The 72089-nt window shown below is 45.8% G+C and overlaps 3 long non-coding RNA genes across 3 annotated transcripts; all 3 read left to right on the top strand.

Moving 5' to 3' along the window:
- Nucleotides 1-4623: 4623 nt before the first annotated feature.
- On the top strand, nt 4624-5853 carry LOC135384097 (uncharacterized). Its single transcript, XR_010420251.1, has 3 exons — nt 4624-4787; nt 5263-5354; nt 5786-5853. It is a non-coding gene; the product is annotated as an uncharacterized LOC135384097 (long non-coding RNA).
- Nucleotides 5854-41546: 35693 nt separating this feature from the next.
- Nucleotides 41547-46690, top strand: LOC135384096 (uncharacterized). The gene is made up of 4 exons (XR_010420250.1): nt 41547-41678; nt 44460-44587; nt 46001-46015; nt 46109-46690. It is a non-coding gene; the product is annotated as an uncharacterized LOC135384096 (long non-coding RNA).
- A 5053-nt stretch (nt 46691-51743) lies between these two features.
- Nucleotides 51744-63234, top strand: LOC135384095 (uncharacterized). The gene is made up of 4 exons (XR_010420249.1): nt 51744-51831; nt 56332-56412; nt 59748-59811; nt 63133-63234. It is a non-coding gene; the product is annotated as an uncharacterized LOC135384095 (long non-coding RNA).
- Nucleotides 63235-72089: the final 8855 nt, after the last annotated feature.

Here is a 72089-nt window from a genome sequence, read left to right as displayed (position 1 = left end):
ACGTGGAACACAGACAAAACGCGAGATAACGGCGCGGCAGAATTTTTTAATTGTTATTCCTTTTAGTTCCTGGTTAATAAGGCAGACTGATGTAAACATCTTCCTCAATGTCACTAAATCTCGTAAGCTAAGCACACCAGCTCCGGTGGCATAGTGGTTAGGATGATCGCTTTCCATGGCGGGAGTGGGAGGTGACACGGGTTCGTATCCTGTCACCGGCTGTGCTGCTTGTTGTTTTCCCTGTGTTTTCCGAAGACTTTTCAATGTCGGCACAGTTCCCCCTGAAGTCGGCCCAAGAAGCATACCAACCCCTCTGTCCCCCACTCCTTCTTGCTGTCCTGTCTCCATCTGTCCACGCCTATACGCCGTTCATAGCCACAGTTGCTTCGCGGCGCTAACATGGCATTAAACAAAACCATTAGCTAAGAACAATGGAATATTGTGTTGTCCTCTGCATTTTTAATTTTTGTAGCTCCCATTTGCGAAACAAACCAGACGAATATATAGTTTTCGTCATACAATCAGTTGCATAAGTAGTGTGAGCGGGTTGGTAGCACATTTCAAACTGCGTTTTGCATACTTCGAAGCAGGTAAACAAAGCGTCGCGTCTTATGGAACAGGAGTTCACAAATATATCGGAAACGGAACGAGATATGGCCGTAGTCATTGCACTCGAAACGTATCACCGACGCGGTTGACGTGTCTAGTCTTATTTTTCTGTAAATGCTTCATTGCGGAGGTGATCTCACATGAGTAAGCTCTTGCGGACGAAGTCATACTCCCGGAAAAAGCGTATTAAACGTAATTTTTCGTATATTCAAAGCCTCTGTAGGAAAAGCCGTTGTGTGGCCGGAAGAATGGAAGCAGGGTGTAAGCAACGTACAACAGTAACTCCTAGTTCCTGTGAGACTTAAGCTTTGGTGCAGTATATGCCAAACGTTGAGAAGGCTGTACATCCCACTCGGAGGCGTTCGCCCTGGCAAAAGCATGAACGCACTTATGCATTATGTACTTGGTAGTTTTAGAGGTATCGCGTCACTTTTTCAAATTTGTAACGACGCTAGTGTTGCGCTACCTTTTGTTAGAGTAGCGTGTAGCGGTATTCCGCTACTTCGCGTTGGTAGCGGGTACAACACTGCATAGAAGTTCATACTTGCAGCGCTCCACTGCTGTGTGTTTGCTCCTGAAATCGGTAACATCTCATTACGGCCCAAGTCTCATTACGGCCGAAAATCCTTTAATCCCCAAGTGTCTCGTTACGGCCAAAGTCTCAATACGGCCGAAGGTAGTCTCATTACGGCCGAAGATGTCTCATAACGGCCAAAAAGAAAAAAAGAAGCATCCACCATATTAGCTGTGTATATACTGTGTTTTATGCTTTCCAAAATGTGTCCGAGGCGGTGTGCCCCCACGGCTTGTGTCACACACAATGGTTCATGCACACAATATTGCGACAGTGTTTCATGCATCCCTCGTGAAAAATGTTTTTATTGTCATATGTGTCACATGATATTTGTATGTGTTACGCCATTTTCTCTCAGTATTCAAGCAACATCCTACTCGTTGGTTCTGTGAGCGAACTGTGTGTGTGTTCTGAAAAGTACTCCACAAGGGAGCCCACTGGGAGCTCCAGGAGCCATATGACCTATGACCATGATCTTCTCCCCCACTAGCTGCCTTCTACAATTTACGTCCACCTGAAATTTAAAAAAAAGTACATAAGGCACAGAACAAAATGACATATGCTTTTGTTTGATGATGACCATGAGACATATGCTGTCAAGCAGACTTTTTTTTTCATATATTCAAAACATATTTCAAGAATTATGGACAACAATGACAATTACGTCATAATGATGAGCTGCATAGCCAGGAAAGTATTTCAGGAGGTGTTTTATGAGGCTTGACATGGGGTGGAGGAGTCGCCCTCGTCAGTGCTTTACCCAGACCCCCCTACACCCCCTAACTTTTTTGCCTGTGCGCCCCCTACAGGGGGTGCCCTTGTGATTTCAGCTTCAGATACGTCTGTAATGATATGTTAAGCTGTAATGACGTAACTATAATGATGACCTCCCCCCACAATTTTTTCTAACACCCCTCTATCGTGCTGGATAAACCACTGCCCCTCGTTCATTTTCGTGGGGCACTATATTACGGCTTATGCCACTGCACTGATGTCACAATGTTATAAGTGTGTGTCACTCTGGGCATTCGGAATTCCTCTAAGCTACAATATGTAAATTCAGAATACCCGAAGGGTAAGCATCAGATGTTACCTGCAGGCTTCATGCTGAAACGCGTGTACGCAAAACACTTCCGCCGTGGTGGGCGACGTCGTTAGTGTAATCATACACGCAAGACAATTGCGGGCACGTGGAGTAGTGGCAGCAACCTGAAAACGATACATTTCCTTGTTATATATGAGTAATCAAAAATATACATTCCCACATGTTTCGCTTTGTCGTTTGCAGGAAGCGCTAGTAAGGGAACAGCACTTGATTGGTCACATGCAAGCCACAATGCGAAAGGTGCTGATATTTCGATTACGCGATCCAAAATTAAAAGTTTACAACCATGCACACTTCCCCATGCAACTACTTCCCCAGCATCGTGAGACACGACACCCATGACATGACACCATGTATTCACGTATAATGTAATGTGAAATGATATGCAGGAATGAAAAAGATGCCAACATACCTGTAGTCCAGTGTCCCATAAGCTTGATTCGATTTTCTGGCAGCTACCATGAAGAGCAAATGCACGATTCACAAGTTTCGTTTCGCCATTTTCATTGCTGTTAATTTCGCAAACGCCAAGCAATCCCACGTGACCTCCTTTGGATCAGTGAAAAGTGAAAATTACTCGCGTCATGAACATATATGTTCATCTCAGCGCAAATCACGTTTTGCATGCTATAGAAGGGAGGGGGATAAATACTCTTCCTTTCGTGTTTTGATATCTTGTTGTTTTGCTACTCTCACTTTGGAGTTCGGATAGTGTCTAGCAACGTTGGGTACCTGGTGTAGCAGCAGCGTCATAATCATCACCAGCACCGCCATCGGTTACGCGCAGCACTGCGCGTGACCCGAGCTTTCGTTTTCGGTTCATCGCCATTAACCGTCATTAAACCCATCAACCTCAGTAGAGCCTGGTCGCCTCATTTCTCGCTCTACAACTGGTGACCCGAACGTGATGTCTTAGCGTTCCACCATCATGAACGGTGACCAGCACTCCACCAGCTCAACATCGTCGCAGATCGTCGCAGATCGTCGCAGAGCGCTACATATGGCCTCGCATGAATGCCGATGTCCGTGACTGGGCGCGGGCCTGCCTAGCCTGCCAGCGGTCCAAAATCTACCGCCACACCATCTCGCCTCCATCGCGGTTCCTTCCGCCAGATGCACGTTTCGACCAGGTCCACATCGACTTGGTCGGCCCGCTTCCTCTGGCCAAAGGCTACCGCTACCTGCTCTCGTGCATCGACCGCTTTACCCGCTGGCCGGAGGTAACGCCGATTCCTGACATCACGGCAGAGACGGTGGCCCACGCATTCCTCTTCTCCTGGGTTTCCCGATTCGGCGTCCCGTCCACTGTAACCACGGACAGAGGACGCCAGTTTGAATCGTCCCTCTTCCGTCACCTGTGCAGCGCCCTCGGAACCCATCACATCCGAACCACGGCCTACCATCCGGCTGCCAACGGCCTGGTCGAGCGCCTTCATCGGCAGCTCAAGGCTTCCCTCCGCGCCACTGACCACGGCGACACAACCTGGCCCGAGCGTCTACCCTTCGTCCTGCTTGGCCTTCGCGCCGCGATCCGCCAGGATGACTGCAGCGCGGCCCACATGGTCTACGGCTGCCCGCTCCGCCTTCCCGGATCATTCTTCACCCCCTCGGCCCCGCTCGTGCACGACCCTTCCTCCTACATCGACCGTCTCCGCCAGCTCTTCCGGGACCTCAAGCCCACGCCTACCCGCTCCGGTCCCGCAACACGCGTGTTCGTGAGCCCCGACCTTAATCAAGCCACCCACGTCTTCGTCCGCCGGGACTCTGTGCGCTCCAGCTTGCAGCCTCCCTATGACGGCCCCTACAAGGTCATCTCGCGAGCCGCGAAGTTTTTTCGCCTCGATCTTCCGCGGGGACCTGACACTGTGGCCATCGACAGGCTCAAGCCCGCATTCCTGGAGTCGGCACCTCTGGTATCGCCCGACCCGCCCTCCCTACGTCCGTCCTCACCTCCTGTCTCCAGCATTCCTCCCCCTCCACGTCGAGTGCATTGGGCGCCGCAGCTCGCACACTACGAGCCGCCCGCCGCCTCGGGTCCGGCTCCTGCACTCCTTGGCCTCGGCGCCCGACCTTTCCGCCAACCTCGGCCCTCCTCGCCAGCCTTGTCATCCGCCACGGGGGGGAGCCCTGTAGCAGCAGCGTCATAATCATCACCAGCACCGCCATCGGTTACGCGCAGCACTGCGCGTGACCCGAGCTTTCGTTTTCGGTTCATCGCCATTAACCGTCATTAAACCCATCAACCTCAGTAGAGCCTGGTCGCCTCATTTCTCGCTCTACACTGGTTTCTTGTGTGAGCGAGTGGTTGCTGTTTACGACGTGTTCACATATCGATTTGTAGTGCTGTAATGTGCAAATTAGCGGACTTTATAGCGGCTCTCTATTTTCCGTCGTTGTCTTTCGAGCAGCGCCTGTTGTTCCGTTAAAAATCGAGTTGAATGAATCGCCACAGCCCCAACGTATATCGCGCAGTGTTGACCAAGTCCAGCAGGAATTCTGGTGAGTAATGCTTTCGTAGGTTGTCTGGATTAGTAGTGTGCTGTCCACACATAGTTGGATTCTCATACGAGTAATTTAAATGAATCAAAACAGCCGAAGTGCCTGTAATAGATGTAACTCGGTATCTATTCGTAGGTTTGCGTTGTTTCTAGTTGGTTGCGCGTTTAGGAACAACAAATTTATTCGAAGACGATAAGATACCGACAATACATCACCGTACAGCAGCATTTACTCGTATCATTGTGAGCCATATTTAATTTGTTAAAATTTGTCGTCGTATTTCTTCAAAAATAAAAGCGCAAGTCGGCGTACTTGAATTGATCTCCTTGAACTGCTTACGTCGAACGTCTGCAAATGTTGTACTTATGTGCCTTCGTGCACCATACTAGGCACAAAAGCATATCTGATTAGAATAAATACTTCAAGAGGAAGTCATTCAAATACATTGTTATTTATAGCTGGTTTTCCATTCCAGGCATGGTATGTGGCTGCACGGAGGATTCCGAAAAAGAAAAACAACAACATGGCTAATAGGATGTTGCTGCCCAGGGAGCCCTGGCCGAAGAGGTGAGCTGTTAAGATCATCATAAGGTTCTGTTGTGAAGTGAGAAATTTTGTAGTAGTGCACAAATGTTAATTAGTGCACTACCTTTATAAAAAAGAAACCAGAAATGGAAAGTTATGCATGCATCATTTCATGAATTGTAATGTATCACTATTTGATATTCACATGTTTCCATTAAAGGAATGAACTACTGAACCTATATTCATATCATGGTCATGCTCTGTGTTTACCTGGAAGTCACATTTTTAAGGCTTGTCATTCTTTTGTCTAGATGAAGATTTATGTTAACCTTGTATGAAATAACAGACACGTATCAACACATGTGCAGCTTGTGCACATTAAAACCAGCCATGTAGAGAGAAATGCTTGTGTGTGTGTGTTTTTTTTTTTTTAATATTCTAGCTTATTCATGGTTGCTCTTCGCTTCTTGCAGGTTTACTCATTCCAGAAGCAGGAATTGTACAATTGTAAGGCGAATGGAAATAAACTGACATCGACTGAGATAGGTGTTCCGTCTTGGCCAGTGACTGTAGGATGGCTCCAAAAGCGTCACAACAAAGCCAATATTCATCTAGCTCTCTACAAGTAGCTAACTCCACATAGTAGCCTGCTTCACAGCAACTTCAACACTACCTTGTGGGAGTACACATTACACAATATGTTGCATTGTGCTGTGGTATGATAACATACCGTTTGTCTCGCAATATGTGTATATAAATATGATAAGGGCCCTAAGGGCACAGTGCATGCCTGATACCTTGCTGAATATATATCCATACCTGGCTGTGACATTGCATATCAATGCAGGTTACAATACACATTTTCACATTTGGCCGTTATGAGACATCTTCGGCCGTATTGAGACTTTGGCCGTAATGAGACACTTGGGGATTAAAGGATTATCGGCCGTATTGAGACTTTCGGCCGTATTGAGACATCGGCCGTAATGAGACTTCGGCCGTAATGAGATACAATCCTGAAATCAGCCACAAAACTCGTTTTCACGACATGCACTACAGAGCCCTGCGTACGTCATGCGGTCGTGTATAGGTCGCGGGCAAGTGTTCGTGGCAGGAACCGAAAATAAACCGGTTTTCTTATTTCCGTTACCTGTTACATTTGAACATTTGAACCGAGATCAACGATCCCTTAACTTGAATTTAATACTGAAGTCTGATTCACTAAAGGGAGTTATTGTCACTGAAACGTTCATCACGTCACCACCTAATATTTGTAAACAAGAATTGAGTGTTGACTTGAAGTATCAGCAACCCTCGATCCCGGTTCAAAATTAACCAGCATTTGTGAAACCGGGCCAATGCAGCATAAACCACCTGTGATGCTTTTTGCTGATAGTGCAGCATCAATGAGGTGTGATACACTTTTATACTAGGTAAATACGTAAAATTTGTTAATTACCCTTTTAATTGCAAGCCTCTACAGAAAATAAGCTTCCACAAACAGTTTGGGCTGTAAGTGACCCCAGTGTTAGATCGTGAGCTCTGCAGTATATTCAAGACAACCTTAAAAGTATAACTGGATTTAATCATAGCGCACATACAAGCAAGTACTGCATATGATCCGCCCGCTGCCACACCCGTCTCTTTTTCCTCTGCTTCTCCTGTTACCCTACGCAGCGCTCTGCAACCACCGCCGCGCTCTAGTGGCGCCAGTAACCGGCCTGTAACACCAGTGAATAGTAAAAAAAGAAAAAAGAAACAGAAGAATCTGTCGACTTCAACGAAGTATGTCACAAGCACTATAACACGTTTGTTTATTAGGTTGACATTAGATATCGTTGATATGATATCGTTATCTGCCCTGATTTGTTGAAAACGAGAGTCATACGCCTTTCCTTGTAACAATAATGAATAGCATAAATGTGACAAAAAAAGCGTACGCCTCCCGTTCTCAACACAACAGCGCAGATAACGATATCATTCGTGACTATGGTTGGCTAGGAGCGTGCTATGCGGTGAAGTTCATTTTTAAGAGTGTACAATAGAAAAACAAAGTTAGTTGCAGGAGAACATACCTTGTTGTGTCCTGGGGAGGGGGATGATTGTTGGGAAACATCAAATTTCTGCGTTGTGTTTTCAACCACGCGGATTACTCTAGCTCCTTAATAGTAAAATAATTCATACATGTTCACAAGCATAGAAGAAATGTAAGACTCAAGTGGTAGTACATTATGTCGGTAAAGGCGGAGCATGAGTGTTTACCGAGGGCATTTGTTCGTCGTTCATTTACTTCTAGAAATACCTTTAATAGTTGCGAAGGAGACAGATTTAACCTGTGAAACTTTGGCGTGTCTGAGAAGTGCAAAAGCGAATAAAAATAACGTGTATCAGTGCTGATTTTACGAAATGCTCTGAGAAGTCGGCTTAGAGCTAAGTAAAGCCTAGCCACAGGCTTCAACCCTGACTTAACGCATGCACTGGGCGCGCATATAAGCCCTGTGGTCGTGTCGTGAACATTTGGAGCTGCGAAATTATTATTATTATTATATTTAATTTTAATGGTATGCTTCAGCGGTTATTGCAAGAAATGGGAATTCCCTGGGTATGTAGACCTCGGAAAGGTCTTTTTGCACTTCATATCTCAGGAAGCGGTCCTGCTTTGTGTATGTGAGGTGGTGTTCTTCCTTCTAGTATTCTCTGTACAGATAACGAGCAATCCAAGGTTTTTGACCCCGTCGACTCTTATTTCCTCATTTCTTGAAAATCAGTACGACACAAATGCCGACTAAAATGTTTTGTTCACAAACAACAACAAAAGCGAGCTGTGGCCATGAGTATAAAGGGCCAAAACGACTGACAGCATCTAAGATTCTCATATTTTGCGTTATGGAAGTCATCGTCTCCACCAAGCGAAGACCCAAGCTGTTTTTGTAGCAGATGTGGGACGACGCATTCGTTTTTTAAAAGGTTCGAAAAATAAAATTCACCTGAAAAATACAACGCTTATTACAGTTTTTTGTTTCACAAAGTGGAAAAGATGAAAAAAAAAAGTGAAACTGTCAGGGTGGGCTCATGGTGGCTCAATAGAACGGGGTGAGCAAATGTCCGGTCTCAGCTCTTGATTGGTGAGCAAATGTCTGGTGAGCATATGTCCCCGCTCTGAAGCTATGCCTCTTTACTTTGCCTTTTTTATTCAAAGAAAAATACTTTCACGCACACACACAAAAAGAAAGAGGAAAGAAACTCTCAGTCGATTTCGAACTATAGCCAACATTCAGCTTCGCTGGTGCCGTTGTATCACGTGCTGTTGGTGATCGGGATCGCTTCGACTGACGTGACGTACTGTCATTCTGATATGAACCAGCAGATGGCTTGTTTGCAGTACTAGCGACAGACGATCTGTAACAAATCTTTGTTGCACATTACATATTAATATTAATACTCTTATTATTATTATTATTATTTACTTCTTTAAAAATATTGATTATTTGGAATCAATTGAATAACAACAGGCAAATGCAAACCATACAGTTCCAAACCACAGTTTTTTAGCAGGGAAAAAGTTACGGATGGAGCGCATTGTTGTGAAAACCGTGGGACGGGTGTCCGAAGTCTCAATACACACATAAAGTACGGGGTTTGAAGTAAAACGAAAATTAAAAAAGATGGCATTTGGGTTACGTCGAAGGAATGCAGATAAAGTTTGTCATCTCGTGTAGTTCTTCGTCTTTAAATTGTGAAAGGAAAAAAAATCAACGTTCTCATGTTAACATTTTCAATGGCCTCATGCATATGCGGGTTCGCGTAGCCTCCTAGCTGTCGAAAGCTTGTTGCGGCATTTATTTTGTTGCCTCTTTAAAATTGCGACGCATTGCATGGACGTCTGTCATTTTACTGCCTTCTGGAGATTTCAAAACGTCTGCGAATCGCCGGTAACACAAGAAAACAGAGTAGTAACACTGGATAGGACAGTGCAGTTTAATATTTTCTATGATATGATATTATTCGTGGCTTTATAGGTCACAAACGCGGAAGCTTCAACTCGGAAAATATATGCAGCTGTGGCACCACAGCTGCACACCACATACGTGTGGCATGAATTCAGTGAGGGTACAGTCAACTCGCATGCGCACATCAACGTGCACATAATCGCATGCGTTCATCTTTGCTTGTTTTAGATCAATGCGCAGCCCTCAACAACCGGTCCAACAGGAGAGGCAATAAACACGGAGGAAGAAAAGACAGGAGCTGCCCTTCCGACCGTTTTTCATTGTGACCACAATACATCTGGGCCCTATTCTCGTTAAAAGTAATCCACCTAATTACTTTCTCTGTAAGCTGTCATTGGTCGCCAAATAAAGGAGGAGTGAACAATGGTGGTGGTGGTGGTGATAGAACGATTGTGGAAGAAAGATCTAACGGGAAAAAAATGTCCATCGGGAAAGAATATCCAACGGGGTCACGTGACGGAGGGAAAATAGATCCAAAGGGGGAAAAAGATGCAGACGGAAGAAACATCCATAGAAAAAGAAGATGCAAACGAGGAAGTACGTGAGTGCGTGTATCCAGTTGAAAAGAATGCTGAACCGGACTATCGCGTGATACTGTCAGTTCGTAATAGCTCAATAGCAGTTTAATCAGCTAATGTTGACGAACTCTAAAATTTGTGAACTTCGAAGACGTTCGAAAATTTCGCTAAAGATACGGATGGATACAGTGGCGTGAAGAATTCGCGAAAGTTAGTTGTCACGTGTATATAGGGCCTGAATTTTTAGGGTTTACCGCTCGAGATTTACCGCTGGATTCAAATCAGCAAAATCAGGGTTTAGCCCGAACTTTCCCCGAAGACTGCTTGACCAAGGGGATCCGAGGTCATGACAACTAACACAAAACTTTGGAAGCTATGTTGTATGTACATTAATACGCTCATACAAAATGTTCAGACAGAGACCCTTCTGTCTGATAGATTGATGGACTAAATATTGACACTCTGTGTCTACTGGTGTGTCATGTGTATTATGCCAAGTAAACCGAAGATTTACACCTGATTCAATCACAATTGGGTTGAATCAGGTTTTGTTTAACCCGATTACACCTGTATTATTGAAGTTGGGCATTTCCAAAATCAACACTGTTGTCATGAACCTACCAGTATCAGCGATTGCTTTCCGTTCTGCACACCGTTTTTGGGCTCTCCTTTGAGCGAAGTTATTTGTTTCGCAAATGCAGGGTGCCTTGCGCCTGACTTCGCCCGACACAGGAGATTTTGTGGACAAAACCACATCAGGGCATGACGTGTCCAAATGTTGAGAGGGCTCGTCGGCCACGGTAATTTCTACCTCGGCTAATACATCTGCACAGACAAGAGTTTCAAAAAAAAAGCCCGCTGACGAAGGGGAAAAACGAATTTTCTAGTTGTTTTTAAATAGTGAAATATTGAAAATGTATTGCAACTGACGCCCAACACACACGGCTCGGCAAGGGTGGCACGGTACTGGGCACCGAGTCCAATAGCGTTCATATGCACCAAGGTATCCGTCACCTTTCGAATTTCCGGTCATCAACAGGCCTCTCCACCCTGCTGTGATCACCTGAATCCTCATCTCCAGCAACATCTCTCACTATCTACACATGGCATTGGGGCAGCGCTCAGCCTGCTGGCCGACATTAGCCCCATCTCATCATCGTCTCGTTATATGTCGTGTGTGTGTATGTGTGTGTGTGTCGGCAAGAGTGGGCTGAGAAATGCTGAGTGAGCTGAGAAATGCGTAGTATACTTCAACAGGTACTGCAAGGAATGGAAATTCATTGGTTATGTAAACCTCGGAAAGGTCTTTTTGGACTTCATATCCCAGAAAGTGGTCCTGCTTTATGTATGTGAGGTGGTGTTCTTCCTTCTAGTATTCCCTGTACAGATAACGAGCAGTGCAAGGTTTTTGACCCCGTCGACTCTTATTTCCTCAATTCTTGAAAGTCAATACCACGCAAATGCCGACTAAAATGTTTTGTTCAGTACCTACAAACAACAACAAAAGCGAGCAGTGGCCACGGGTATAAAGGGCCAAAACGACTGACAGCATCTAAGATTGTCATATTTTGCATTATGGAAGTCATTGCCACCAAGGGAAGACCGAAGCTGTTTTTGTAGCAGCTGTGGGACGATGCATTCGTTTCAAAAAGGTTCGAAAAATAAAATTGACCCGAAAAATACAACGCTTATTATAGTTCATTGTTTCACAAAGTGGAAAAGATGAAAAAAAAAGTGAAACTGTCAGGGTGGGCTCATGGTGGCTCAATAGAACGGGGTGAGCAAAGGTCCGGTCTCAGCTCTTGATTGGTGAACAAATGTCCGGTGAGCATATGTCCCCGCTCTGAAGCTATGCCTCATTACTTTGCTTTTTTCATACCTTAAAATAAATTAAATAGTTAAATAAATAAATTAAATAAATACTTTAAATTAAAGGAAAAACACTTTCACGCACACACACAAAAAGAAAGAAGAAGAAAGAAACTCTCAGTCGATTTCGAACTATAGCCAACATTCAGCTTCGCTGGTGCCGTCGTGTTACGTGATGTCGGTGATCGGGATCGTTTCGACTGACGTGACGGACTGTCATTCGGACATGAACCAGCAGATGGCTTGTTTGCAGTACTAGCGACAGACGATCTTTAACAAATCTTCGTTGCACATTACATATTAATATTATTATTATTATTATTATTTACCTCTTTTAAAAATATTGATTATTTGGAATCAATGGGAGAACAACAGGCAAATGCAAACCATGCAGTACCAAACCACAGTTTTTAGCAGGGAAAAAATTATGGATGGAGCGCATTGCTGTGAAAACCGTAGGGCGGGTGTCCGAAGTCTCAATACACCCATACAGTACCGGGTTTGAAGTCAAACGAAAATTAAGAAATATGGCATTTGTGTTACGTCGAGGGAACTCAGATAAAGCTTGTCATCTCGTGTAGTTCATAGTCTTTAAATTGTGAAAGAAAAAAACAAAAATAAACGCTCTCACGTGAACATTTCCAAATGGCCTCATGCACATGCGGGTTCGCGTAGCCTCCTAGCTGTCGAAAGCTTGTTGCGGCATTTATTTTGTTGCCTCTTTAAAATTGCGACGCATTGCATGGACGTCTGTCATTTTACTGCCTTTTGGAGATTTCAAAACGTCACCGAATCGCCGGTAACACAAGAAAAACAGAGTAGTAACACTGGATAGGACAGCGCACTTTAATATTTTCTATGATATGATATATTATTCGTGGCTTTATAGGTCACAAACGCGGAAGCTTAAACTCGGAAAATATATGCAGCTGTGGCACACCACAGCTGCACACGACATACGTGTGGTATGAGTTGAATGAGGGCACATTCAACTTGCATGCGCACATCAACGTGCCCATAATCGCATGCGTTCATCTTTGCTTGTTTTCGATCGATGCGCAGACCTCAGCAGCCAGTCCAACGGGAGAGGCAATAAACGTTGAGGAAGGAAAGACAGGAACTGCCCTTCCGACCGTTTTTCATTGGTACCACAATACATCTGGGCCCTATTCTCGTCAAAAGTAGTCCACCTAATTACTTTCTCTGTAAGCTGTCATTGGTCGCCAAATAAAGGAGGAGGTGGTGATAGAACGTTTCTGGAAGAAAGATCTGACGGAAAAAAAAGGTCCATCGGGAAAGAACATCCAACGGGGTCACGTGACTGAGAGAAAATAGATACAAAGGGGAAAAAAAGATCCGAATGAGAAAGAAGATCCAGACGGAAGAAACATCCATAGAAAAAGAAGATGCAAACGAGGAAGTACGTGAGTGCGTGTATCCAGTTGAAAAGAATGCTGAACCGGACTATCGCGTGATACTGTCAGTTCGTAATAGCTCAATAGCAGTTTAATCAGCTAATGTTGACGAACTCTAAAATTTGTGAACTTCGAAGACATTCGAAAATTTCGCTAAAGATACGGATGGATACAGTGGCGTGAAGAATTCGCGAAAGTTAGTTGTCACGTGTATATAGGGCCTGAATTTTTAGGGTTTACCGCTCGAGATTTACCGCTGGATTCAAATCAGCAAAATCAGGGTTTAGCCCGAACTTTCCCCGAAGACTGCTTGACCAAGGGGATCCGAGGTCATGACAACTAACACAAAACTTTGGAAGCTATGTTGTATGTACATTAATACGCTCATACAAAATGTTCAGACAGAGACCCTTCTGTCTGATAGATTGATGGACTAAATATTGACACTCTGTGTCTACTGGTGTGTCATGTGTATTATGCCAAGTAAACCGAAGATTTACACCTGATTCAATCACAATTGGGTTGAATCAGGTTTTGTTTAACCCGATTACACCTGTATTATTGAAGTTGGGCATTTCCAAAATCAACACTGTTGTCATGAACCTACCAGTATCAGCGATTGCTTTCCGTTCTGCACACCGTTTTTGGGCTCTCCTTTGAGCGAAGTTATTTGTTTCGCAAATGCAGGGTGCCTTGCGCCTGACTTCGCCCGACACAGGAGATTTTGTGGACAAAACCACATCAGGGCATGACGTGTCCAAATGTTGAGAGGGCTCGTCGGCCACGGTAATTTCTACCTCGGCTAATACATCTGCACAGACAAGAGTTTCAAAAAAAAAGCCCGCTGACGAAGGGGAAAAACGAATTTTCTAGTTGTTTTTTAATAGTGAAATATTGAAAATGTATTGCAACTGACGCCCAACACACACGGCTCGGCAAGGGTGGCACGGTACTGGGCACCGAGTCCAATAGCGTTCATATGCACCAAGGTATCCGTCACCTTTCGAATTTCCGGTCATCAACAGGCCTCTCCACCCTGCTGTGATCACCTGAATCCTCATCTCCAGCAACATCTCTCACTATCTACACATGGCATTGGGGCAGCGCTCAGCCTGCTGGCCGACATTAGCCCCATCTCATCATCGTCTCGTTATATGTCGTGTGTGTGTATGTGTGTGTGTGTCGGCAGAGTGGGCTGAGAAATGCTGAGTGAGCTGAGAAATGCGTAGTATACTTCAACAGGTACTGCAAGGAATGGAAATTCATTGGTTATGTAAACCTCGGAAAGGTCTTTTTGGACTTCATATCCCAGAAAGTGGTCCTGCTTTATGTATGTGAGGTGGTGTTCTTCCTTCTAGTATTCCTGTACAGATAACGAGCATGCAAGGTTTTTGACCCCGTCGACTCTTATTTCCTCAATTCTTGAAAGTCAATACCACGCAAATGCCGACTAAAATGTTTTGTTCAGTACCTACAACAACAACAAAAGCGAGCAGTGGCCACGGTATAAAGGGCCAAAACGACTGACAGCATCTAAGATTGTCATATTTTGCATTATGGAAGTCATTGCCACCAAGGGAAGACCGAAGCTGTTTTTGTAGCAGCTGTGGGACGATGCATTCGTTTCAAAAAGGTTCGAAAAATAAAATTCACCTGAAAAATACAACGCTTATTACAGTTTTTTGTTTCACAAAGTGGAAAAGATGAAAAAAAAAGTGAAACTGTCAGGGTGGGCTCATGGTGGCTCAATAGAACGGGGTGAGCAAATGTCCGGTCTCAGCTCTTGATTGGTGAGCAAATGTCTGGTGAGCATATGTCCCCGCTCTGAAGCTATGCCTCTTTACTTTGCCTTTTTTATTCAAAGAAAAATACTTTCACGCACACACACAAAAAGAAAGAGGAAAGAAAACTCTCAGTCGATTTCGAACTATAGCCAACATTCAGCTTCGCTGGTGCCGTTGTATCACGTGCTGTTGGTGTTCGGGATCGCTTCGACTGACGTGACGTACTGTCATTCTGATATGAACCAGCAGATGGCTTGTTTGCAGTACTAGCGACAGACGATCTGTAACAAATCTTTGTTGCACATTACATATTAATATTAATACTCTTATTATTATTATTATTATTTACTTCTTTAAAAATATTGATTATTTGGAATCAATTGAATAACAACAGGCAAATGCAAACCATACAGTTCCAAACCACAGTTTTTTAGCAGGGAAAAAGTTACGGATGGAGCGCATTGTTGTGAAAACCGTGGGACGGGTGTCCGAAGTCTCAATACACACATAAAGTACGGGGTTTGAAGTAAAACGAAAATTAAAAAGATGGCATTTGGGTTACGTCGAAGGAATGCAGATAAAGTTTGTCATCTCGTGTAGTTCTTCGTCTTTAAATTGTGAAAGGAAAAAAAATCAACGTTCTCATGTTAACATTTTCAATGGCCTCATGCATATGCGGGTTCGCGTAGCCTCCTAGCTGTCGAAAGCTTGTTGCGGCATTTATTTTGTTGCCTCTTTAAAATTGCGACGCATTGCATGGACGTCTGTCATTTTACTGCCTTCTGGAGATTTCAAAACGTCTGCGAATCGCCGGTAACACAAGAAAACAGAGTAGTAACACTGGATAGGACAGTGCAGTTTAATATTTTCTATGATATGATATTATTCGTGGCTTTATAGGTCACAAACGCGGAAGCTTCAACTCGGAAAATATATGCAGCTGTGGCACCACAGCTGCACACCACATACGTGTGGCATGAATTCAGTGAGGGTACAGTCAACTCGCATGCGCACATCAACGTGCACATAATCGCATGCGTTCATCTTTGCTTGTTTTAGATCAATGCGCAGCCCTCAACAACCGGTCCAACAGGAGAGGCAATAAACACGGAGGAAGAAAAGACAGGAGCTGCCCTTCCGACCGTTTTTCATTGTGACCACAATACATCTGGGCCCTATTCTCGTTAAAAGTAATCCACCTAATTACTTTCTCTGTAAGCTGTCATTGGTCGCCAAATAAAGGAGGAGTGAACAATGGTGGTGGTGGTGGTGATAGAACGATTGTGGAAGAAAGATCTAACGGGAAAAAAATGTCCATCGGGAAAGAATATCCAACGGGGTCACGTGACGGAGGGAAAATAGATCCAAAGGGGGAAAAAGATGCAGACGGAAGAAACATCCATAGAAAAAGAAGATGCAAACGAGGAAGTACGTGAGTGCGTGTATCCAGTTGAAAAGAATGCTGAACCGGACTATCGCGTGATACTGTCAGTTCGTAATAGCTCAATAGCAGTTTAATCAGCTAATGTTGACGAACTCTAAAATTTGTGAACTTCGAAGACATTCGAAAATTTCGCTAAAGATACGGATGGATACAGTGGCGTGAAGAATTCGCGAAAGTTAGTTGTCACGTGTATATAGGGCCTGAATTTTTAGGGTTTACCGCTCGAGATTTACCGCTGGATTCAAATCAGCAAAATCAGGGTTTAGCCCGAACTTTCCCCGAAGACTGCTTGACCAAGGGGATCCGAGGTCATGACAACTAACACAAAACTTTGGAAGCTATGTTGTATGTACATTAATACGCTCATACAAAATGTTCAGACAGAGACCCTTCTGTCTGATAGATTGATGGACTAAATATTGACACTCTGTGTCTACTGGTGTGTCATGTGTATTATGCCAAGTAAACCGAAGATTTACACCTGATTCAATCACAATTGGGTTGAATCAGGTTTTGTTTAACCCGATTACACCTGTATTATTGAAGTTGGGCATTTCCAAAATCAACACTGTTGTCATGAACCTACCAGTATCAGCGATTGCTTTCCGTTCTGCACACCGTTTTTGGGCTCTCCTTTGAGCGAAGTTATTTGTTTCGCAAATGCAGGGTGCCTTGCGCCTGACTTCGCCCGACACAGGAGATTTTGTGGACAAAACCACATCAGGGCATGACGTGTCCAAATGTTGAGAGGGCTCGTCGGCCACGGTAATTTCTACCTCGGCTAATACATCTGCACAGACAAGAGTTTCAAAAAAAAAAGCCCGCTGACGAAGGGGAAAAACGAATTTTCTAGTTGTTTTTAAATAGTGAAATATTGAAAATGTATTGCAACTGACGCCCAACACACACGGCTCGGCAAGGGTGGCACGGTACTGGGCACCGAGTCCAATAGCGTTCATATGCACCAAGGTATCCGTCACCTTTCGAATTTCCGGTCATCAACAGGCCTCTCCACCCTGCTGTGATCACCTGAATCCTCATCTCCAGCAACATCTCTCACTATCTACACATGGCATTGGGGCAGCGCTCAGCCTGCTGGCCGACATTAGCCCCATCTCATCATCGTCTCGTTATATGTCGTGTGTGTGTATGTGTGTGTGTGTCGGCAAGAGTGGGCTGAGAAATGCTGAGTGAGCTGAGAAATGCGTAGTATACTTCAACAGGTACTGCAAGGAATGGAAATTCATTGGTTATGTAAACCTCGGAAAGGTCTTTTTGGACTTCATATCCCAGAAAGTGGTCCTGCTTTATGTATGTGAGGTGGTGTTCTTCCTTCTAGTATTCCCTGTACAGATAACGAGCAGTGCAAGGTTTTTGACCCCGTCGACTCTTATTTCCTCAATTCTTGAAAGTCAATACCACGCAAATGCCGACTAAAATGTTTTGTTCAGTACCTACAAACAACAACAAAAGCGAGCAGTGGCCACGGGTATAAAGGGCCAAAACGACTGACAGCATCTAAGATTGTCATATTTTGCATTATGGAAGTCATTGCCACCAAGGGAAGACCGAAGCTGTTTTTGTAGCAGCTGTGGGACGATGCATTCGTTTCAAAAAGGTTCGAAAAATAAAATTGACCCGAAAAATACAACGCTTATTATAGTTCATTGTTTCACAAAGTGGAAAAGATGAAAAAAAAAGTGAAACTGTCAGGGTGGGCTCATGGTGGCTCAATAGAACGGGGTGAGCAAAGGTCCGGTCTCAGCTCTTGATTGGTGAACAAATGTCCGGTGAGCATATGTCCCCGCTCTGAAGCTATGCCTCATTACTTTGCTTTTTTCATACCTTAAAATAAATTAAATAGTTAAATAAATAAATTAAATAAATACTTTAAATTAAAGGAAAAACACTTTCACGCACACACACAAAAAGAAAGAAGAAGAAAGAAACTCTCAGTCGATTTCGAACTATAGCCAACATTCAGCTTCGCTGGTGCCGTCGTGTTACGTGATGTCGGTGATCGGGATCGTTTCGACTGACGTGACGGACTGTCATTCGGACATGAACCAGCAGATGGCTTGTTTGCAGTACTAGCGACAGACGATCTTTAACAAATCTTCGTTGCACATTACATATTAATATTATTATTATTATTATTATTTACCTCTTTTAAAAATATTGATTATTTGGAATCAATGGGAGAACAACAGGCAAATGCAAACCATGCAGTACCAAACCACAGTTTTTAGCAGGGAAAAAATTATGGATGGAGCGCATTGCTGTGAAAACCGTAGGGCGGGTGTCCGAAGTCTCAATACACCCATACAGTACCGGGTTTGAAGTCAAACGAAAATTAAGAAATATGGCATTTGTGTTACGTCGAGGGAACTCAGATAAAGCTTGTCATCTCGTGTAGTTCATAGTCTTTAAATTGTGAAAGAAAAAAACAAAAATAAACGCTCTCACGTGAACATTTCCAAATGGCCTCATGCACATGCGGGTTCGCGTAGCCTCCTAGCTGTCGAAAGCTTGTTGCGGCATTTATTTTGTTGCCTCTTTAAAATTGCGACGCATTGCATGGACGTCTGTCATTTTACTGCCTTTTGGAGATTTCAAAACGTCACCGAATCGCCGGTAACACAAGAAAAACAGAGTAGTAACACTGGATAGGACAGCGCACTTTAATATTTTCTATGATATGATATATTATTCGTGGCTTTATAGGTCACAAACGCGGAAGCTTAAACTCGGAAAATATATGCAGCTGTGGCACACCACAGCTGCACACGACATACGTGTGGTATGAGTTGAATGAGGGCACATTCAACTTGCATGCGCACATCAACGTGCCCATAATCGCATGCGTTCATCTTTGCTTGTTTTCGATCGATGCGCAGACCTCAGCAGCCAGTCCAACGGGAGAGGCAATAAACGTTGAGGAAGGAAAGACAGGAACTGCCCTTCCGACCGTTTTTCATTGGTACCACAATACATCTGGGCCCTATTCTCGTCAAAAGTAGTCCACCTAATTACTTTCTCTGTAAGCTGTCATTGGTCGCCAAATAAAGGAGGAGGTGGTGATAGAACGTTTCTGGAAGAAAGATCTGACGGAAAAAAAAGGTCCATCGGGAAAGAACATCCAACGGGGTCACGTGACTGAGAGAAAATAGATACAAAGGGGAAAAAAAGATCCGAATGAGAAAGAAGATCCAGACGGAAGAAACATCCATAGAAAAAGAAGATGCAAACGAGGAAGTACGTGAGTGCGTGTATCCAGTTGAAAAGAATGCTGAACCGGACTATCGCGTGATACTGTCAGTTCGTAATAGCTCAATAGCAGTTTAATCAGCTAATGTTGACGAACTCTAAAATTTGTGAACTTCGAAGACATTCGAAAATTTCGCTAAAGATACGGATGGATACAGTGGCGTGAAGAATTCGCGAAAGTTAGTTGTCACGTGTATATAGGGCCTGAATTTTTAGGGTTTACCGCTCGAGATTTACCGCTGGATTCAAATCAGCAAAATCAGGGTTTAGCCCGAACTTTCCCCGAAGACTGCTTGACCAAGGGGATCCGAGGTCATGACAACTAACACAAAACTTTGGAAGCTATGTTGTATGTACATTAATACGCTCATACAAAATGTTCAGACAGAGACCCTTCTGTCTGATAGATTGATGGACTAAATATTGACACTCTGTGTCTACTGGTGTGTCATGTGTATTATGCCAAGTAAACCGAAGATTTACACCTGATTCAATCACAATTGGGTTGAATCAGGTTTTGTTTAACCCGATTACACCTGTATTATTGAAGTTGGGCATTTCCAAAATCAACACTGTTGTCATGAACCTACCAGTATCAGCGATTGCTTTCCGTTCTGCACACCGTTTTTGGGCTCTCCTTTGAGCGAAGTTATTTGTTTCGCAAATGCAGGGTGCCTTGCGCCTGACTTCGCCCGACACAGGAGATTTTGTGGACAAAACCACATCAGGGCATGACGTGTCCAAATGTTGAGAGGGCTCGTCGGCCACGGTAATTTCTACCTCGGCTAATACATCTGCACAGACAAGAGTTTCAAAAAAAAAGCCCGCTGACGAAGGGGAAAAACGAATTTTCTAGTTGTTTTTAAATAGTGAAATATTGAAAATGTATTGCAACTGACGCCCAACACACACGGCTCGGCAAGGGTGGCACGGTACTGGGCACCGAGTCCATAGCGTTCATATGCACCAAGGTATCCGTCACCTTTCGAATTTCCGGTCATCAACAGGCCTCTCCACCCTGCTGTGATCACCTGAATCCTCATCTCCAGCAACATCTCTCACTATCTACACATGGCATTGGGGCAGCGCTCAGCCTGCTGGCCGACATTAGCCCCATCTCATCATCGTCTCGTTATATGTCGTGTGTGTGTATGTGTGTGTGTGTCGGCAAGAGTGGGCTGAGAAATGCTGAGTGAGCTGAGAAATGCGTAGTATACTTCAACAGGTACTGCAAGGAATGGAAATTCATTGGTTATGTAAACCTCGGAAAGGTCTTTTTGGACTTCATATCCCAGAAAGTGGTCCTGCTTTATGTATGTGAGGTGGTGTTCTTCCTTCTAGTATTCCCTGTACAGATAACGAGCAGTGCAAGGTTTTTGACCCCGTCGACTCTTATTTCCTCAATTCTTGAAAGTCAATACCACGCAAATGCCGACTAAAATGTTTTGTTCAGTACCTACAAACAACAACAAAAGCGAGCAGTGGCCACGGGTATAAAGGGCCAAAACGACTGACAGCATCTAAGATTGTCATATTTTGCATTATGGAAGTCATTGCCACCAAGGGAAGACCGAAGCTGTTTTTGTAGCAGCTGTGGGACGATGCATTCGTTTCAAAAAGGTTCGAAAAATAAAATTGACCCGAAAAATACAACGCTTACTATAGTTCATTGTTTCACAAAGTGGAAAAGATGAAAAAAAAAGTGAAACTGTCAGGGTGGGCTCATGGTGGCTCAATAGAACGGGGTGAGCAAAGGTCCGGTCTCAGCTCTTGATTGGTGAACAAATGTCCGGTGAGCATATGTCCCCGCTCTGAAGCTATGCCTCATTACTTTGCTTTTTTCATACCTTAAAATAAATTAAATAGTTAAATAAATAAATTAAATAAATACTTTAAATTAAAGGAAAAACACTTTCACGCACACACACAAAAAGAAAGAAGAAGAAAGAAACTCTCAGTCGATTTCGAACTATAGCCAACATTCAGCTTCGCTGGTGCCGTCGTGTTACGTGATGTCGGTGATCGGGATCGTTTCGACTGACGTGACGGACTGTCATTCGGACATGAACCAGCAGATGGCTTGTTTGCAGTACTAGCGACAGACGATCTTTAACAAATCTTCGTTGCACATTACATATTAATATTATTATTATTATTATTATTTACCTCTTTTAAAAATATTGATTATTTGGAATCAATGGGAGAACAACAGGCAAATGCAAACCATGCAGTACCAAACCACAGTTTTTAGCAGGGAAAAAATTATGGATGGAGCGCATTGCTGTGAAAACCGTAGGGCGGGTGTCCGAAGTCTCAATACACCCATACAGTACCGGGTTTGAAGTCAAACGAAAATTAAGAAATATGGCATTTGTGTTACGTCGAGGGAACTCAGATAAAGCTTGTCATCTCGTGTAGTTCATAGTCTTTAAATTGTGAAAGAAAAAAACAAAAATAAACGCTCTCACGTGAACATTTCCAAATGGCCTCATGCACATGCGGGTTCGCGTAGCCTCCTAGCTGTCGAAAGCTTGTTGCGGCATTTATTTTGTTGCCTCTTTAAAATTGCGACGCATTGCATGGACGTCTGTCATTTTACTGCCTTTTGGAGATTTCAAAACGTCACCGAATCGCCGGTAACACAAGAAAAACAGAGTAGTAACACTGGATAGGACAGCGCACTTTAATATTTTCTATGATATGATATATTATTCGTGGCTTTATAGGTCACAAACGCGGAAGCTTAAACTCGGAAAATATATGCAGCTGTGGCACACCACAGCTGCACACGACATACGTGTGGTATGAGTTGAATGAGGGCACATTCAACTTGCATGCGCACATCAACGTGCCCATAATCGCATGCGTTCATCTTTGCTTGTTTTCGATCGATGCGCAGACCTCAGCAGCCAGTCCAACGGGAGAGGCAATAAACGTTGAGGAAGGAAAGACAGGAACTGCCCTTCCGACCGTTTTTCATTGGTACCACAATACATCTGGGCCCTATTCTCGTCAAAAGTAGTCCACCTAATTACTTTCTCTGTAAGCTGTCATTGGTCGCCAAATAAAGGAGGAGGTGGTGATAGAACGTTTCTGGAAGAAAGATCTGACGGAAAAAAAAGGTCCATCGGGAAAGAACATCCAACGGGGTCACGTGACTGAGAGAAAATAGATACAAAGGGGAAAAAAAGATCCGAATGAGAAAGAAGATCCAGACGGAAGAAACATCCATAGAAAAAGAAGATGCAAACGAGGAAGTACGTGAGTGCGTGTATCCAGTTGAAAAGAATGCTGAACCGGACTATCGCGTGATACTGTCAGTTCGTAATAGCTCAATAGCAGTTTAATCAGCTAATGTTGACGAACTCTAAAATTTGTGAACTTCGAAGACATTCGAAAATTTCGCTAAAGATACGGATGGATACAGTGGCGTGAAGAATTCGCGAAAGTTAGTTGTCACGTGTATATAGGGCCTGAATTTTTAGGGTTTACCGCTCGAGATTTACCGCTGGATTCAAATCAGCAAAATCAGGGTTTAGCCCGAACTTTCCCCGAAGACTGCTTGACCAAGGGGATCCGAGGTCATGACAACTAACACAAAACTTTGGAAGCTATGTTGTATGTACATTAATACGCTCATACAAAATGTTCAGACAGAGACCCTTCTGTCTGATAGATTGATGGACTAAATATTGACACTCTGTGTCTACTGGTGTGTCATGTGTATTATGCCAAGTAAACCGAAGATTTACACCTGATTCAATCACAATTGGGTTGAATCAGGTTTTGTTTAACCCGATTACACCTGTATTATTGAAGTTGGGCATTTCCAAAATCAACACTGTTGTCATGAACCTACCAGTATCAGCGATTGCTTTCCGTTCTGCACACCGTTTTTGGGCTCTCCTTTGAGCGAAGTTATTTGTTTCGCAAATGCAGGGTGCCTTGCGCCTGACTTCGCCCGACACAGGAGATTTTGTGGACAAAACCACATCAGGGCATGACGTGTCCAAATGTTGAGAGGGCTCGTCGGCCACGGTAATTTCTACCTCGGCTAATACATCTGCACAGACAAGAGTTTCAAAAAAAAAGCCCGCTGACGAAGGGGAAAAACGAATTTTCTAGTTGTTTTTAAATAGTGAAATATTGAAAATGTATTGCAACTGACGCCCAACACACACGGCTCGGCAAGGGTGGCACGGTACTGGGCACCGAGTCCAATAGCGTTCATATGCACCAAGGTATCCGTCACCTTTCGAATTTCCGGTCATCAACAGGCCTCTCCACCCTGCTGTGATCACCTGAATCCTCATCTCCAGCAACATCTCTCACTATCTACACATGGCATTGGGGCAGCGCTCAGCCTGCTGGCCGACATTAGCCCCATCTCATCATCGTCTCGTTATATGTCGTGTGTGTGTATGTGTGTGTGTGTCGGCAAGAGTGGGCTGAGAAATGCTGAGTGAGCTGAGAAATGCGTAGTATACTTCAACAGGTACTGCAAGGAATGGAAATTCATTGGTTATGTAAACCTCGGAAAGGTCTTTTTGGACTTCATATCCCAGAAAGTGGTCCTGCTTTATGTATGTGAGGTGGTGTTCTTCCTTCTAGTATTCCCTGTACAGATAACGAGCAGTGCAAGGTTTTTGACCCCGTCGACTCTTATTTCCTCAATTCTTGAAAGTCAATACCACGCAAATGCCGACTAAAATGTTTTGTTCAGTACCTACAAACAACAACAAAAGCGAGCAGTGGCCACGGGTATAAAGGGCCAAAACGACTGACAGCATCTAAGATTGTCATATTTTGCATTATGGAAGTCATTGCCACCAAGGGAAGACCGAAGCTGTTTTTGTAGCAGCTGTGGGACGATGCATTCGTTTCAAAAAGGTTCGAAAAATAAAATTGACCCGAAAAATACAACGCTTATTATAGTTCATTGTTTCACAAAGTGGAAAAGATGAAAAAAAAAGTGAAACTGTCAGGGTGGGCTCATGGTGGCTCAATAGAACGGGGTGAGCAAAGGTCCGGTCTCAGCTCTTGATTGGTGAACAAATGTCCGGTGAGCATATGTCCCCGCTCTGAAGCTATGCCTCATTACTTTGCTTTTTTCATACCTTAAAATAAATTAAATAGTTAAATAAATAAATTAAATAAATACTTTAAATTAAAGGAAAAACACTTTCACGCACACACACAAAAAGAAAGAAGAAGAAAGAAACTCTCAGTCGATTTCGAACTATAGCCAACATTCAGCTTCGCTGGTGCCGTCGTGTTACGTGATGTCGGTGATCGGGATCGTTTCGACTGACGTGACGGACTGTCATTCGGACATGAACCAGCAGATGGCTTGTTTGCAGTACTAGCGACAGACGATCTTTAACAAATCTTCGTTGCACATTACATATTAATATTATTATTATTATTATTATTTACCTCTTTTAAAAATATTGATTATTTGGAATCAATGGGAGAACAACAGGCAAATGCAAACCATGCAGTACCAAACCACAGTTTTTAGCAGGGAAAAAATTATGGATGGAGCGCATTGCTGTGAAAACCGTAGGGCGGGTGTCCGAAGTCTCAATACACCCATACAGTACCGGGTTTGAAGTCAAACGAAAATTAAGAAATATGGCATTTGTGTTACGTCGAGGGAACTCAGATAAAGCTTGTCATCTCGTGTAGTTCATAGTCTTTAAATTGTGAAAGAAAAAAACAAAAATAAACGCTCTCACGTGAACATTTCCAAATGGCCTCATGCACATGCGGGTTCGCGTAGCCTCCTAGCTGTCGAAAGCTTGTTGCGGCATTTATTTTGTTGCCTCTTTAAAATTGCGACGCATTGCATGGACGTCTGTCATTTTACTGCCTTTTGGAGATTTCAAAACGTCACCGAATCGCCGGTAACACAAGAAAAACAGAGTAGTAACACTGGATAGGACAGCGCACTTTAATATTTTCTATGATATGATATATTATTCGTGGCTTTATAGGTCACAAACGCGGAAGCTTAAACTCGGAAAATATATGCAGCTGTGGCACACCACAGCTGCACACGACATACGTGTGGTATGAGTTGAATGAGGGCACATTCAACTTGCATGCGCACATCAACGTGCCCATAATCGCATGCGTTCATCTTTGCTTGTTTTCGATCGATGCGCAGACCTCAGCAGCCAGTCCAACGGGAGAGGCAATAAACGTTGAGGAAGGAAAGACAGGAACTGCCCTTCCGACCGTTTTTCATTGGTACCACAATACATCTGGGCCCTATTCTCGTCAAAAGTAGTCCACCTAATTACTTTCTCTGTAAGCTGTCATTGGTCGCCAAATAAAGGAGGAGGTGGTGATAGAACGTTTCTGGAAGAAAGATCTGACGGAAAAAAAAGGTCCATCGGGAAAGAACATCCAACGGGGTCACGTGACTGAGAGAAAATAGATACAAAGGGGAAAAAAAGATCCGAATGAGAAAGAAGATCCAGACGGAAGAAACATCCATAGAGAAAGAATATCCAAACGAGGAAGTACGTGCGTGCGTGTATCCAGCGGAAAAGAATGCTGAACCGGACTATCGCGTGATACTGTCAGTTCGTAATAGCTCAATAGCAGTTTAATAAACTGATGTTGACGAACTCTAAAATTTGTGAACTTCGAGGGCATTCGGAAATTTCGCTAAAGATACGGATGGATGCACTGGCGTGAAGAATTCGCGAAAGTTAGTTGTCGCGTGTATATAGGGCCTGAATTTACCGCTGGATTCAAATCAGCAAAAACAGGGTTTAGCCCGAACTTTCCCCGAAGACAGGGTGCCTTGCGCCTGACTTCGCCCGACACAGGAGATTTTGTGGACAAAACCACATCATGGCATGACGTGTCCAAATGTTGAGAGGGCTCGTCGGCCACGGTAATTTCTACCTCGGCTAATACATCTGCACAGACAAGAGTTTCAAAAAAAAGCCCGCTGACGAAGGGGGAAAACGAATTTTCTAGTTGTTTTTAAATAGTGAAATATTGAAAATGTATTGCAAATTACGCCCAACACACACGGCTCGGCAAGGGTGGCACGGTACTGGGCACCTTGTCCAATAGCGTTCATATGCACCAAGGTATCCGTCACCTTTCAAATTTCCGGTCATCAACAGGCCTCTCCACCCTGCTCTGATCACCTGAATCCTCATCTACAACATCATCTCTCACTATCTACACATGGCATTTGGGCAGCGCTCAGCCTGCTGGCCGGCATTAGTCCCATCTCATCATCGTCTCGTTATATGTTGTGTGTTTGTGTCGGCAAGAGTGAGCTGAGAAATGCTGAGTGAGCTGAGAAATGCGTAGTATGCTTCAACAGGTACTGCAAAGAATGGAAATTCATTGGTTATGTAAACTTCGGAAAGGTCTATTTGCACTTCATACCTCAGAAAGCGGTCCTGCTTTGTGCATGTGAGGTGGTGTTCTTCCTTCCAGTATTCCCTGTTCAGATAACGAGCACTGCAAGACCCCAACGCCTCTTACTTCCTCATTTCTTGAAAATGAGTACCACACGAATGATGCGTTCAGGGCCTCAAAACAACAAAAAAAGCGAGCTGTGGTCACGGTTAGAAAGGGCCAAAACGACTGGCAGCATTTCAGATTTTCATATTTCGCACTATGGATGTCATTGCCTCCACCAAGGGAGGACCGAAGCTGTTTTTTATTAGCAGCTCTCGGACGATGCATTCGTTTCTAAAAGGTTCGAAAAATAAAATTGATCTGAAAAAGACAACGCTTATTATAGTTCATTGTTTCACAAAGCGGGAAAGATGAAAAAAAAAAAAGAAAAGAAAAGTGATACTGTCAGGGTGGGCTCATGGTGGCTCAATAGAACGGGGTGAGCAAGGGTCTGGTCTCAGCTCTGGACTGGTGAGCAAATGTCCGGTGAGCATATGTCCGGTGAGCAATTGTCCGCTCCCCGCTTTGAAGCTATGCTTCATTACTTTGCCTTTTTTATTGTGTAAAAAATTGTAGAAAAATCTTTCACACAAAAAAAAAATAAAAAATAAAGCTGTCATGCGATTTTGAACATAGCCAACATCCTTTGTGTCACGTGCTGTTGGTGATCGGGATCGCTTCGCCTGACGTGACGGACTGTCATTCGGACATGAACCAACAGATAACTTGTTGGCAGTATTAGCGACAGACGATCTTTAAAAAATCTTCATTGCAGTTTACATATTAATAACAATATTATTATTGCTTACTCCTTTTAGAAATAGTGATTATTAGGAATCAATGGAATAGCAAGAGGCAAATGCAAACCATACGTTAGACATAGCTCTTTAGCAGGGAAAAAAGCTATGGATGGAGCGCATCGCTGTGAAAACGCTGGGACGGGTGTCCAAAGTCTCAAGACGTACTACTACTGTACTTTGAAATATTCTGCAGCAGAACAGACGACGACAACACGGTGGTTAGGATGAGCAAAGGTAGTGGCACCGACGACTGGGGTGTAGCACGAGACCCCCCGTCCCAACTCCCCAGTCTCATTTCCCCCAAGCCGTTTCCCCCGTGTTCCAATTATCCCTGTGCCAATTCCCCCGCGAGAGTTTGGGCACAGACTGAGGTTCAAAAAGGAAAGGAAATCTTTGCAGGGCGTCAACTGTTAAAATTTAGCCGTTGAGCCGTCGGCATCTAATCAAGTGATGCCATCAATGAACAGAGATATAGACGGACCCTTTTTGGCGCTACTCAGCATTCCATGAGCACCCTTCCTAGGAGTATGTGACAAAACCACCAATCATATGAACGGGGCAATGTTCCACTTAAGCCTCGACATAAGTTCGCCATGGAGATTCTCAAGAGTCACAAAGGAAATGACTTTGGCATACTGAGTCGGTACATGTACAGGGGAGGACCTCGATATTCCTGGTTGGAGAAATCCCCCAACTCCAAATTGACGTTCTCGAAACAAGAAAAATCAACGAGAACGCTCTATGGCTTCATAAGATGATATACCGTGTTTAAAGACACGACATCACTATTTAATCAGTGAAATTCATGGGTTTTCGATGTCCAAGACGTTTTACCGAACGAAAGCCACATTATATGGGCCTCTGGGCCAGGTGGCGCGAGTGAGCAGCAAGATCAGCGCCCCAACTCATGCAACACTCCCCAGTTTAGCAGACGACGCGACACTTTCAAGTACACGGTTTCGAATTCTTCGCGCTTTTCAAGAAGCACCGCTTTTTCTGTTGATTTCCTGCAGGTTTTGTAGCTTCCTTGGCACCATACCGTTTGACACACCATGCAAAACCCGCTGATGGAACTCCTGACTGTTGGTTTCCGCGGCCGTTCGGGCCCGAAATGGCGCTGTGCAAACTTCAGTGCAACAGCCCTATAGCGGCCGCTGGGCTTAGCAGGGCGGACATGACGGAACAGCATGTTGGTTAGTTTATTATTAGGTTAGTCCAAGTTCGCTGTTGGCAGTTTCCCACGCGCGACTGTGCGTTTTATAGTGAGGTAACATTTATTTGCAGTTGTTTATTTCGCAAGGCAGAAAAAGCTCCATTAATGCATCACAAATTACAGCACATTTTTTCGTACTTTGAGCTATACGGATGCGGAAAGCAGAGAAAGGAGTGGCTCGTGATTACACATGAAAGAACGCAATGCTTTTAACGCCAAGTTAGCCGTTCCATCAAATGAGGCTATGTTGATAGTAAAGAACCAGTGACAGATCGCCAATCAAACCCCAAGCCTTATTAGCCGTTTTGTCAAAAACGCCCTTTCAAGCAATAAGTGAGTTCCAACACAAACTGGTGAGTTCCACAACAAAATTCAGCATTTTTGCGGCAGATCGACATGACACGCTTTAGTCTGGCCATTTGAAAATGAAAGACTAAAAGAATGGCCCTACTAGTGAAGCAGTACCTGTTTCTTACTCAAGTAGCAGAAAAGTACCACTTGCTTTTCTTTTATCCCTCGCTTTAAATAAAATTTCGGGAATATGTTAGAGCAAACCTTAACCTTGCGATGATGCGCATTTCAGACATAATTTAATGCACATGGCGCATATGTGCATTAAGAATAATAATAATAATAATAATAAATAATTAATAATTTTCCAGGCATAATATTTCAAAGACAAAACGATTTTTTCTGCAACGCCTTTAGTTTGTCCGCGATATCCGCGGATCCCAACCTCAGTCTGGGATCACCTCTCGGTGCTAAAAAGTCAAGCGAATGGTATAATGTTTGCTCTCGTTAGGGTCAAGGCCGTGCTGTTGGCAAAGCTTAGATCTCACAGGAATTAGAAGTTACTGTTGTCACCTACCTCCTGCTTCCATTCTTCAATGCATCGAGGTAGACTAGCACTGCAAACGAGGACAGACAGGGGAGAGGACAAACTGTGTGCTAGACTTCCAACAAACAGAAATTTATTTACAACCAAACAAGACATTTATTGACAAGAACAAAAAAATCTGTTTGTTGGAGGTCTAGCACAGAGTTTGTCCCCTTCCCAGTCTGTCCTCGTTTGCAGAACTGGTTTACCTCAATGCATTCATACCAACTTGGCCGGTTCACCACCGTTATCCATTCTTCAAGCCACACGACGGCTTCTCTTAAAAACGTTTGACTGTAAGAAAAAAAAAACAAAAAAAAAACGAGTCTACCCGTGTGAGATTACCTACCTCCCTAGTGAAGCATTTAGATTAAAAAAAATAGCATGGAACTTTTCCCTAAACATGTTAAGAATCAATTACTTAATCGCATGTGTACCGTCTCTAAGTAAATGTGCAAATGGCATTAATAAGCACGTCGGCAAACACTGGCATACTCCACAATTACATGTGTACTATTATTTCTTCATTTCTTGTGGCTCGCATACTAGCGTTACGTATTCATTTATTTTTAATTCCGTGTTAGCGCCGCGAAGCAACTGTGGCTATGAGCGGCGTAAAGTCGTGGACAGATGGAGAGAGGACAGCAGGAAGGAGTGCACTCTTAAAAATGAACTTCACCGCATATCACGCTCCCAGCCAACCATGATCTCGAATGATATCGTTATCTGCCCTGATTTGTCGAAAACGGGAGGCGTACTCCTTTTTTGTGGCACTTATGCTGTTCATAATTGTCACAAAAAAGGCGTACTCCTCCCGTTTTCAACAAATCAGGGCAGATAACGATATCATTCGAGATCATGGTTCGCTTGGAGCGTGCTATGCGGTGAAGTTCATTTTTAAGAGTGTGGGCGAACGGGGGGGGGGGTTAGTATGCGTCCTGGGCCGACTTCGGGGGAACTGTGCCGACATTCGTCAGGAAAGTCTTCGGAAAACCCAGAGAAAACCTCAGACGGCACAGCCGGTGAGAGTATTCGAACCCGTGTCACCTCCCAGTCTCGGCGTGGAATAACGTATTTAATGTGAGAAAATAACTATCGATCTCTAACTACGATCTTGGGTCGGCACAACAGTTGTGCCGACCCAAGATCGTGTCACTTCCCTACGCCAGGCTGACAAGCTCCAACTAGAGCGAAACAGCTGTCCTTGGCTGGGAGTGCACGATCAAATTGTAAACATATATATATATATATATATATATATATCCATAGCGAAAGAATATCCATGAGTGGATATTTTGCGGCGTTCTGTCGCCGCAAACTGAAGACAGCAAACAAAGAGAACAGGAATGCGAAGAGAAGTGGCACTTGAATCGTTGACTTGCTGGATCGTAACACCTGAAATCCTACAGGGAGAAACCAAAGGAAGAAAGTAATCGTGTGTAAGCCTGCGCTCTTAAAAATGAACTTCACCACATAGCACGCTCCTAGCCAACCATCATCCCGAATTACAACGTTCTCGCCCCTGATTTGTTGAAAACGAGGGGCGGAGCCTATTTTGTGCCCTTATGCAAGGAACAGAATAGGCCGTCCCATCAGTATCGGTTATCCTGCCTATGCATCACTTTGAAGTCATCAACTCCCCTCTCCCACTTTTTTTTTTTGCTATAGTCGTGACGATGCCCACTTGAGTGCGGCCAACAACGGCGAGCTACTTCGACCCCCCCCCCCCCCCCATCATTTTTTAAGAGTGTGGTTACAAAGTAGCGGATAGTCGGGTGGCGCTCCTGCTCAGGATTTTGAACAGACGAAGTGGCGCCAAGAGACTGTATCAACTATCCCGTACATTTTTTATTTCCTTTCCTCTTTACGCGCGTGCATTATGTGTCACGACACGTTCTTTTGTCAACCTAACTTTGCTATGCCTTCCGCTCGTATTCTTCTCTCTCTTTTTTTTTTTTTTTCAGTGTTCAGGACCGGTATGTACAATGGGTGCATAAAGCAATTTGTAGCCAAACAACTGGGCCACAAGCTGACTGTAATTTTTGCATGTGGTAGAAAATTTCGCGTTGACGGCAAAACTTTGCGAATTTACCTATACCGTTCTTACTCGCTCAACGTGACTACCACCACACGCGCGCTTCGAACTTGCGGCCTTATTCTCGCGAGAACAGGTCAGCCGACACGTCGTATGGGAATATTGTACGAAACGACCACATTCTTTTTAATTTTGTCTGTGTAAAGGAACAGAGGACCAACGATCGACGTCGTCTACAACGATATCAGTGTGACGAACGACGCTACATCGACGAGTCGAGCGATGCGGCGAAGCACGACCCACGGAAATGTGCACGTGGGATCATTATTCCAACGAAATGTGCACTCTGCGCCATTTCCGCTATCGCGAAAACAGATATCAAGCTAAAACCAGGTCAGCATGACCCGAGGCACGTGTGCCGTATAGTCATCGTTACCGCCGTTCCAGTTGAAAGGGCATCGACCCGGTTTTGCTGATTACTTTTCAGCGCAGAAAGTCACTGCCTTCATGAAAATGACGTACGGCTTAACATGAGACCATGCATGAGACTGTGAGCTACGGACAAACTAGGGGCAACAGGGACAACTTCAATGAGCAACGTTGTTCATGGAAGCCACAGTGTGCGGTGTGACGCCACTTTTTGGCCGCTACCGTGACGCATGTGCCGTTGCTCTTTCACCAGCCGCCAATGCTTCACTTCGTACATGCTGCACATGTATATTATTCCATTGTATTGTAGCACGTCATAGTAGTATTAACGCACGTTTAAACCGATGCCCTACAGTTTCCCGTTCTTTCCTCTGCAACCTATCTCAATCCGGTCCATAAAGCGCCACGGTATCATATGGTGTGGTGCTTTATAATAATAATGATAGTTTATTTACGCATATCTACATAAAGGGTGCACTAAAGCAGGAATCGTTATAGGAATATGGTGAAAAAGGAAATGAGCAAACAGCTGTAGAACAGCTTGACACACTGCGCATGCGCTTGGTATAAACGTCCCTAGAAACGGGCGGAGCCTTCGGGAGGAGCTTGTAGCGCTTGCTCTGCCCAACCAGCTCATGACGTGTGGGTTATCTCTGACGAGAACGTGGGCCCTGGAGTACGGGAGGTCGTTGACACAAATAATGCCTATATATATGAAAGCTGCGCAGAGTAGCAACTCATATAGGCAACATTTCTGTTGTGGTGAGTACATGCCTCTCCCTTACTAGTTGAAGATGAAACCTAAGAATCATGCCGTGATGTCAGTACGCCTCCGGACCGCACACCAACTATTTTTGGTTATTTCTAAAGGTGGTTTAAAATTGTATAAACCATGCGTCATCGTCGAATATCCTGGTAACCCAATCAGAAATTTGAGTGGGAACACACGTGGATCCACTTGGGATTCCAAGAGAAATTTCTGCGAATTTTCTGAAATATCCCGAACGTTTGCAATTTATCCACGTTTATCATTGCTCGTTAGTTGTCTCAACGTTCATGAGACCCATGGTGCCACACATGACGACGACACATCGTGTAAGAATTACGTGACGGACACTACTTTAGATGACTATCATTATATCAAAGTGATTCTGAATCCCTCCCTTCACTGTCTGTTGTGCGGTCCTGTGACGGGTGTACATAACTGGCTGTTTAAAGGACAGTATTTTATTTTTTTGCTCTCCACGCAGATATAGAGCGATCTAGGGATGTTCCCATCTACTGCGCTTGTGGCACTGGTTTTGGCTCTAAGCCTCGTCACTATGGCTGACGCGTAAGTTTTTCATTGGCCTTCTACCCTCATCTCCTCCCATTATCTAGTCTCACCTCTCGACTCCATCACGGATTTTCAGCGTGAGCGAGAACTCACTAGTAGCTCTGGGCGGTGATAGTTCGCGTCGCGCAGACCGCACTGGAGCAGACTATGCGCGGCGCAGCAGGACGCGGAGCGAGTCATTGCGTAGCGGGGTCACTTGCGAGCTCACTGCAGGCGCAGCTCGCGGCGCACTATCGGACCACGTGGCTGTGGGAGTGGCTGGTCGAATACCGGTTATAGTGCTGCGGTTTACGGCAAAATGTGGTTATGGGACGGCCAATAAAATGGCCTCTCACTGAAGAAGAGAAGCACGTGCAGAGCATAAAACAAGCCAACGCGTAGCGAAAGAAACGTACAAGGGAGACTACAGAGCAGCGAGACCGACGTCTTGCTTCGTTCAGGGCCTATCGACAAAACAAGGCAATGAAGGACGCGCCCCGCATGTTGCTGGCCGACGGAAGCGAAGGGCACTTAGTGACAATTCGGCTTCTTATGTGGGAGTAGATCTCCAGCTTGAACGGTAATCCACGAGCATTTGGAACACTCTGTTCCGTATGTGATCGTCCGTGCAGGGTCGCTAATGATGTTAAGAAGCCGCGAGATGAGTTGACGTCTGTGCTGGGTGAACCGTTTCCAGAATTTTTAATTCTCCACGTAATTTCTTAGCAGTTTAGCGAATCAGCAGCAATGCTGTTTCATTATGCCTGGTTGCATATGTGGAGCGACCGAGAACTTCTTCTTTTATTTATGCTTTTTTTTTGTCAGTTTCAGCCCAACGAAAGCATAGAAAAATTTGTTTTCTGAATTTCTTTTTCGTGCGATCTAATTCAGAGCAGCAGAACGGGCTTATTCTTTGATTATTTGACTTCTGTGAACTTTCAACGTTAGTCAGTTTTTCAACGTTAAAAAACACGAACATGAAGAGCATAACAGAAGAGCAGCATCTCTTTACAATAAATGTCTTGCTGATAAAAATTTTGCAAAACTTTGACCTATTTATATGTTCAACAAGAGACTCGTTCTTTCAGTGCGATGCAGATGCTCAAAGCTGCCGCTGCATCCGGTCCACAGGTAATGTCGCCTCACCAGAAGGCAAACATTTAAATATATGCAATGACTAGTTCGAAATCACATAGCGAAGTCTACATAACCAATCTTCAAAATGTCTTTTGAGTGATTCACACGAAACCCTCTTCCTTTTCTATTTGCATTTATTCTTCATTATTCTTACGTGAATTATGTGAGAGAAGTAAAGAATGAATGTAAAATAAGTTCTTTAAATGTTTCAGTCTCTTTAAATACGTATCTTATTCTTACATTAGAAGAAAAAAAAAGGAAATCTTATGCAAACCGCTGTTGACGATGCGTGAACTGGTGACATTGAGAGCAATGTAACACTATTTGTAAAATGGGTACTTATTTTCTGGTCTTTTTTCGAGAGTGCAACTGAGTTCCGCTAGCTTGACTAACAGTTTGCCTTGTTGAGAAAAGTAATGCTGAGTTTTTTTCCCTCATTGTGTTAATGTCTTTTGGAGTCCTTTTATTAATGTTTCTGTTGTTGCTGCTGTTGACGTTTGTTAGTTTCTCGTAAGAGCCAATCAAACGTATTGGTATTCCGCGTCCCATGTGACCATGATGTCATGTAGTGGCTTCCAATATCTTCAGACGTCACAAGTCTTGGATGTGTCTGGTTCGAATGTCCAAGTATAAAAAACACCACTTTATATCAGTAATATAAATTGATAATATATTGAAACCGAAATATAATTGAAACTACAGTAATATTTACATGTCAACAGAGCTAGTCTACTGTTTGGCTCTTTTATCATCCTAAAACGCGCTGCATTGTACATGTTGGTGCCGACCTTGAATGCCTACTCTGTACACTTGCCTTATTGTCAATTCGCTTTTGTGCACAGACGGCCCTTGAGCCTGGTAAGCTCGTGCAGAGATACACGAACCCAAACTTCAATCCGGTAGTGTTGGAGCCTCTACCGCCAGCTCATGATCCGGAAGAGCTGCGGAGATATCTTTTGTTGATGAAGAATCCCTCGAATAAAGCACTGGCGAACAACTATACCCGTTTGCTTGCGGTTCACTCTATCAATACTGACACTAGTCCAAGTAACGACGAAAAATACACCACGGATTTCCTTGTCCAAGGAACGATAATCGAATTAACGTGACGACCTTCGAAGTTTATTTTTTTACTCTACGTTTTGCGAGGTTTTTAAGAGCTTAATCCACAGTGCAATTGAGCGCGGTCTGAATCATAAAGATAAAAAAAAAACATGGTCGATCAACTAGCGGATACGAGGGAAATACGTAAGAATTAAAACGAGGAAAACCTTTTGGGAACTCCCCTTCACAACGCTAAACAACCCTTCAACGTCCCTTCACAAACGCTACACGACCCTTCACACGACCCTACACAACGCTAACGCAAGATAACATCCGCAGTCAAACTATCCTTTCGGACTTCCTCCGATTCAGCTTGGCGGCGCCGTCTCGCAGCCTCAGCCTGCTTTCGCCACCGCTCCTCTGCACAGTTTTCATAACCCATGGCGCGCCCACGCAGACACGTCTGAACCTGTCGACCACCACAGCTCCCCGTCTTCGCGGGTCTAAAAAATTTGTTTCCATGCACTGATCTCGATTGTAAAAGGCTGGATCGCGGATAGGGAGCGCGAGCGTGAAGAAACCGGCCGTCATCTTACATTACCCACAACAGTCGCCGCAGCGATCATGGCAACTTCTTGCAATTACGGTCGTACCAACCGTACTGGCAAGATTACAGGGCCTAAATATGTACAGGTGAGTCATTCTTTATCAAGGAATAAATAGGCGTCCATTCTGTATATTTAGTTGACAATTATGAAGTGTTTTTTTTTTGTGCCCAAAACGAGCACTGGATGCTGGTTGTTTGATCGCTCTTCCGAGGTTTAATCGAACACACTTGCATTTTACCCGGCGGCAAATACAGTTTGAGTGCAAAATATGCTTGAGAGAACATGTTACACTACACTGGTAGTGTTGTCATCAATATACAGGGTGTCCCAGAAAACGTGTCATTGAATTATAATAAAAAAACTACACCACCTAGAGTCATGCGGTCAACGGTATTTGTTCTTACTGGGTTTTTGCCACCTCCTCATGTGAATGTCGTGTAACGTAAGTTTAATCATGTAAATTTTTGCTAGCTTAAGTCGGAAATTTGCCTAGTAAAGGTCACTTTTTTACCCCACCAATGTGAAGAGCGTGTCTAATTTGCTCAAATTAATGATAATTGACAGGGATGTTCAGGTCCCATCTATCTATCTCTCTCTCTATATATATATATATATATGCTTCGCACTGGGCTTTCAGAGGTGAGTCACTCACCCTGACGGGAGGACATCACGTTCCACGTGACCTTCCGACGCCACTCGCTCAAACGTCGCCAACCTACGCATTGCTGATGAAGGCCCAATAAGGCCGAAACAGCTGTCCAATGCTGGTGTGGCGACGTTTGGGACTTATAAACATATATACATATATGAGATATTCTATCCCATCGGAAAAAATAGCCGAACATCATGCTCTACGGAGGTCACACAGAGTAGCGCACGATGAATTTTTCAGCGCAATCTGTGTCAGTCCGACAAAAGGAGGTTGGAAACCCAGCCCACCCCGGCATCGCAGAAAGAGATAACGCAGGCATGGCTTATCACGTCTGACTTTCGCTGGGATAATGCTTTCCCTCTCCCAATTTTAGGAACTGTTACTTTTTCTACTATCACTCTGTGGGCTGGCTTCGGGACCTCCTTTCGTCGGACTGCGAGCGATTGCGCTCAGAAAGACATCGCGCGTTATGGTCCGGTGCTCCGAAAAGCATGATATTCGGCTATTTTTTCCGATGGGATAGCTAGTGAATATCACTGTCAATTATCATGAATTTGAGTGAATTCGGCACGCTCTTCATATTGGTGGGGTAAAAAAGTGACCTTCCCTTGGCAAATTTCTGAGTTCAGTTCGCAAATATTTGCATAATTAAACTTGGGGTACATGACATTAACTTTACAAGGTGGCAAAAACCTAATAAGAACAAATGCTGTTGACCGCATGATTCTAGGTGACGTAGTTTTTTTATTATAATTCAATGACACGTTTTCTGGGACACCCTGTATATGAATACAGGGAGGTGGAAACTTCTGCGGTTAGGTTGTGGTGTGTTGGACCGCATTGTATATGCGATGTGCGTAGACGGAATAGGGCGACACCTGAATCAGTACCGATAAGAAATGTGGCACAGCAGACACAATACCAGTACACCACGGCAGTGTTTTGTTCCGCAGAGCCGCGAATGTCATTCAGCATAATCGTAACGTCAGCCATATCTTTTATTGGGCCAGAAGTATTTTCGTGATAACCGATGTTATTGCTGTCGCGTCCCAGTCCTGCTTCTTATCATCGTTACTAAGCATATTCGTTTGTTTTTTCAGGTGTCTTTCCACCGTTTCCCTAGGGATGGTACACTGTTAAAGAAGTGGATAATCGCCATAAAGAGAGATGAAGGCCTTGATTTTCGTGTGACGAAATACACGAAGGTGTGCTCACAATATTTTCGCACATGTGACTTTACACCTGGTGTTGCTAGTGACCACGGTCTTCTCAGAGACGCATCTGTGCCGTCAGTGTTTGCGTTCAGCAAGCCATGCAGCCTCCGAAAGCCACCAAAACAACGTGTGCCACTGCTACCACGACCATCCGCCAGTCAGTTAGATCCAGCACACGAATAGATAGAAGTCCTAGATGTTCTGGCTGAGGAATGGGACACTGCCATCACCAGCCATGACATGGATGTTGAAAACTCTGTTCAACCTGCCTGCAATGTCACAGGCAAAGAGGGGCTAGAACATCTGATGTCTATCATCAGTGAGAAGGACAACTAAGTACTGGAACTTCGTGACGGGTGTTCTTCCCTGGAGGAACAACTTATATCCGCCAGGACAGCATTCCTGGAGAAGCCAGGACAAGCATGTCTGTAGAACTCAGAAGTTCCAGAACGGAACACTGTCCGTTAGGTATACGTAGCTCATCACCGTTTTTACGCAAAGAAACACAGACGCTCCCCGGCTGTTTCTTCACGCCGCTGGTTGCGAGGTATAGGGGGCAAAAATGGCCACATCCTGCCAGGGCTGGGCACGATACTTCAAAAAAGTATCTTCGATACCGATACTCGATACCCTCAAAACTTGTATTTCCGATACTGATACAAGATACAGAACCGAAATTAATTTTCGATACAGATACTCGATACCGTATCATCGATACTTCGATACATCACTGAAATCCCGAATATAATAAAGCAGGTGTTATGATTAGTGAAGTTTACATAACTGAAATCCCAATATAATAAACCTGGTAATATGATTAGGGAAATAAAAAAAAATTCTCTGTTATTTCTGGAACCTTTAGTGTATTTTATAGGGCACTCTTTCTGAAAGGGCTTAAACGTATCCGACCGCACGGGTTTAATGAAGCTGCACTGTCTGAGCAGCTAGCCTTGTTAGAACTTTAGATTAGACTGAAGCCATGGGTACGTTGAAACGATCGCTTCCATAAGCAGCCTAGCAAAAAACAATTCTTGAAGATATTGTTCTTCGTGCGTACCTTTCTGTGAGCACTTGACTATACAGATGGCGCACCGGAGTTCGTCAGCCATAGCTGATACTAGATTTTCTTATATGGCCATTATGAATTGTGAGCTGTAGAACTGGTTACAGGGAGAACGGGTTACAAACGGGCAGTCCAGCGTGAAAACGTGTGCTCTTGTCTCCTTCAATTTCTGCTGCAAGAGTAGCGCCGCCGAGGAATACTGGACCACAAGGGATTCAGCAAAAGCATCGCTGGGCGTCACCGTTTCTGGATCTTCCATATCGAGGCACCACAGAACGCAAATAAAACGCTTTTAAAAAACGGTGTTCAATCGTAAAGCCTTCGCCTGTGCTGCTGTATGGACATGCACTGAACCCACGTTGGTGCGCTTCGTCGACCGCATGTGTCAACCGACGGACGTAGGTCCGTGGCAGTGAGAACATGTCAACACATTGCGCTGCGTTGAGCGCTGAGGATGCGTGCCAACGGAACGGATGCCTGTGCGTCAAAACGCACCAGTGAGGACCAACCTGAAGCTTAGAGCCAATTTATGGTCGACATGCTTACGCCGCTGCGGCCAGGCTTGTACTACCGCCTGAGCGAGTGCCCTTCTGGTGAGGGTTGGCTGTACCGTCCCAAAATTGTTTTCTCCGCTTTGCTTTTCTCGTGCGTTCTAAGGAAGTAATATAATCGGCGGCAGCGTGCAGAACGTGGTACCAAACGACAAAGCCATTTCATTCTCAGGGATCTGGAAAACCGCGGTAAGCTTGTGAAATTTGTTGATTGCAATCTGTTCCAAGACTGCAACTCTAGGGAATGACATCATTTTGGCCCAAATATCATGGGCCGAGAGAAGCGATTTTGTTGCATCTCCCATAGGCTCCCATGTATTGAAAATTTGGGCCAAAAATCAGTCGATCGCGTCAGACCTTCAAAAATGTGTCACTCCTTATTAGACAAACTCGAGGATAACACGCCTGTACTTGTTTCGTGCAGAAATTTAAAGAGGTTTACGGGAACCCTGCGAAAAAAAAAATCCCCATAAACTTTCTTAACAAGTGAGTCCGCCTTAAGCAAGCACCCAACATATCTCTGTACTCGTGAGCAGTAAAAATTAAACAGGTCAAAAACATGAGAAGTGGAGAAGGAGAACGGTGCCTGTATGATTGGTCGTGGTTTGAAAAGTGAATGTACTTCTGCATACTGGCCAGAGCTTTGCGACGCACGTCAAAAGAACCCCAGGTGGTCGAAATTATCCGCAGTCCTACCCTGCGGCACGCGCAACATGTCGCCATACATATAGGCTGACTCACCTTACGTGTAAAACTATTTGAATTCCTATTCGCACCATTACCACGCAGGCCTTTACTACGCCGTTACGAGTGACGGTCAGTTGTGACCGTGCTGCGGAGAGGTTCTGTTTTTAGAGCGCGGATGTATCAGTGGCTGCACTAGATATTCTTCTAAATTGCAGCCTAGGTGAAAATGCTTTGTCAGCCCGGCGATCCCAAGACAGCAACGTAGTGTGTCATATTTACGTGTCGGGATAATTGATGTCGCGAGGAAGCGGAAAGCGCCTATTGGCAAGTGGCGGGCGCGGTGTCCCCCTATGGGCCAGTGAGCTCGTAAATGATGTACATAAATATTTGGCTTACTTATAAATCTACCGACCTCAATTTTCTAATGACGTCATCATCGCGAAGTAGAAGAAAAAGAAATACGATGTGGTGAAGCATTGCGCATTGTCCCATCCTCCAGTCGTCAGTAGAAAAGGCAGTTGATACAGTAGACGCCTGACGTTCCCTTCCAAATGTAAAAATATGCTCCCTTGTGGGAGACCGGCATGTGCTGTCTGAGTTGATGATGTATTTCCCGGTGGAATTTTTGTGGCGATCGAACAATGTACCAACACACCGCCGAATCAAAGGCAGTGCCAATTCTCTTCTTGATTTAGGAGGTTCAGTTGCGAACATTCCGAACCTATTTCCGAAGGGAAGCCTTTTGCAACCTTTAGCTACGCGTTTTTCGAAGAACAGAACTGAATGTGTGTCATTGTCTAATGGAGGCAGTGGCCGTGAATGCAGCCATCACTCTGGGCGCATTCATGCGTGTATCCAGGGGCCGCACGTTGCGAAGCGCGCAACATCACGCCATTTCATTGCTACTACATAGCAGGAGCCGGATCTTCGCGCATGGATGTTACAGTGGTAACCGTGCCGCTACAGATTGGGCCGTGACTGTAATGGATTGTTCTCACCACAGGTAAGAAGAACGCCCCCAGTCAGATATATAACTATTAATAGCGAGATGATGCACCCACTTCAAGACTTTCACTTTCTTTCTTCTTTCTGAAGACTTTTTTCTTTTTTTTTTAAATCAATCAATCAAGACTGCGGCCGCGAGGTTAATGACATTGCTGTGTGGTTCATTCGTATACTCTCGTAAAAATAAATTTTGGGATTTGGAGATTTAGAGCGCAAACACAATCAGCACCGTTTATATGTGCATATGAATGAGTGCTGAAAAAAGAGGGCCGTCCAGCGGCAATGCCAATAAGAGGTCGATGCCCATTTCTGGCATTGGGTGTCATGAAGTGGAAACGAACAAAGGTTGGGCTAATTAATAGGAAATTCTTTATCGGTGTCGTGAGGTCGACGATACGGAGCAGGCGAATCTAAGACGAGGCAAGGACAACCCGTGAGAACTCCCATCGCCGTAACGGCTCCGGATATGCGTCACCAGCTCGCTTGGGACAGTGGTTAGCCTGCTGGCCATGTCACGTCCTGACTGGGAGGTGCCCGGTTTCGAATCGCGTCATATGATAACAGCCAAATATTGTTGACGTCCGGGAACACTGAAGTAAGGTCTAGGCCCATGAGGACATTCGCAGGACCCTGAGCGCCAAACGTCTTCAGACAATCATTTGTCTGAGCCAGTCTTATTTGCCTTCTTCGTTTGTTTCTGGTGAGAAAGAAACCATACACGTACATGTAGATGGGTAGAAATCCAGCGAACCGGTAGAGATGTAGGAAGGGAGTTGCCTCAGGACAGAAGCCGCCGATATTTCGAACAGAGACTTGTGCCCAGAAGAAGAACAGTCTCTGTTCGAAATATCGGCGGCTTCTGTCCTGAGGCAACTCCCTTCCTACATACACGTACATGGTTTTTTGAGCTGCAAATGCACTTGTGACAGCGACCGAATGTATATTTGCAGCAGTGTCCCAGTGTTGACGTCCGGGAACACTGAAGTAAGGTCGAGGCCCATGAGGACATTCGCAGGACCCTGAGCGCCAAACGTCTTCAGACAATCATTTGTCTGAGACAGTCTTATTTGCCTTCTTCATTTGTTTCTAGTGAGAAAGAAACCATACACGTACATGGTTTTTTGAGCTGCAAATGCACTTGTGACAGCGACCGAATGTATATTTGCAGCAGTGTCCTACAAATTGTGCAACTGGCAGAGTACCACCGCCTGCGTGCACAGCGACTTAGCTCGTACTCACACTCCGTTCTGGCACTTCAATAGCAATAGGTTAACTTTAATAAATACGAGTGATAACCGGCATACGGTGGTATATTTACTCTTGCGATCATTCTCTCTTCCTTTCAGGCATCTGCATTTTGAAAGACTCTTCCTCGAGAGGAGCACTGGTAAATCTATTAGATTGTAGATTACTGTAATATCCAAGGAGAAAAACAAGTTGGACAAAATGACGGGCCAGCTTGTGCTTCCGACCTAGAAGTTGTTGGGTCAAGATCAAGATTGAGAAAAAAATGTTAGGCCACGTTTGGTGGTTGACATTGGCATTACCCGTGTCGTGTGTGTAATGTGGGCTAATGTAGAAGACCGACCTAAAAAAACATGGAGTCAACAAAGGGCCAGTGTATAATCATGCCTGGGCAGTGGTTTGGCATTAGTCGGCTAGACGTTCTCAGTGGCTCATGAAGCAACATCAATGATGGGCCAACTATGGGCTAATTGTAACAACGTCCACGACCCAACCATGGTTATCCCGTGTACGGTACCATGCAGCTTTCAGCTTCCCTCCACACACTATTCTATTCTCTCCCTCATTGCTCGTTGACTACCATATGTGGAAGGTATGTGTTTTGAAACAGTACAGTCCTATATAGGTAAAAAATCGTAACACGAAAACTTCATTGAACCGTACAAAATAAACACTTTGAAAATTTTAAAACTCGTTTTTCCCTCTTTTGAAAAGATTACGAAGACAGCAGCACATAATGACCGTTTGTTAGACACTGCTGCAAAGTGTAGCGCATAAAATTGTAAACATACTACTAAAACATAGAACAATAGATACATTTTTACACAACAGAGAATATCAACAGAACTATATCTCTACAGAAATTATCTTGATCTGCAGTGGGACAGAGAGAGCGGTATTACCAGTGCGATCGGGAATGTGTTTTTAATGGGATGTGGTATTACATAGGCTGTCTATACATCTGGTACAAAATTGTTACCTTGACTTGGCAGAATTTCGATGTGAATTAAGAAAATCTAACTTCCCGCGAAAGACTGCTAATTAAAGTAGCCTTATCGTGGTAAAAGTTCCCCAAATAGGAATACGGGACCCCATCGTTTTCGGATTCTGAGTAAATTTTTATGGGAGTTTATAACACGTTAGGTACACACAGCATGTAGATAGGTGCTATTATGTACAGTGGTAAAATATTGTGCTGGTTCGGGCAGCTTTTTCACATGTCGATGCCATGGTATACGGTCATGTATTCTTTACAAGCACGTTCAATATTTAGTCGCATTATACCGCACATGGAAGTGTATTATGGTTCATGTAAGAGATATGTAGTGCCAGGTTTGTAACGTGGCTTTAAATTTCGTCAATGATGTTCAGATAATCAGCATGACATATTGGATTTGAGGAGTATACTGATAGTCAGCTTTGGAGTCCTCTCATCGGTGTTGTCGTCACCAGGTTAGCTGTCGCACATCAATTATTTGGTGCCGTTGCTATGTGTCGCAATTTTTGTCCATCGATTTCCGGCCCTGTTTTTCAGAACGTTGAAGAGCGCATGAGTGATTCTGGACGCATTTCAAGAGTTCCGGCGGGACACATGCAGTTTCACAATCTGCTTGCCGTTGTATCAGCTTTTCTGGGCGCTGCTTCTATCGTTGTTGCTGCCCCGTAAGTACCGTGTACTGTACGCTGTAACAGTTTTCACACCTTTAAAGGTGTTGTAACGTGCATGGCGCACGGCCTTTCCGCTGTAATTCTGTTAACACCATAATGGAGTACGGTTTAGCACTAGTTTTCTTCACTCGCATTTTGTCTGTCCTTCAAGAATTCAGTCTTTCAGAGTCTCAACATTGTTGAACAGTTTTGTGGACGCTTGCACGTGCTCGATTATCGGTAGCGATGCATATATGCATTAGTACGTATCTACGATATCCACGACATAATGAAAGCAAGATTTGCACTGACACCTGATCTTTTGTAATGCTTTCTGAATTTTGTAAAATATCATCCTGGAGGTACAATGTTAGGCAACCAGGTGTAACGTGCGTGGCGCACACCTTTAAAGATGTGAAAAAGTTTACGGTGTACATTAAGTAAGTACTGTACTGAGTACAGAGGTGGTCGGGTCAGGGTCTTCGTAATAGGCTTCGTAATTCCCCGTTTTCGCAAATTATACAGTGCTCCACCGTCCCACACACAACAACGCCAACTTATCAAATCGAACAAAACTGTATAGCCTCATACCGTAAAAAATATGTGGAAAGCGTTAATTCCTTGACTAGCCTGAGCAATTTTTACTAGAGCAGACGTGGCGTCTTTCGACCTGAGTGTAATGAAAACGTTCCAACGCAGATTTGGTAGCTGATGTCTATGTCTGCTGAAGATACAGCTGCTCGTGTTGATACTGCTATTATGTTCAAACCTAAGAAGTTCATCATTTGCTTGTGTACTTTGTTGTTTACTCATTAACTGAGATTAACTGTGCATTAACATGCATTAACTGAGATTCCCTGTGTGATTGTTACAAAAGAATCGCAGGCCGATTTCCTTTGGGATGCATGCACTGTAACATGTAAACGAAACCGAAGAATACTACGCCGACGTGTCTGGAGAAAGCATGTTGCTGGATGTCCTCATAGATCAGACATACGAGCGCACACCCCTGTCCCCCGCTCTTTCCTGCTGTCCTCTCTCCATCTGTCCGCGTCTGTACGCCGCTCATAGCCACAGTTGCTTCGCGGCGCTAACACAAAATATAAAAAAGATATATGAGCATAACAGTGCCGGTAAATTTTTTTTCCCTCAGCAACTTGATCAAATCGACTTTTCAGCTGATAAACATACAGAAAGCCTCGGTGGAACGTTGCTTTGCTAGCATAGCATAGACAAACAATTACCTGTGAACAGAAGAAGAGAGCGAGTGTGTGACCCGTTCGTCAGCGTAGCGTAGTGGTTAGCGCACTCTACCGACGATGGAGAGGCACGTGGTTCGACTCTTACCTCTGTCTGGCCTTTTCGACAACTGCCATATTCCAATCATTGACTTATAACTTCCGCTAATACCAAGTCTTTGCTTTACAGAATTCCATATCTGGCGTAAGTATCTTCGACTCAACATCAGTTTAACATCAGAAAGTAACATCGTGCTACGTGTTTACACTGCTGTCGGTTTGTGCCGTTTATTCGCAGAGAACCGATAGGAGCAATGCCTGGTGCAGTCCTGCACAGTGTTGGGTCATTCCTGGACCAGCTTATGGGAAGCATTTCGGGAATTCCGAGTTACCTCTACAACGGCGCGTACAATACTGGCGCTTACAATATTGCCGGGTAGTGCAAGACAACGTGCTGCACACAATAGAGAGTATTAGTACATCGTACGCTATCGCCTTTGCGTGCGTAAAGGGATAGCGTTGATGGTTCTGCGCACGCCCATAACAGAAAGAGAGCTTCGCGCAGTGCCCAGAACCACCAACGCTATCTCTTACGTACGCTATAGCATTTGCGTGCGGTCTACTAAAACTCTCTAATGGCTGAAAGGGGATGAATAAAATGTTCGATGGTATTAACAGCGTGTGCTGGAACATGAATAAACATTTTGTCATTCGCCGATAGGGGACTACGCTGTGCACACTACTGCGTATAAATAAATTCCAACTAGTTATTTGTTTTACGTTTCATGTCTAAAACTGCAAAAGTGTACAGCTATAGCCTATTTTTATATATAGGCTATATACAGGGTGTCTTTTTTTAGGTGATACAGATTTTTCATTAAAAAACTATAAGGGCCGTAAACATGCTGTTTTCACTTCTATCATCTCTGGGCCGGCGGACGTTCTTGGCCATATGTTGCTCAACCGTCCAATGAATAATCACCTAAAAAGCGTTAATTAACTTTTTAGTTATAAAAGCTACGAAGTTGTCTCAATGAGAACATCTGTTCCTTTCGGTGGCCTGATATCGCAGCCGTTTTCAGAACAAAAATCAGTTCGGTAGCTCATCCGCAAAAAAATCGTGAAGGAACGCCATTTTTTCTTTATTTTGTTCATTACGCATCTTCGGAGACCCGACATCCTTCACGTCGATTCAACGATACGGGTCAACGACTCATGAGGGTCCTCGGGTAACTACTACTACTATTGGACGCTGACTCGACCACGTGTAGCTCCGTGGTGAGCTCTTCAAGTGTGGCGCGGCTCATGCCGAGAGTTGGCTTGAGGGCAGACTTCGCACTGCGCACTGCAGCCTGATGTAGTTTTTTGATGAGAGTGGACGACTTATAGGGCGGACGACGTAGTGGGGACCAGTGAAGTCTGTACCGACGACATCGAAGGCGACGGCTGGCGGTATGCACTCCTTTGGAAGTGGTGTATGCGAATGGTTGCATGGTTGAAATTTAGAGCGACGATATGAGAGGCATTGAGCGATGATACGCCTAGCAGCTTATCAGCCTCTGATGAGCCAGAAGCGCTAGCGAAAGTGAAGGAGAGCTGTTTGCACGCCAGCGTGACACAGCCGGAGGTGAGCTCGTGCTAGGAGGAGATCCGTGGATCGGTGATAACTGGGTAGAATGACAGGATCTCCAACGTCATCCGCATCTTGAAGGGCGTCGAGACGACCTCCGACCCTTAGGAGGGAATATGGAATCAAGGAGCGGGTTCAGTGGACGGAAATTGGAAGAGCTTGGGAACGGTCTGGCTTGACGGGGCGCCCAGGGCCTCAGGTAAGGCGTCGTGCTGAGCTTGCTTGGGTCAATACAGTGCGCTGTAAACGAGCTCGTTGCAAGTAAACGAACCACGCAGCATAATGATGGATAGACGGGTGTTTCAGATTAATCGTAGTACCTAAGCGGTGACGCGCAACGCACGGGCTAGCGTGAAGTATTCGGCTGAGTCCGCAATGGCTACCGCGGGTGGACACGCTGCGACTCGTTAAGGGACTTATGGATTCCCATGGTCTGGTAGCAGAGGTACAGCATTGCGAGGTCATGCGTCAGTAGACTGCTGCAACCAGAAGCTCAAGCAGCACACAATATTGGGCCCATATGGCTGGTCATTGGCCATACGGGTCCAATATGGGGCCCGTTTCACCAAGATTTCCCCCGTATTGGCTGAAACTGGGCAATATGGGCACCATATTGCCCAATTCGAGTCAATATTGGGAAACTCCTGGCAATATGAGCCCCATGTTGCCTGTGTACACCCCATATTGACTGAAAATACAGAAAGTGGTACGTACCCGTGTTGCACAAACGCCCAAGCAGCACGGCAAGGTTGGACGTTGAAGCGTGTGAAATGCACAATTCAATAAGTCTTTACATCCAACAACTGCCCGCAGATGGTACACATTGTTCGAAACAGACAACATACGTGGCAATCCCACCGTAACATTCACAAGAACTCGACAACTCAACTTTCCACTTTCTGGAAGCAGCCGCCATCCTGCTTCGCGATGCCAGTGCCAATCGGTCGAACCCACTGACCTCTATAGTGACAGGCTGGATGGCGGACTGAGGGTGCAACCGTACGGTCACCGCCCCCCCCCCCCCCCCCTCATCTTGGGAAGCTCAGAACATTGCCGTCCGTGATTGTAGCAGCATATTTTGCATGCGCTGTCATGCCCGCCTGCTGTGGTTGTCGGTGTGCTGCCCGTACTGGCCAGGCACCGGGGATGACATTTCACAAGTAAGTGACTTAGTTTTAAAAAACAAAAAATAGTGATTTATTAGCCCACGAGCGGGGTGACAAAACGTTGCTGTTGAAGAATGTGCGCTGCGCTTTGTGACTCGTATCTCAAGATCTAAACGTTAACCCAAGCAGCACAATGTACTGAAATTCGGGTGCAACAGGGGTGGACAGTATGTGTCTTATCAGTGTTCTTTAGTTTCACGAGTTTGTTCAAGGCCTTCCACCTACCCGTCCACTCCTATTGCACTCGACTTTCAGTACATTTTGCTGCTTGGGAAACTTTAAGCAGTACGTTATCTAGATAGAGTCACTGTGATAGTCCAGACTTCCTGCAGTTTACTGATATGGTCTCAGCACGCAGCAGGCGTTGAAGTGCGCTTGTCAGGTGTGGGATCTACCGCTGAGTTTGGCGATCACGGTATCGCCGATTGCTTGCCTGGATCAGCCTTGTCATCCCTGCCGCAATTCATGGCATAAATTGTTCAATGCAGGTTCCAAGGTAAACATAAATGGTAGCGAAGCTTGCATTGGCCTCCACGCCTTCAAGGGCGGCCATGATAAAGACCGTCAGCGCCATCCATCCGTTGTGGGGCCTACTACAAATTCCGTCATAATGACGTCACCTGGTACGTCATTGTTACGTATAACGCGGGGCGGGCCTGGCGCTCGCGTTGCGCGTTCCTTCCATCGCGATGTCGAGCCGCGGAATGTCATAATTGCTGTTGAAAGCAAACCCAAGAGCAAAAGCTCATGAACAATTTGTAAACAGAGAAGAATCAACACTAGCGGCATGCGTGCAACAAAGGACACAGGAGACCAGGTGGGGGCTTGCTTTCTTTTATCACAGGTAAATTCCCCATGCCGCTGTAAACAGTATAAATACCCACGACAGAATAATGTGCAAAATAACCAGTATGACAATCTATGTACCGAATAAGCACGAAAGGATAATGTGCAAATTCCAGTCAACACAGGTGGGGCCCAGGATCTTAATGTCCAATGCATGCTGCTATAGCTGTCCTCATGCACATCTGGATCTTTCCACATATCTCTCGTACAAAGAAGGTGGAAGTGAATATATTTGCACTTGAAGCTCACACTATATCATATTTGCATACTGTGTGGTGCTATGTCTGCCCACAATTTTTGGCATTCGTAACGAATGCTATGGGGGAAAAAAGATTATTTTCCGTTGAGTGATTAGGCGCTCCTCCATGAAAAAGCAGTCCAACGACACCGGGCTTCAGGTCACCGGTATTCCTCGTGTAGGGCTTTCGGTATAGGCTTAAGCTTTTACCGCCGGCGAATATTTTAGAACAAAATAGGGGAAGCAGATGACTGATCATCCATGTGGCACGAGGAAGTTACAAAGCGCGTGCCCGAACAACAGCCGGTGGCCCACACAAGACTACCGGTGACGTCACGCACGGTATACGGGGTAAGAGAGGGAACTTTCATAAGTTGCGGTTTCGTGTGAGCTTCCCAGCCCTTTTGGCAACTGACGCGTTCCCGACTGCCAAACCAACTTTGAAAAATTTTTTTTTTTGAATTCCGTGTTAGCGTCGCGAAGCAACTGTGGCTATGAGCGGCGTACAGACGTGGACAGACGGAGAGAGGACAGCAGGAAGGAGAGGAGGACAGGGAGGGGTTAGTATGCGTCCTGGGCCGACTTCAGGGGGAACTGAGCTAATATTCGTCTGGAAAGACTTCGGAAAACCCAGGGAAAACCTCAGACAGCACCGCCGGTGACAGGATTCGAACCCGTGTCACCTCCCAGTCTCGGCGTGGAAAGCGATCATCCTAACCACTATGCCACGGGAGCTGGTCAAACCAACGTTGTTTCCCATTTCTGAAGAATGTATCGAACTTATTTACACAGCCGTTATAATAGTTTCGGATTGTCCCGGAGTCTCCCTTTAAAGGATATGTACAGCACAAGACTATTTGCCGATGTAAAGGGTACCCTCCGTTCGACCTCTGTGTCACGCGCAGAGAAGTATCTTCAAAGCAACTTAGTAAAGTTATTGAAAAACGTATTTAAGCCAGATTGCTTAATACTGACCTTTGAAAGTACTTTCAAGATACCAAGTTACTCGCAAAAATGTTTAAGGTACGTAAAAATACTCTACTCATGTACTGCACAAGTCTGATCCAGATTTCTACAGTACTTGAGTAGAGTATTTGGTATCTTGCGAGCACTTTCAAAGGTAAGTATTAAGCGATCTAATGTAAATACTTTTTTCAATAACTGTACTCACTTTCCAAGTTACTTTGAAGATACTTCTCTGCGCGTGACATGGAGGTCGAACAAAGGCGGGTGATATGTTTAATAGAATGAAAAAAAGAAAGCAAGTGGAAATGTCAGCTAGGCTAACACCGGCTTGTTATTCCAAAAAAGAAAGAAACTCGAAGTAAACAAAAACAAAAAGAAAAAAAGAAAGTAAGGAAAGGAAAAATCAGAAAAAAAGTCAGTGAGTGCAGTACAGGTACGACATGGCCGCCCAATCAGTGGCCCAGGAAAGCCCAGTCAGTGGGCAGACGCAAGGCCCGAGCCTTTCAGGAAGCGGAGCAGGTCTGTGGTGACGGCGTACTGGGTAGGCCGATGGACGAACCAAGGAGGGTGGCCATGGACATTGTGTTGCAGCCCAGTTCAATGGAGGGTTGGATGGAAGACATCGATGGAGGGCTTCCCGTTGGGGAAGATGCTGCTGGCAGTGCAGAAGATAATGGGGAATGTCGGTCACCTCGCCACAGCTGGAACACAAGGGGGACCGAAACAAAGCGGTTCCCTTTTGCTTCGGCAAATAATTTTGTGCTGCATATATGCTTTAACATTAAGACGATTCAATTAACATGTCACGCTTATTATTCAAGGATATATCCTATGCTAGGGACATGTATGAAAGTTGTTCTGGTCCGTTAACCGTTGTTTCTCCTGCATTCACGCAGCACGTAAAACTGGCATAGCAGTACTTTTCCACACAGGGACCGGCAAAACGGTTACATCTGGTCGCGAAATTCCTGCAGCTGTGGCACAATTTTCCACTGCTCTCTCTCTCTCTCTTTCGACGGTGCTTCGTTTTCCATGTAAGCATATGTTCCAGCTGCCAGTTCTATAGAGGAGGGGGGGTGGGGGGCATCCTAGCATGTGATCAGACTGTACTTGATACAAACAGCGCTTAGAAAATGACCATGGTGTACCTTTCCATTGTTATTGTGCGTTCTGTGGTGAGTACAAACCTCTCTCCTTGTTGGTAGTCGCAGCGATAATTCTAGGTAAACAAAAATTTACAGAAAATCATCGCAGCCAACGCTAGATAAATTCTTATTAACGCTGATTACCTGATTACTGATGAATGGCTCATTGTTTTGAGGCTGCAATCTCAAACGAAGTTGTTTAACGTCCCACACCGATGCCTTTAGCTTTATACGGTACCGTGACAAACCGTTTTCTGCTTGTCAGCAGCTGCATCAGCATTAACTGTCAGATTTGTCCGAAAATGACAAGGCATTTTGTTTAGAAATTGAATCTTCTTGTTATAACCAGGTTGGACCAGTGGTTCTCCAACTACAGTGAACCCTCGTTATTATGACCATGGTCGTTCCCGAAAATTTTGGTCATAATGCGGAATTGTCATATTAACGGGGGGATTTGCAGAGGTTTCACTGCATTGTTCCCCAGGAGTATGGTCGTAAAGCGCGTATGTCAGATTATCGGAGGTCATATTAACGAGGGTTCGCTGTATATTACTCGAGAGAACCCCTGGTCGTGCCAGCATGACCTCCAGGAGCCTATACCACACTGGGGCAACTTTGTATAGGAGTGGGTGAGGCGAACTTGATGCCGTACAAGTCAGTGTTGCGGAATGGGCCCATCAATTCCATTCCAATTGCATTCCGACGAATGGAGATTTGTGATAATTCCATTCCTTACAATTCCTCGGAGTGGAAAGGTGTGGTCAATTCCAACTCCTGGAATGGCTCAACAATCCCATTCCATTCCGTTAATTCCATCAATGAAAAAGAAAGAAAGGAAATGGTAACTGTGCTGGTTAGCCCAGCAGTGTCGGAAGATGGACATGGCAGAACATGAGAGAACTGATGTTCCTGAGGCTGGAACCACATAGAAGGGACAAATACATACAAGGCCTCAAATTGCCTCCATCTTTCAGTGTTAGAATAATTCGGCATTATCCAGCACGGAAAAAGCACAAAGACAAGGTGCGGAAAGGATCCTAACATCAGAACAACATCGGTACACTACTAACTGTGATGATAACCTTTTTTATTTTATTTTAATTCGGACACGTGAGCAATCTTGCTGATCAGGGATATCGTGTGTTCATGTTCACAAACATGGGGTGCTGGAAAGAGCCCAAGCAGCAAAATCTACTGAAAGTCGAGTGCAATAGGGGTGGACGGGTAGGTGGAAGGCCTTGAACAAACTCGTGAAACTAAAGAACACTGATAAGACACATACTGTCCACCCCTGTTGCACCCGACTTTCAGTACATTGTGCTGCCTTGGGAGGTGCCTGATAAGATAACCAACTTCCCTGTACTGTCATAATATGCGAAGATGTGGAAAATACTCGTTGTACTTCTGCTGAAGCTGCGTGGGGTTCTGGGTGACCGCGGAGAGCTTCCATGTATTATTATTTTCGAAATGAAGGAGAAAGGGAGCACCGTTTATACATGCCGAATATTGAACAACATTATTTCGCTCTTGACCATGTGCAGGTGCGGCGCGTGTGTGCAAAGGGCGAGCGTGGGCAGAAACCAGTAGGTTGAAATAAAAAATACCACCGGAACACCCAGACCATTCCATTCCAATTCCATCCGCCATTTCATTCCCAGAACTGTTCCCGCCATTCCATTCCATTCCAGGCTCTGGTAAATCTGGAATGATTCCGGAATCATTCCAACTTCGGAGTGGCGACTCCGCAACCCTAGTACAAGTAGCAAATTACTATTGTCTAAATGGTTTCATAAAAGTTTAATTATAATTTATTTAATTACTTATTGCTGCATCATAAGATATCTCTTGACGTTCCCTGGATTCATTCAAGTGTTTCACAATACTTCCCCGCAGATAACGCGTTGCGGGTTACCACTGATGCTTGCAAATCCCAATTCCTCGTGGGCTTGTAGGCAGTCAAGTTACACTCGCGGTTGCTGAAGAGTATCCTGGTTGAGAAACACTGAGTTAGACTGAGACAAAAAAAGAAAAAGATATGGAAGGGCGAGACACACTGTAAAAAAAATCCGTCATGTTACTCACAAGTCAGTGCTAACTCTGTTGCCGGCATATGTGGCGTAACTTATAGTTCTTGTGAAAAATTCGTTCATAATATGCAACGCAAAACGGAAGGAGAACAGAAAGAAGACCGGACGAAGCGCTCTGTGTTCTCCCGTGTCCCGGGTCCCGTCTCCTCATTTCTGTTCGTGCTCCATATTTTGCGTTGAATTTCATGAACGTGAACAAATACCAAGTTCTTCTTGTACTTTTAAATCTACAATCATTCGTAGCAGAAACGGTGAAGGGGCTATGTTTACACCTGCTGCACTGTTACGCTGCTTTCCTCTGTAATCCTCCTGACTACATCTCACCCCTAAGACTATATTTTCAGCGGCGACGAACCGCACACTTTACTAACCAGGAGCGGCGGCCGCGGCGCCACCTCTCCGGTCTCCTTTCCTCGGCGTGGCTCACTATTCGGTTTCTTTGCTTTCCGTTCGCAGCTCTAATATGTGGAACGCTTACTTGCCATATACGTTGGAATTGTCGTCAACAAGTAATTCACAAAAAGCCATTGAATGCCAGCACAGGGGTTCAACCTGGACCCTCCTGATCACTCGTCAGAGAGACTCACACAAGAAGGCACAAGAAGGCCATGCCAATCAGGTATGCAGGGAATTGCCTCAGGACGAGAGCCGCCGTATTTCGAACAGAGACTGTTCTTCTGGGCACCGTCCTCATCATTCACATCATTGACATGGAATTTAAAGGGTTAGGTATGACGTGTAAGGGTAGCATCCCTGACCGGTAATCATGTGGGTCTAGGTTGAACCCGTGGCGCAGACACTAATTGGCCTTTTCGTGAATTGCTTTTTGACTTTGCCCCTTAGGCTCTTGGAGGCTCTACGTGTTGTGTTTGTCCCGAGACTGAGCTCGCCTCGACGCGTTTTCCCATCTGTAGTTGTCCTGTATGAATATCTCTGTTTACGAGGGGAACGAACCTTCAAGCTTGTTAGTTCTGCATGTTAATATATTTCGAAGTGAGGTTCCAAGTTCTAAGTGACTCGTTTTTAGATACGCTATATAGGCAGATTTCTGGCCAGGAGCATTGAGAACGTAGCCATAGCCAGAGTTTTCCGCTTCGTTGACGATTAGTGGTTCTTTTTCGAACCGTCTCAGAAGTCGGTCCTCCGTTCGTAGCTCCTCAAAAGAGCTGTTGTCACCAACTGCATCAAGAATACTTTTGACGGGTCTTGCCAGGATCGAAGTTCGGTCAGTTTGTACCACCAGGTCCGCGGGCATTCCGCATCAGGCTACCGAACACATCTATCGTCTGCGGTCGCGAAGCCCCTCTTAGGAAACGTTATACCAGTGCTCAATCTCAACAGCAAATCGTCAGACAAGTAACATCTCAGCTATTCCATGACTGCACAAAGTGTCTTATGACGTTAAAAAGGTAGGGGAACGTGAGCGTTGTCTTCACAGCCCCAAACAAGTTGGCGAATCTTTGTAAAACTACCGCACTGGATAGAAAAGGGACGCAGCAGTGTGAAAAAAAGAAAGAAAAAGAACGAACAAAAACCGCATGTACGCAGAGGGAAAGCGCTACACCTGCTCGGCAAATTTCCACAGCTGCGGCACAATTTTACGTCGACCTCACTTTTGACAACTCGTTATTTTCGCAGTGTGCAGATATTCGAACTGGCAGTCCCATAAAGGGGTATAGCATGTGACGCGGAATGTACCTGATATAAGCAACCCTTAGAAATATTTTTAGTATAGCCTTTTATAGTTAGTGTGCGTGCTGTGGTGAGTATACATGCGTCTCTCTTTGTCTGCAGTTCCAGCCATAACAATACGTATAATAAAATCTATAGAAAAAATCTATAGAAAAAATCGTCGTAGCTGACGCTAGATGATTTACTCTTGACGCTGATGAGATTGTTTTGAAGCTGCCTGTCATAACGGAAACTGTTTAATGTCTCAAATCTGTGGTCCAGCCGTTTCCGTTTTAGGGAACTGGGGCAAACCACAATTTCCTTTATTACTATTACTAGATAGCAGATTCGACTGACTCGGAGCAAACAGTTTTTTTAGAAAGTGTAGGTCCTTGTTCTAAAAAACTTGGACTAAAACAAACATGAAAAATAGAGCCAATGCAAAAGGAAAGGGAGTTCCACGAGAAAACCACTCAATACCACATTGGCCATAATGATCACATTGTGATGCCTCTTGCCATTGTCCGTCCAGATTATAGTTCGTCATAGAACACAACCATTATAGGTATATGACGGTTCATACTCATAAAATTCAGCGCAAAACGGAACAAGTATAGGAGAAAGTTGGGACGAAGCGCCCGCCTTCTTCTGTATGCTTCGTCCCATCTTTCTGCTCTTGTTCCGTTTTGCGCTCAACTTTACGAGTATGAACAACTGCCACCTACCGAAGTTCTTGTTGTGATGCCTACAACTTTACACTTATTTGTTACAGAAACGGTTGAAACACGATGTCCGCTCGTGCAGCATTGGTTGCGCTTCTTTTTGTTTTAAGTCTCGTGACTGCACCTCACCCGTAAGTCCTCGCAATGTTTCTTTTCGAATAATAGGATGTACTTTCATTTAGAGTGTAATCCCGTTAATTTGACGTTGCCCACATACGTGAGGCCGACAACGGCAAGCCTTTTCAACATCACCACCACCACCACCGTGAATTTGAAATCTCTTAATGCGAACATCCTGATAATCAGCACTCACGCCCAGGTCCCGCCAAAGCCACGCGAGGTTCCCGCAAAGAAAACGCCCGCTAATTTGAACATATGAGCCTGCAAAACGGTTTACTGCAACGAGATTGCCCGGTCGCGTCTGTCAACGCAGCGGCCCGAAAGGACACAGCCGCGCGCTGGTCGCGCAAGAACAACAACACTTTTAGTTGTAAGATGGGGAATGTGGAGTTTCATTGCCAGAGGCGATACTCTGCCCCATCGCTGGAACAAGAACAAGGTACGAATCACCGTAACGAGGTGCGCAAACGCGACAGGCATGGAATGATGCCGGAGGTCGACAAAGCATGTACGCAGAGCTCGTTTGAGGGACTCAACACCAAGGGACGGTTCCAGGATTTGTGGGGAGGAGGGGGCGGTTTCCTCATCTAAGTGCTTAGCGAGGGACATTTAATCCCATGCTCTGGGGGGGTGGTACGACCCCCCCCCCACACACACACACATAAAAAAAAATCAAGGACCGTTACAGCTCCGGGGTAACGCGAGTTCCAGCCTCAGCTGTGTGTACTTGAGTGAGGAAACATTAAATTTTGTACATAAACTCGCAATTTCAGAGTGATGACTATTGCTTTCTGGTCGTTGGAATGGTGCGCAAGTTACCTACCGAGCAAACACTACTATGTTACAATTCCGTGCTGTCTAAAGGACGCGTTATTCCTGCTCTCGACAAAATAGCAATTTGTGTGTCCACTGATATAGCGTCTTAGACCTCACAGAATGTTCCTTTTCTTTCCCATGTGTGTACCAAAACCACAACGCAGAGGGAACGCACCGAACATAAACCATCGAATGCGAATCGCCCACGCCGATCAACACTGTGGACGGGTTCCGCTAAACGTCGCGTGGTGGCGGTATGATAGGTTCTGCTCGCGAATATAGGTAGAGGTTTAGGGTAGGTTTAGAGGTAGGTTTTAGGTAGACTTCAATTATCCCCCGCCGCGTCTGAAGAAATGTAAGCAATCTCCTATAATGAATTATTTTCTGCTCTGATATGTTCCCATGCTTCTCTGTAAATAAATATTTTAAAATACGAATGATCCTCCCATACGAGTAATTCCAGCAACGGATGACCGCGATCGTGCTGCAAGACCTAGCGAGTGATGACGCGTCTTCGATGCAGCAAGTATGTGCTGCCGGCGCAGCAACCTCTCATTCCGAGGAGCTCCCTTTAGTTCGGACTCCACTTTATTGGAACAAATCTTCGGTCCTCTTCGAGTTCGAATTAACGGGATTTCACTGTATATTTTCGAGACTGAAGGTGCGCAATTGTGTCATGTGAGAGACCGTTGTAGCTCTGTTGCGCAGTATATCGCAGTTATACCTTTGCGTCGTTTCACGCCGACATTTACACGACATGTTTACAAAGTTTTCTCAAATGCATGTTTTATTCATTCTGTTTCATTTTTTTAAAGGGATAGCCAGATCGACTTCTCCCTGGCAAACATTTCCTGTTCCCTAACAATGCAATGGAACACCTTTCATAGAAGTCACTATCTCTGTCCGAGAGTATAAAGCATGAAGTTTTTTTCCACAGAAATGTTTCTCGGCGTGATGGTGGGGTGAAAATTTGCTGATTTATTTGCGGAGCTCATAGAATTTTATTGTGATAAAATAGAACCCGAGAAAAGGACAGAGGAGGGACGACACGACACGTCCTTTCTTCTGTCCTTTTCTCGGGTTCCATTTTATCACCATGTACCAGCTGGCTTGCTCCCTTGCCATTTTGCCATTAAAATTTTATTGATTAAGTTGTAATGCATAATTCCTCTTTGTGAATTTATAACTTATTAATTCTGTTTGTGAAATTAGTAATGCTCAAGAACTGTAGAAATATCACAGCCGATCGACTGTTGCCTTACAAAATAAAGGGCTTTCAAGTTATACCGGGACTGTATGTATACTAACATGTATTCTAAAATGTATATAATAACATGTATACTAGTACGACATTAGTACATGCAGTAGCATGTAACAAGTGTGTGCTATTACTGATAGGCGGCGCACATGTGGCGGGCCAGTACAGAAACCGTTAAGGAAGACTGCAGACGACAGCGTTAGCGCGTGCATAGGACAACCTGCGGAGATTAAGTTTCTTGTGAATGACACCGTAAAAGCCACGGATATCTACAAATGACTTCAAGTGCAGTTCAGTGATGAGACCTGACGCTAAGTAAGACACTGAATGGTGCAAACGTTTCAAGGATGGCCGTTTGTCCGTCAGTGACGCTCCCAGCCGTGGTGGTTCCCAGCCTATACAGCACTCATATCCCTGTGAACATTTAGCGCGTGGAACGCCTTATCCTGTCGCGAAATTTTACAAGAGACGAATCTGGGAACGCTAAACACATTTCCACTTTCGAAAAGTTAGCGCACGCTGGGTTATACTTGGCAAGGCGTAACTTCGCCAATCGTCCTGGCGGTTACCGTGGTACAGGGAGTATCCCAATGAAGACTACTGAGTGATGCTCGTATGTTTTCTGTGGTGGATGGTCCTCTTGGACTACACAAATCCCAGAGCAAGAGGGTTAGCACACCCCTCTCTCTCCTGTGTCACCATCATATGTCCCCTCCCACTTTCACGCTCCCCTCTTCTCCTTCCCCTGAGTGCACCGAGCCGCCACTTCAGTGCAGGCTGACCGCACCTTCCTCCTAGATCACCTCCCCCCCCCCCCCCATGGTGGGTATCAAGACAGCTTGAAGTCTGCACTCAGTTGAAGGGGCCGCACACTGCATGCTCACCGCACTCTACGTGCGCATTACAGCAACTCGGAGGTATTACCACATGCCCCATCCAGCCAGGACATCGCTCCAACTGGTTTAAACTAGTTTGGACCCCTGAAAGAGGTCAGCATTTCACTACTGATGACGGTGTGAAGGAGGCTGTCCTAGGATGGTTCAGGCGTACTGACAAATTTTTGTGCCGAAGCTTTCCAGGCATTTGTTCAATACTGTAATAAGTGCATAAATGTAGCAGAGGAATATGTCGAAAAATAAATGCAGTTTCCGCTCCTTGAAATTTGTTTCTTTTTTTATTTTACAAAACTCAGAGGTCTCCGTCTGACTTGAACGCCGTATACGTTGTGCACTAAATCCAAGTTTACAATGATTAAGTTATGTCTTCTTCCAGCGTGTCCAGTATTCAGTTTGGGAACTCTGTGGAAACGGTTGAAGACTCAGAAGAATTCGAACAGGTAATGCATCTTTACAGCGATGTCCGAAGTTGCATTATTTGCAGATAAATGGTGGTGGTGGTGGTGGTGATGGTGAAAGGGCTTGCCGTTGTCGGTTGCAGATAAATAATTAACGTAATGGTATATGAATAGCGAATAGTATGAAGGTCGGATCAGTGACCTCTTCAAGCCACACGCAGTGGCTCTTTGTCACTGGTCCGAATCACTTTTGGGGTTACATAAATTGAACCTCTGTATGCAATAAGGGGATACGTCGAAAAATCCCAAACCGAGGAAAGGGGGCCTGATCTGATTTTCCGTCCCATTGACGCACATACATTTTCCGTTTCTTACTCTCCTGTAACGGGCCAATAAATTGCAATATGGTCCTAAACTTTCTTTGGCAGGTACATACTGGTATGTAGACCTCATTGAAGCAAAAATAGTAAAAAGGGGATAAGTTAACTTATCCCGTTATTGCATACAGAGGTTCAATTATTAGTATAAAAAACACATTTTCGCAAAGTCCCACCTCCCACGTCCTATTATTTTTTATGTTATCTAGTTTTGAAAACCCCCATTTTCGAGGCCGCCGCCGATCGTGGCGCCAATGCGGTGCCGAGCAAATCCATGAAATAGGCGGGAAGTGACGCTTTGACCGGTTGATCTATGACGCTACGTCATATCGCATTCCGCTCATTTCCTTTTCTGTTCCGAGCACCATGCCGCGCCGCGTCCCTGTTTACAGGCGTTGTCATGAGAACGGGAAACGACGGACTTCCGCTGCGCGCTCGGTACTATGCGTCATACCGAGATAGGGCGAGGAGGAGGCAAGCATATAGTCAAAAGATCTCCTAATAATCAAAGTGCCGTAACTACGTGACGATAGGAACGCAGCGTGAAGGAGTTTCAACGGAGATGTTTGGTACCCATAAATCTACATTTCAACCATGATTTCGTGCTATATTCGGATTATTGAATTCACAACAAATCAGGGGCAATGGTCGCAATGGTCTTATTCTGATCCAGCTGATTTTGACACTGTCGCGCTGCCTTCATACAAAGACCTTTGCGTTTGGACTCCCATTCTTTACATTTGCCAACATCAGTTACTTTGTTTTTCTTTCCTTTTTTTTTCGTGAAACCATATTAGTTTCACACATGCATTAGTTGTTCAGCGTTGCTGAACAGCTCGCGTTAAATACTACCGTATTTGAAAAATTCAAATATATTAATCATGTGAAAACGAAAAAAAAAAGGAGTATAGCGAGCGCGGTTGCGGAATAGGGTCACCCACTGCACTCCAATTGCAATCTGAGGTATGGAGATTTTTAGTAATTCCATTCCTTTCAATTCCTCGGAATGAAAAGGTATGGTGAATTCCCTCACATCGAATGGCTTAGCAAGCTCATTCTATTCCTTTAATTGCATCAATAGCACAAACGGGACCGGTATTCGTACTGGCTAGCATAGCAGCGCTACAGGAGATTGAGATTGCCCAGCACGGAAAAAGCGCAGACAAGTTGCTCTTGACCGTGTGCAGGTGCAAGTGCGTGTACAAAGGGAGCGAGGGCAGAAACCAGCAAGTTGAAACCAAGACTACCACAGGGGCACTCTGACCCTTCCATTGCAATTCCATTCCCGCGAAAAGATGCCTAATTCCATTCCAATTTCAATCCTAGGACAGTTTCCGCAATTGCACTCCAATTCCATACGGGGCTCTCATAAATCTGGAATGAATCCGGAATCATTCCGACTCCCTGAACTCATGAACAACCCTGAAAGTGCGAACTTTTTGACATTCAAGTCTGGGGCGGATTCGACTGGTCGATTTCGGGGGGCTTTCTCTTCTCCGCTGCGGAAGACCCGTGTTTCCCTGGTCGTTTCGGATAAAGTCGCTCCGCAGCAGAGTGCTGTAGAGTCACTAAATAAGCTTCGCTTCAGAGTATCGACACTGAGGTCAAAGGGAGAGCAGGAGCGCCATCTTGTTTCCGCACCACACCGGTACCATCCCCATTTGAGGATCAAAGACGGCTAACGTAATGCTCCCTGTGGGATAGAAAAGCATGTATAATTGTTGTGAGATAATCCATGTATTGTCAACCACAGCGTCCCGGGGATGTCAAGGTAAGCTCGCGGCCGTCAACTCTGCATGTAAACGAAAGAAACATTTTACCCGCGCACGATAGATGGCATCGTGCGCTAAGCTGCGCAGTGCGCGTGCGCGTGGGTAGCGTGACGCGGACACAAGATGGCGCACGCGCACTCTTGGAACTCAGTGTCGATACTCTGAAGCGTAGCTTATTTAGTGACTGAGTGCTCCGTTCTTGCCCCACCGACACGGAGCTCTCGGATTCGTCCGGAGCTCTAACGAAAGCATTGCTGTACCTTCCACATCTTCAAGGCCGAGCAACAGCGAGTGTTTTGCAGAATCTTCGAGTTTGCTGCATGTGAGCAACGACTTCCGTCAGGGTCGTGGCTGGTGCGCCATTGTTTTTCGGTGACGGATTCGGATTTGCTTGTGCCGTGATGGATTTAGCTACTCTTTAGCCGGTTTGGGTGCTTGCATCAGATCGACCAGTCGTGTTTGCCACTAAGATTCCTTGTATCGAAGATATATACCCTCAGAAGGGAAACTCTGCTGCTTGATATACTGATAATAGCGATGTCAGTGTTTAGCTACGCTTTCCTGTTGCTTAGTTACTTTTCTTTCGTTTTGCTGGGTAGAGTAGGGCCCCTGGCGATGAAACTCCCGATTCACCATCTGAAACATTAAGTTTTTGTTTGTTTCTTTTGCTACCGCTTGCGTTCACTCTCTCTTACGACTGTTATCCAATTGTTCGGTCCTTGCATTGTATGCCGGTTCCGCCCAAATGGATTCAACTAGCGGACCTCGTTCGTTCAAAGTAGTCTTTTGAACGCTATAGTCCCGGTGAACAAGCAGGCAGTCATGGAATCATTTCGTTAAAGTTTGAAAGCTTTCTGTGGAGAATAGAAAAGCGGGCAACCTAAATACCAAATAATTAATAACGGGTAAGGCAAACACAAACTGACTTGCACAAAAGGACTATCAAACGACGCAGACGGTTTCATTCGCGTATGTTTTCTTTCTTTTTCTCCTTGTCAAGAATGGCTTACGTTACATACCAGGTAACTTGAGTTGTGCTGTAATAGGCAAAGAAAAAAGAAGAATTGCTCAAGGAAATTTTCGCCAGTAGCTACAGTATACAGATTGCTTTATGAATTAAGTTTCACTTTCACGAATCATAATTCTTTCTTGGTTCTTTCATGTTTGGTGTGATGCCGCGGCTTATTATGTGCATGTCAAATCTTTACATACAGGATGTTTCGGGAGAAGACAACGGGCCATTCGTAGTAATATGGCCCGAATTCGATGATGAACTACAAATGTCATCGCTGGACACCGCACGCGACGAATAAAGGGAGCTGTGTCAGTGAATTGTCTGCCTCCAGTTTATTATAATGCTGCTTACTTCTGTAGCGCGACGCAGAGCCTGCCCTCCATTGTCTTTAAATGTGAGGGCACAGTCTATGACAAGTACCGCTTTTGTTAGACATCTCAACAAGTAAAAATTTATAGGCATTTTGATGATTATCAAAATTTACAATAACATTAAACAGAAATCTGAAATTTTTTAAAATGAGATTTCAATGCAAATTGAGACAAACTGAATACCACAGAAGGGGAAAATTCATGAAATTTGGCTGTAACTGAGTCAATATTGAAATATATTAGTCGCATATATTACTTATATAGTGGAATATCCGCGGTGCTTTGCGACAGAACTGTATTTTGTGTATGGCCACGGTGTGCGTCAGTAGTATATAGACAGCTCAAGTAGTCCGCAACTCACACAGTGGCCTGGACGCCATTAATTAGCAATTTGGAAACCCCCACAGTAATTAGGATCATTCAGTGAGTCATTACAGTAATTGGGGAGCACCTATGACGTGTCCAGACCGCTGTGCGAGTTGCAGACTACTTGAGCTGATAAGAATACAACAAATTGATAGAAAAGAAAAATATAGATAAAAATAGTATGAAGAGAAACAATTTATTCGAAATTCAATGATGCCGCATCGAAGAAACCACTCCGGAGTGACGAGCGACCACCATGTTGCTTGTTGACGGCCGGTAGTTGCAGAGATCGACGACAGGTGGTCACCTAGTTGCAAGGCAAGACACCAGATGGCACCATCATCATAGCTCTATGCGAAAAAGACAGAAAAAAGGACAAAACACTAACGGCAGATAAAATTGCATCACTGCTCAACACGTCTAAGCATGCGAGGGCGCGAGGAAAGGGCGTAACCGCTACGGCAAACATATGCGACAGCATGGAGAAAACACCAGACATCGAGGAAAAGGCTTAAGGCGATCGATTAGGCCTAACCACAGCATCGCCACACAACGCTACGATATTTTACGACTAACACAAGACGACAACCACACAATGCTAGGCGCACAACGCTAAACATGTGACAACACGGAGAAAAGCCTTAGGACGCTGCGGGTCAGTGCAAAACAAGTCTAAACATGCACATACAAAACACAAGGCATAAGGCCTGAGGGGAAGCCATCTGAGTTTATTTACAAGACTGCAGCCGGAGAACGGTGCTGTTCACCGGAGCCGAACAGGAATCGAAGTGGTGCACGCACCGGTAAAGGCGCGAGAAGAAGCGCGGGTGGTACGGATGGTGCGATCGTCTTCGGCGCCGCCACAGGAGCCCCCCACCCGGAGAAGCGGTAGCGGCCAGTGAACCCTGCGGGGGCGTTTCGGCAGTAGCAGAGGGGGCCCAGATGTAGGCACAGGAAGGGTGGTTGCGGTTTCGTCTAGAAAGGCGGGCTTCAGTCTTGCCTTTGCGACGACGTCCTGTCGTCGAGGGAGTTGGACGGTGAAGTGGTGTTCCGAGAGAGCAAGCACGGGGTATGGGCCTTCATAGGGAGGCTGGAGGGGACCCCGCACGGAGTCCTTGCGGATGAAGACGTGCGAGGCGGTCTCCAGTGCCACCAGCACGTAGATGGACAGCGGCTGCGAGTTGCGTGACGGCGGAGGGTGGAGAGAATGCATGGCGGAACGAAGGCGGTTGACGTACGTGGTATAGTCAGGGGGCAGATAGGGGGATGCCGGGAAGAAATCGCCGGGAAGGCGGAGGGATGTGCCGTACACCATCTCCGAAACAGTGCAGCCCATATCCTTCTTGACGGCGGTGCGGATGCCAAGGAGGGCTAAAGGGAGAATCTCCGTCCATGACTGTCCAGCCGGATAGGCACGGATGGCTGACTTGAGTTGTCGGTGCAACCTTTCCACGAGCCCATTGGCCATGGGGTGGTACGCGGTAGTTCGGACGCGCCTACAGCCGATCGTTCGGAAGAGTCTGTTGAAGAGCGCCGACTCGAACTGACGTCCGCGGTCAGTTGTAATTGTGGCGGGCACCCCGAAGTGGCTGATCCACCCCACGACGAAAGCTTGCGCGACGGTGTCTGCAGTGATGTTGGAAATGGGGATCGCTTCTGGCCAGCGAGTAAAGCGGTCGATGCAGGTGAGGATGTAAGAGTAACCGTTGCTGGGGGGTAGGGGCCCTACAATGTCCAGGTGGACGTGGCTGAAACGGGCGTCAGGTGGAAGGAACTGCCCGGTGGGCGGATGAATTTTGGCACGCTGGCACGGGATGCATGCGCGGGTCCAGTATCTGATGTCGCGATTGATGCCAGGCCAGATGTATCTGCTGGTGATGAGGTGTTGTGTTGCTCGGATGCTGGGATGGGATAGGTTGTGGAGAACGTCGAATATAAGCTTGCGGTACCGAAGAGGGATATAAGGACGTGGCGTGCCGGTGGGGGTGTCACAAGCCACAGGTCTAGAGGAGTGCGGTAGGGTGATGTCGTCGAAGCGCAGCGGAGTGGAGGTTGACGATCGAAGGGTGAGTAATTCAGGGTCGGTACCTTGACAGGCAGCGATGTCATCCATGGAGGGAGTAGCAGTGCAGGGAAAGGTAAGGGCACCCACGGAGATTCGTGAAAGTGCGTCAGCGACGGGGTTATCCTTGGCGCTGACGTGCCTGATGTCGGAAGTGAACTCGGCGATGAAGGATAAATGGCGAGCTTCGCGCGGTGAGCGGTTGGTAGAGTTCGACGTAATGGCTGAGGTGAGCGGCTTGTGGTCAGTGCACACGAAGAAGTTACGACCTTCCAAGAAATGTTGGAAATGACGTACAGCACTATAGATGGTGAGCAGCTCCCTGCCGAAAGTGCTGTACCGTGTCTCCGGTGGTTTGAGCTTACGTGAAAAATATGAAATGGGTTGCCAGACGCCATGCAACTTCTGTTGAAGGACAGCTCCTAAAGCAATATTGGAAGCATCCACCATCAGGCATGTTGGAGAGCCTGGAATTGGATACACAAGGAGCGAGGCATTCGCCAAAGCGGCTTTGATGGCACTGAAAGCTTCGATGGCCGAAGGTGTCCAGTCGAGGGTGGTACGCGGCGCAGCAGAAGAAAGCATCGCTTCCAGATGGTGTATGATGGCCGAGCAGCCGGGAATGAAGCGCCGGTAGAAATTGACCAGTCCAAGGAACTCACGCAGCTTGCGTTTGGTGGTGGGCTGGGGGAAGTTCCGGACTGCATCAACCTTGCCGTCGAGGGGACGAATTCCTGCGGCGGTTACTCGGTGTCCGAGGAAGTCCAGCTCGGACACGCCAAACTGGCACTTGGCAGGATTTATGACGATGCCGTACTCGTCGAGACGACGGAAAAGTTGACGGAGGTGCATCATGTGCTGTTCCTCGTCGGCGCTGGCGATGAGCAAGTCGTCGAGATACGCAAAGCAGAAGGGAAGGTCTCGCAATGCTTCGTCTATGAATCTCTGAAATGTCTGTGCAGCGTTTCGCAGACCAAATGGCATCCTCAGGTACTCAAATAAACCAAATGGTGCGGTGATGGCGGTTTTTGGGATGTTGGAGGGCTCAACCGGAATCTGATGATATGCTTTGATGAGATCAACCTTGCTGAAGGTAGTGCATCCGTGCAGATGTGCCGTGCAATCTTGTATGTTCGGCAAGGGATATCGATCAGGAACTGTCACGTTGTTGAGCGCGCGGTAGTCGCCACATGGTCTCCAGTCGCCGGTCTTTTTAGGGACCATGTGTAATGCGGATGACCATGGACTTGATGAAGGTCGGACAAAGCCCAGTTGTAGGAGATGCTCAAACTCCGCGCGGGCGATGGTAAGGCGTTCTGGAGCGAGTCGCCATGGGCAGCAGTGTACTGGCGGGCCAGTTGTCGTGATAAAATGTGTGACATGGTGCTTGACCGGGCTGTTGACGTTAGGTGGACGAGTGATATCGGGAAACTCTTGAAGTATCGCCTCAAAAACAGACGTGGCGGGAGCCGGAACGAAAGTGGGGTGCAGCGGTTGCAATGCGGTGGCAACGCCGTGAACAGTAAGGTGTGTATTGGCGTCAACAAGTCGGTGGCGGGCGACGTCGACAAGGAGTCCAAAGTGGCGGAGGAAATCGGCTCCAAGGATAGCATGACGGATAGTGGCAATCCAAAATAACCACTGAAAGCGGCGGCGAAGGCCAACGTCGATGGTGAGCGAACGTTGGCCGTACGTGGCAATGGAGGATGAGTTGACGGCCCGGAGTGGAGAGGTTTGCTGCCGAGTTCTTTTGTAGAACGGCGTCGTCGGAATAATACTGACTTCGGCACCAGTATCCACGAGAAAACGGATGCCGGAAATCTTGTCCGTGACGAAAAAGAGGCGGCACTCAGGGGGGTGGGAATCACTAGCCGCCGTTAATGATCGCCCAGGCCGTTTCCCGACGGCCAAGTACAGGGCTGCTGGCAGCGACGAGCGCGGTTGGGGAAAGTGTGATGGTACCAACAGTAGGTGGAGGCCGGTGGTGAAGTGCGGCGGAAACGCGTGGGGGACTGCAAGCGACGCGCCGGCGAAGGTGTGCGCCGTGAGGGGCTTGCCCCGCGGTTCGGGAAGCGCTGCTGCGACAGGTGTGAGACAAGTTCGGTGAGGCGCGCTACTTCCTGGCGCAGCTGGCCGAGTTCGGAATCACCAGATTGCGTATTGCAGGGCATCGCGGCGACGGTGGGAGGGGCGATGTCCAGGACGCGGTCGGCGAGTTCTGCTAGCTCTGAGAGGGGCAGGGCGCCCGATGCTGCTAGTGACACGCGTACATGGGGAGGGAGTCTCTGGAGTCTGGAGGAAAAGTTCCTTGAGGATAGCAGGGTCAATAGATGATGCCTTGTCGCCAAGAAGGAACGGCAGATGGCGGAGAAATTGAGTGGGGCGACGATCACCAAGCTCCTCAGATGAAAGCACTTGCTGCAAACGGTGCTCCTGGGATGACATGAGCCGTTTAACGAGAGCGTCCCGGAGGACTGAATAGGGTTTGTCTGCCGCCGGCGCGAGGAGAATGTCCCGAACCTCAGCGGCGGCGGACGGGGGAAGACTTTCAACCAGGTGCTGATACTTGGTGGTTTCTGATGTAATGTGTCGCATGTGGAAGAAATTGTCCACCTGGACAAACCAGAGGAGGGGATCATGGGCCCAGAATGGGGGGAGACGGACTTGCGTGGAAGCCGAGATGCTTAATGCCGGGCTGACTGAAGAGGCCGGTACCGCTGACGGCGAAGCAGAAGGGGCAAGGTCCACGTTCGGGTCACCAGCTTGAGGGGAAGCCATCTGAGTTTATTTACAAGACTGCAGCCGGAGAACGGTGCTGTTCACTGGAGCCGGACAGGAATCGAAGTGGTGCACGCACCGGTAAAGGCGCGAGAAGAAGCGCGGGTGGTACGGATGGTGCGATCGTCTTCGGCGCCGCCACAGGCCTATCCGTTACGGTAAACGTGCTAGAAAAGGCTTAACATGATTTTGGTAAAAAAGCGTGCAAACATCGGGAAAAACCGCCACGGCAAATCACTTACCTTTCGCCCTGCGGCGACGGAGCGTCTGATCAGCACGACAGCCAAGCCTCAACTGACGTGTCGCGGGGATGGCAGAACGACCGACCGCACGACCTCACTCCATGACAGCCAGCGCGCGAGTGACAGGAGCGCCTCCCCGCAGCCGCTACGCATGCGCACACTCCTAGCGTCCTCTGCGCCGCTCCTCATGGGCACTCCCCGTTTCGGTTTCGCTCTCGTTTCTTTGTGCGTATCTGGATATCGCGCCGTTCGAGTTGTATAGTAGTTGTGGAAGTCTGCGCGTGGATGAGGAAATGAGCCGAAGTCGACTCGACGACTGAGGCCAATTACTCATGAGGGTCATCGGATAACCAAGTAAGAGGTCTACTATTGGACACTGACTCGACCTCCTGTACCACTGTGGTGAGCTCCTCAAGTGTGGTGCGGCTCCTGTCGAGAGTTAGCTTGACGGCAGACTTCGCAGTACGCACTGCACGGGTGAGCACGCAAGTGAACAGCGTGATGTAGCTTTTGATGAGAGTGGACGATGTATAGTGCGGACGACGTAGTGGGGACAGGCGAATTCTGTACCGGCGACATCGAAGGCGACGGCAGGCGTCATGTACTCCTTTGAAAGTGGTGTATGCAAAGAGTTGCATGGTTGAAATTTAGAGCTACGATATGAGAAGCATTGAGCGATGATGCGCCTAGCAGCTTAGCAGCCTCTGATGAGCCAGAGGAGCTTGCGAAAGTGAAGGAAAGCGGTTTACACACCAGCGTGACACAGTCGGAGGTGAGCTCGTGCTAGGAGGAGACCCGTAAATCGGTGATGGCTGGGTACAATGATAGGATCTGCAACGTCATCCACACCTTGAAGGGCGTCGAGACGACCTCCGACCCTTGGGAGGAAATACGGAATCAAGGAGCGGGTTCAGTGGACGGAAATTGGAAGACCTTGGGAGCGGTCTCCCTTGACGGGGTGTCCAGAGCCTCAGGTAAGGCGTCGCACTGAGCTTGCTTGGGTCAATACAGTGCGCTGGAAACGAGCTCGTTGGACGTAAACGGACCGCGCAGCATAATGATGGAAAGACGCGTGTTTGAGATTAATCGTAGTGCCTAAGCGGTGACGCGCAACACACGGGTTACCGTTAAGTATCGGGCTGAGTCTGCAATGGCTACCGGGGGTGGACGCGCTGCGACTCGTTAAGGGACTTACGGATTCCCATGGTCTGGTAGCAGATTTGCCAGTCTCCTCTTGTGTTGATAATTTACCATTGTTTTCTATAACTGAAAGCAATGGTATAGCAGAGGTACAGCATTGCGAGGCCATGCGTCAGTCAGTACACCCTAAGAAAAAAAGGTAGAATTTCCTACCCACAGTTGCTGCAGGACGCTACTTCTACCAGTTCGGGGCAATTCACACGCGACTTCTCCCCCCGGGTATAGCGGCGGCGTCCCTTTCCCTTGCTCCTCTCTCTCACGTTTGCTCTAAGAGAAAATGGTACAATTTCCTACCAAAGCTGGTAGAACGACAGTTTCTACTCTATAGTTTGCTTCAACTCTGCAGTTACACTTAAAAGGTAAATCTGGTTGGAGTAGAAATGTGGTTGCAATGCAGCTCTTATCGAAATGGGTACATAATCATACCTTTTTTCTTAGAGTGTAGACTGATGCAACCAGAAAACCAAGCAGCACACAATATATTAAGCCCACATGGCTGGTCATTGGCGATACGAGTCCAATATGGGGCCTGTTGCCAAGATTTCCCCTGTACTGGCTGAAAGTGGGCAATATGGGCCCCATATTGTCCAGTTTCAGCCAGTATCGAGAAAATCCTGGCAATATGGCTCCCATATAGCCCGTGTACAACCCATATAGACTGAAAATACAGAAAGTGGTACGTGCCTGTGTTGCACAAACGCCCAAGCAGCATGGCAAGATTGGACGATGAAGCGTGTGAAATGCACAATTCAATACGTCGTTACATCCAACAACTTCCCGCAGATGGTACACATTGTTCGAAACAGTCAACATTCGTGGCAATCCCATTGTAACATTCACTAGAACTCGACAACTCAACCTTCCACTTTCTGGAAGGAGGCACTGCCATCCTGTTTCGCGATGCCAGTGCCAATCGGTCGAACCCACTGATCTCTATAGTAACTGCCTGGATAGCGGACTGAGGGTGCAGCCGTACGGTCACCGGCCACCATCTTGTGAAGCTCAAAGCATTCCCGTCCGCGGCTGCAGCTGCATATTCTGCATGCGCCTTTGCGCAGCATTTTTATAGCGTCATGCCCGCCGGCTGTGGCTGTGGGTGTACTGTCGGTACTGGCAAGGCACCGGGGACGACATTTCACAAGTAAGTGAGTTGGTTTTACAAAGTTGGTTTTACAAAGAAATGTGATGTATTAGCGCACGAGTGGGGCGACATAACGGTGCTGTTGAAACATGTGCGCGGCGCTTTGTGACTCGTATCTCAAGATCTAAACGTTAAACTTTAAGCAGTACGTTATCTGGCAGTCATTGTGATAGTCCAGACTTCCTGCAGTTCACTGGTATGGTCTCAGCACGCAGCAGGCGTTCAAGTGTGCTTGTCAGGTGTGGGATCTACCGCTGAGTTTGGCGACCACGGTATCGCCGATTGCTTGCATGGATCAGCCTTGTCATCCCTGCCGCAATTCATGGCATAAATTGTTCAATGCAGGTTCCAGGTTCCCTCACAGCCGCCCAGACGTTTTAAAAAAGTGGTTGGTGAATGTGAGGCGAAAGGAGTGGACGCCGTCGAGGACATCAGTGGTCTACAGCAAACATTTTGAAGACAGGTGCTTCGACAGAACGGGGCAGACCCTTCGTTTGAGGCCTGACGCTGTGCGCACCAAGTTCGACTTCCCAGAGCACCTCCAGAAAGTAATAATGCATGCGTCTTATGTAGAGGCCGGATTTATATGCACTAAATGCCGGTTGAACCTTTCTAGTGCAAATTTTCTAGTAGATATGTTTTTACCGTCATATATCCTTTACATCACATACTTAATCCATTCTAGTCCTCTGGAAGTGCTTTACTGCCGTTCGGCCTTTCATGTCATACCTAGTCACATCTAAACTTCCTATGGAAAGCATAATGTTTATGCAAAAGCATTCATAGGCATATTAAAGTAGTTTCATAAACAAACGTGTCAAGCATTGCTGAATGTCACGACTCAATTCTGAGGATACTGCTCCCTAGCATTCCAAATGCTGGAGCAGAAAGGAAATGGGAGAAACACGAGAAGCAACACGTGCACACGCTGACAGACCACGAAGGAAACGTAACACAACAAATACAACACCACACAAAACCAGCAAATCACAGAAT

The sequence above is a fragment of the Ornithodoros turicata genome, chromosome 2 (assembly GCF_037126465.1).
Source record: "Ornithodoros turicata isolate Travis chromosome 2, ASM3712646v1, whole genome shotgun sequence".
NCBI lineage: Eukaryota > Metazoa > Arthropoda > Arachnida > Ixodida > Argasidae > Ornithodoros > Ornithodoros turicata.
Note: the sequence above shows the minus strand (reverse complement) of the source record. Positions and strands in the feature narration are given on the sequence as shown.